A 68992-nucleotide genomic window follows, 5' to 3' on the forward strand; every position below is an offset into this window, starting at 1 on the left:
CCCTTTTTATTTTGAGGCAGGATCTTGGTAAGTTGCCACGGCGGGCTTTGAACTGTGATCCTTCAGCCTTGGCCTCCCAGCAGCTGGGATTACAGGTGCGCACCACGGCGCCCAGCTACGAGTCAGCTTTCTCGGCTGCTGTAAGGAAGACCTGCAGACGGGGTGGCTTAAACAATACAAATGCATTTTCTCACAGGTCTGGGGGACAGAAGTCTAAGATGAAGGTATGAACGGGCCAGGTTCCTCCGTTCTCCTTGGCTTGCCTGCAGTGGGCCGCCTTGTCACTGCGTCCTCATTGGGTTTTCCTCTGTGCACCCAGACCCCTGGCGTCTCTCTCTGTGTGTCCTAATCTCTTCTTATAAGGACACCAGTCAGCTGGGTTAGGTGGTGCACACCTGTAACCCCAGCAGCTTGGGAAGCTGAGGCAGGAGGACTGCAAGTTTAAGGTCAGCCTCAGCAACTTACTAAGGCCCTAAGCAACTTAGGGAGACTCTGTCTCAAAGTAAAAAGGGCCAGGGATGTGGCTATGCGGGGATGTGGGAAAGCGCCCCTGGGTTCAATCCCCAGGACATGCTGGATTAGCTCGAACCCTAATAGCTTTGTTTTAACTTAACTACCTCTCAGGGGGACTATCACCTAATACTGTCACATTTTGAGATACGGTCACCGAGAGTTAGGCCTTCAACATATGAATGGGGGCCCACCCCCCGCTATCCATAACGCTATGGTTATTTTTGCCTGTGTATCAGTCTGTGATGAAAGGAACCTTCCCGTAGCTTTCCCCGGACTGTCCCTAGCCTTCCTCTTCTCCCTGGTTGGTGTCCAGGGATTCGAAGGCAGTCTTGGGTCTTTAAACCTGATTTCTCCTTTCTTCACGAATGCTTCAAAGCCCTTGAAGGTTTGGAAGACCTCAATGAAGCATCTGAGAGTGGTTCTTTTCTTAGTCACTTGCCAGAGGCTAATATAGATCTTAAATTCCACTCTGAGAGTGTTTTTTTTTTTTCTTCCTATCTTCCTCCCCACCTCTCTGTCTTTCTAACAGACAGGGTCTTACTATGTTGCTGGAGCTGGCCTCGAACTCCTGGGCTCCAGCGATCCTCCTGCCTTGGACTTCCAAGTAGCTGGACTTAGTCGCGGCTGGGTTGCCAGCCCCCGTTTCCCGCTACCGTTCGTACTTACTCTCAGGCTCGCCAGAGCTTCTGGGTTCTCTTTGTTGCTCCCACCTCCAGCAGTGTTCCTCGTTCTGGGCTGGATTCCGTGATGACAGAGTCCCCTGTGTCACTGTCACAGCCTTCCTCCGAGCAGACTTCTTTTGTTCCTTGGAATGAACGTCAAGATACCCAGCCTGCTTACACATGATGTTCTCACTCCCCCTGCCCCAGGTGTAGCCTCTCCCCCTCTAAATTCCCCACTCAGTTTTTCCCCTGAGGGCCCCCTACTACTCTTCCCCCTTCCAAAGTTTTTGTTTTTTGGCCTCTATTAGTCTGTTTTCTGCTGTTATAACAAAATACTGGGAGACTGGGAAATTTATAAAGAACAGAGGTTTATTTGGCTTACGTTCCTGGAGAGCATCTGCTCCGCACCTGGTGAGGGCCACGTGCTGCATCATAACCATGTGGAGGGCACCTGTGGCAGAACAGGACAAGTGTACCAGCTCAGGTGTCTCTTTCTCTTGCCTGCACCCAGGCAATGGCCTACCCATGGCAGGGGAGAGACGGGAACAGGGAGACAGGCTTCTGGAGAGACCTTGCCAAGTCTCTTCAGCACCCCTGGCCCAGGCAGGGAAGGAGTTCCCAGAAAACTAGTTTCTATATGGGACATTGAGCCCCTTGGTCATCCAGGCTGTGGATCCCCTGGGACAGTCTTTGGACTGGAGTCTAGGAAACCTTGCCACCACCCCAGCCTGCCCTGACCTCCTCAATGAGAGAGGCTCAAGCCCTCACTGGGTCCTGAGCCCAACTCCAGCGGCTCGGACAGCAGGGGGCACTGCAGGGCCGCTGGCTGGACAATTGGTAGGAGCAGGAGGACCTTTAAACCAGCTGCTCCTGCCCGCGGCCCCACGCACAGCTGGAGGTCACTGAGTGGGAGGGCTCAGCTGTTCCCCAGGCCATCTCCAACCTGAAGCCACGTCCCCCATGCTGGGTTTGGCCAGCCCAGAGGGCCGCAGGTCTTGCAATTTCCCTACACCACTCTGGTGGTTTCCTGTGCAAGGCAAGTTATGAAGGGCCCTTTCATCACCGTCTCTCGGCCCCTCCATCTGCAGGGTCTTGCCAGACCCTCCTGCTGGCCTCAGATCTGCTGGCCTGCCCTCCCCACCGGGGAGCTCTGCCACCTGGGTTTAGTCAGCTTGCCCCCTCCAGTCCAGTTCCACTAGGACCCCCCACCCCACCCCAGGCCGGTGGTCCCTGTACTGGGCAGCTGCTTGGGCATCCTGCCTCCAAGGAGTCTGAACCTTGGCGGTGAGCCCCCCCCCCCCCGTAGCCTGAGTCCTGCCCTGAGGCCTTCAGCTCCTGTTCAAGAAGCCTGGAGGGGACCCACCCTGGGGAGAAGTGGGCCCCCCGTCCTGTGAGGGTGAGCTGGGGCCTCCTCAGCTTTCCCTGGAGAAGGAGGTCCGATGGCCGCTGAGGGCTGTGGGCCCACCTGCCCTCTCTGAGTCCTTCTGGACCTTGGGGGTGGGGAATGAAGGAAGGGTGGTGAGGCCCAGTGTGTCTCCTTCCTCCCCAAACCCCGGCCTGGCATGAAGGGCAGGGTCCCTCCTCTCCCTCCGCTGGGCCTGGGCAGGGGCCTTCGTCTGACCTAGTGCCTTTCCCTCCTGCCCACGCTCTTCCCAGGGCTGCCGGCTGGAAGAGGCCCTCGGTCTGCGGTGGTTCTTTCCCGGAGTCCTCGGGTATATTTAGCAGGCAGGGCAGGGCGGGCGGCAGCCGAGGGAAGCCAGAGCGGCTTCACCACGCCCTCCTCGAGGGGGTGCATGCTCCAGAGCTGGGTGGGTGGGAAGGAGGCCCCTGAGGCGCAGGGAAGGGGCTCTTTGTCCCTCTGGAGACGGCTCCCGCTCTCCCTCAGGTGTGTACGCCTCGCTTCACCCAAAGACTTCTCCCCGAGAGAGCCGGCGATTCTCCTTGACCGTGCGTCTGATTTCCTAAATAAATCTGTCTCTGGGGGGAAAGAGGCAGAGGGAAGAGGGCAGCGGAACTGAGTTGACAGTAACTGGAGGCTGCTGTGCGGAGAGGACTTCCGGGCCCTGTAGGCAAGGGGTCGCTCTTTATACATAGAAGGACCCTGTGACCCAGTCTCCCAGGGACCTGGGGGACCGTGGAAAAGAGGCTGGGAACAAGAGTTTCATGGTGCAGGCAGCTGGGCAGGGCTGGCTGCCACCCCCTGAACTGTCGGGGACCCCGGGGCAGGAACATGGTGGCAAGGAGCCCCTGGGCTGGAAGTCCTGGGTGGACCAGGTGCCCACCCTCCCGGAGCTGTGCCTCCACCTGGGGATGCACCCAGCTCTGGGGAGGTCAGTGGAGACAGGGCAGTAGGTTTCCTCTGTCCTCCAGTGAGAGTCCTCCAAGGCCCTGCCTTGAGTGATGTAACCGCCACGTGAACGGCAGGCTGAGCAGAAACCTGTGAACTCCCTGCCTTCCCTCCCCTCAGGGGTCAGGGACATGGGGAAGTTCCCACAGGTGAAGCCAGATTTAAAGATAGGTAGTTAGTGCAGTTGGGTAAATGGCTCTAATATCCAGTCTGGTAAAGGAAATGGAGTCCAGTTGGAAAATGGGGAATTGAAATGTTAACTCCTCAAGGCCCCAGGCCGTCCTAAAGAACTGTAAATGAAGCAGCTCCCAGCAAAACAGGGAGATGCTGATCAAACCACCCTGGCCCTTCCTGCCCAGATCACTCCTCCTGCCCCATCGGTCTACCTGTTTCCCACCTTTCTGCCTTCCCACCTGCATCCCCCACACAGGCAAGACAGAGGGAAATCAGGACAGGAATGTGGGGGCACAAAAGACCTTGGATATAAAAGGGAGAAGACAGAAGACCTCCCTCCTTCTTCCTGGGGGTGGGGACGTCTTATCTGCTGTCCTTTAATAAAGCCTCCACTTTCCACTCCTCCCAGGCTTCTCTGGTGTTACACTTCAGCATTGGGGGGGGGGGGAAGGACCATGGGAAACGCCGGTGGTAACACGAGGACGATAATTTGTTTTTTTGTTTTTTTTTTGGCTCTGGGTGGATAGAGAAGGCTGGGGAGATCCTAGGTGACAGGGGGGCAGCCAGCATGGAGGGACACCAGGCGCCTCTGCAGGGTATGTACCCTGAGTTTGGAGGAGACCAAAGGACACAATGCTCATGCCCTCTGTGGCCCCTGGGGCACTTGTGGGGAGAAAGTGAGAGCCCTGGAGGGAGGAGAGTGCTCTCCATGGGTGCTAGGGTAGAAAAGGCCATCACTGCGTCTCAGCTGCCTTCCCAAACTGCATGACGGAGGCTTCAGCTTGTCCTGCTCCTCTGTTGGCTCTGCGCCCATAGGGGTTAGCCCTGGGTCCAGGGATCCCCAGATGTCCTTCCAGGCTGCAGACATGTACCCAGAGGTGATCTGGAAGGAAGAGCCGATCAGGCGTGAGTGTAGGTGACCTGGCATCCCCGCTGCCAGGACCCGCAGCCGCCCAGCTGGTTCCTCCCAAGAAGCAGCGGTGGAGCAGCGGAGTGGTGACCGGGGTGGGTCGTAGCCCTGGTGGCAAGCCTGGCCTATGGCCACATGAAGCTGCAGGGCAGTCCTGGGAGGCCCAGCTGGCCAGTGCCCAGGTGAGCTGGCGCAAGCTGACACCCCGAGGCAGCCCGGCTTGCACAAAAGTGTGGACGCCCACTGCAGAGGAGCGCTCCAGGCCACACACCACTGAGCATGCTCAATCCATGACTCCAAACTCCTGCCTCCCCAAACAGGGAGAAAGTGGAAGTAAGGCAAACCCGAATGGGATTCAGGGCTAACCAATAGCGTTATTGCTTTTCCAAACCCTAATGAGCATAAACTTGGACCAATAGCATTGGTATTTCTTCCAAACCTAATTGGCATAAGTTTGGACCAATCACAGTGACCTACGTGCTCTAGAAACCCCTAGACTAGCACACTTGCTAGAATTCTGTTTCTGTTTCTATTCTTCAATAAGTCGTTACCTCAATGATGGCTCACGGTGGCCTGTGGGTTTCTTTCTCCGAGTTTGGGTGACAAGAACCCTGAAAGAAGAAGTTGGTGGCCAGCTGCCGGGGTCTGCTGCAACGCTGGAGGGTGTGGCCCACCACCAAGAGCTCCAGCACTTCTGGGTGCAGAGGCCTGCGGCTTGTGCAGAGCCCCGGGCAGCAGAAGCAGCGAATCCAGTTTCATCTCAAAACTCAGTCTTCACAGAGAGGCACCACCTGGATGGGCCTGGGTACCTGTCCTCACCCTCTCATTCTCCTATTGCCTGTCCCAAGTCCATTGTCAAGGGGAGCCACAACCTGTCCTCACATGGCTGTGTGGGAGGTGGCTGCCCCAAACCATTGTGAATGTCAAAAACCAGCCCAGGGGCCAGGACCAAGCCCAGAGCATAACCTCAGAGGCCTGGACTACTCCCCTCTCTGAAGTCCTCCTCATGTACTGACCTTGACCTTTCCACCTTAAGGTTCTGGACACATGAGTGCTGGGGAGGGACCCCAGGGCCTTGCACATGCTGGGCAAGTGCTCTAACCACTTGGCCACATCTCCAGGTCTGGTTCTGGACTCTTGGCTACCCCACATCTCTAACTCCTGAGCTCAGTGCAGAAGTAAACAAAGCCTGCCCAAATAAGAACACACGAAGGCTACTTATCCAGGAGTCAGCTGTCACGTGCATTTGGAAGGGACTCTCAGGTGGCAAGGAGTGGGGACCCTGTGAAGTGGAAAGAACAGATGACTTCAGGTGTGTCCCAGTGGGGGGCTAGTGTCCTGGGGAGCAGGAGGTGCTGACTAGGAAGAAGCAAGCCCTCTCATGTGCTGGCCAGAGGAGCACGTTTGGCTTCCTGGAAGTCGGGGTGCAGATGGAAACAGGAACAAGAATTAGACAATCTTCCCGTAATAAATCAAGTCCTGATGGTGTTGGGCCATTCGTTCCAGAGGTGGTTGGCTTCCTGGACCAGCTGTCCTTTACAGCTGGTGGTCTGGACTGTAGGTACAGGCTGGCTTCCTGGGCCAGTTACCATAGGCAACGGCTTGGTTTTCTGGGCTGGTTGCAGTAGATTGTGGTTTGAGGGGGATTTTTGTTTGGTTTGGGTTTGGGTGCTGGGGTTTGAACCCTGGGCCTCAAGCATCAGAGTTCTTTTTTCTTCTTTTGGTACTTGGTAGTTTAGTGGGGGCTCTACCACTAAACTCCACCCCCAGTCCTTTTCATATTTCATGCTGAGATGGTCTCACTAAGTTGCTGAGAGTCTCATTAACTTGCCCAGGATGGCCTTGACTTGAGATCCTCCTGCCTCAGCCTCCTGAGTCTCTAGGATTATAGGCGTGCACCAGCCTGTGTGGCCGGAGTTCTATTTTAATGTCTGGTTGGGTCATCACAGTTCATTTGTACAGGTAATCTCACCCACGATGAGTCATCCAGGTTTCAGGCAGGCAGCAAGGTGAGCTAACCTAGCTAAGGTCACAGAACCAGTAAGCTTCAGAACTTGGACAGGAGCCCACTGGTTCTACGCACATTTCCTTCCTTCCTTCCTTCTGTAAGGGTCCCGGGAAACGTCGGAGAAAGAGACCACCAAGTGACCACTCATGCAATTGGCAGAAGGGGGGATTTATTGAACCAGCATGCTGGGGCTCCGTGCCCACTCAAGAAGAGAAAGCAGCCCAGAGCCCCGAGCAGGGGCTGAGCACTGCTTAAGTACACTTTTTGGGGAGGGCGGAGGGCTTTGTATACATCAGAACAAATCATCATGAGGCGCGGGAAAATCGAACAACAGCTCCTAAACATGATTGGTTCATTCATTGGCGGGAACAGGTCAGGCTGGAGTGATAGGTCATTCCTAAGGAGGGGGTTACATTTAAACTGATTGGTCCAGGCCCTGCAAGGCCTGCGTGCAACCACACAGACCCCTTCAGTTATTAAACAACCAGACAATCAGGGGAAACGTTTACTGGGCGGTTCTAAGCATTGTCTTAACAGCTAACTCAGACCTTGCAGCTTAGAAACTTTTACAACACCCGATCTTTTACCCTTTAACTTTTACGCTTTAACTTCAATTTCTTTTACCCTTACACTTCCTTCCTTCCTTCCTTCCTCCCTTCCTTCCTTCCTCTCTTCCCTCCCTCCCTCCTTCCTTCCTCTCTTCCCTCCCTCCCTCCTTCCTTCCTTTCTTTTCCAATACTGGGAATTGAACCCAGAGCCTCTCACATGCCAGGCAAGTGCTCTGCCACTGTGCTACACTCCCCGTCCTTTGGGTTCTATTTAGAGGCAGGGTCTCACTAAGTCTCGCAGGCTGGCCTTGAACTTGTGATCCTCCAGGCACTGCTGCACCCAGCATGGATCGTGTGTGTATGTGTGTGTGTGTGTGTGTGTGTGTTGGTGGTTGCTGGGAATCAAACCCAGGGACTTGGGCATGCTAGGAAAGTGTTGTGCTGTGAAGCTGGGTCCCTGTAGCTGAGGTACGGGCCTCTGGAAGAGTAAGGGGCAGAGTAGTCGGAGGGGTCCTGTCTGTAACAGAGCACCTTTGAAATACTCCACCCACCCCCAGCTTCCTGGTAAAAGGGTTTTTGTTTTGTTTCTTTTTGTTGTTTTTGCTCTCTGAACTTCCTCCTGCTGAGAAGGAAAACTGAAAAGCCACTCTCTGGCCCACGGGGAGCAGGAGTTGTGTTCTCTGGCTAGCACAGCCTAGCCAAATCTACACATGCGTACCCCTAGCTTCTGCTTCTATACGTTGAAAGCGCCCCTATGGAACCAGCAAAGAGACAGACCAGCTGCTTCTCCCCAGTTCTGGCCAAGCTGCATTAAACCCATTATTCCTTTTTACTTCATTTGCTTATTTCTTATGCAAGTGAGCAACCAAATGCAGGCCGACTCCCCGGATGGACTACAGATCACCAGACCAGTGGCATTGTTATCATCCACGATTAGGGTGGGGGCCGGGTCTTACTGAGGAGGGAGGGGCAATTAGAGGTTGAAAAGGACATTTCCACCTAGGAGCTGACCTGGGGGTCCAGCCAGGGCCGGGGAGACCCTAGAGCACTGGGTGGCAGGGAGAATTCCAAGATGGAGCCTTGGCTTTCGCCCCTTCCCTGATTTGACTTCCAGGATTCTGTTATCTCTGTGGTTATACAGTGAGAGGGATTTAGGGTCTAGGGAGACCTGCACCACAGGGAACCAGGAGTATCTGAGTGTCAGGTGACTTGGGGGGGCCAGGTGACCTGTCTGGGTACCCTGCTGTGTCCTGGACTGGCCTTATGGCCCTAGGCCACTGCCCATCTCCAAGCCCCAGTTTCTATATCTGCAAAGCAGGGTACTGGCCAAAGTAATCTAACCCGACCCATTGTGATCCAGATTCTCTGGAGCCCAAGAGAGGCCAGGATTAAGGCTGTGTCCCCTGGGTCATGCCGGTCAGGTGAATAGAGGTGGAGCCTTGGTTCTGTGAGAAAAAAAATAGCAGAAGAAATCACTTGTGAATGTGGCCACAGTGTGGGTGGGCTATAGGATTCTCTCTTTGTCACCTCTCCACCCCAGATCCCCAACTCAGGGTGGAAGGACCACACCTACAGAGAAAAAAGCTGCTGGATAAGCAACAGGTGCGGCTGTTTATTTTTAAGGGCTTACTTCTGCTTCCCCAGGCCATCAGAAAGGGTGTGGTGACAACCTGATCACACCGCCTCCAGTCCCAGAGTGTGGGACCATCCAGCCAAGTTCCCATTACAAATGCAGCTGCAAGAGATTGTGGTGGGCAGGGTCCGCAGGCAGCCTTGGGGCATCTCAGGGCTCCTGTCCCTCATCAGCCTCCTCTGAGTCCAGCAATGGCCTTGGGTCCTGAAAAGCTGAAGAGGGAACGTGCCCTGTGTCCTGGCAGGAGGAGGAAGCCAAGATGGAGACACAGAGGCCGACGTCTGTCTAGAACCTAGAGGGCTGAGAGGGGAAAGGTTGAGAAAGCACAAACCAGCAAGAGTTAGGAGACAGTCTGCGTTGACAGTGGCTTGCTGCCAAGTTAGAATCAGAGTGGATCTGGGTGCTCAGTGGGGGAGCCTTGCTCAGGCACCCCAGCACCCCCTGGGATTCCACCAGCGAGTCCCTTCCTCTCGGTGGCCAGTCACCATGTAGATCCAGCCCTGTCATAGTGTAAAGCCCTCAGGGGCTTCCAGGGCCCAGGATGAACCCTGACCTCTCAGCCTGGCCTCACACTGTGTCTCCTCAAAGCCACCTACCCCCCAGCCACACTGCTGTCAAGCCACAGCATTGACCGTGGATTCCCGACACCTAACAGCGCCGGATGCTGTGTCCTGCCCGTGGTGCGTGTGCGTGGGATGCACGGTGATGACCGTCCCTCAGCATATTGGCTCCTCTCCTTTCGGCTCTGAAATGCAGGGAAGGGCACAGGCCCGGGCACACGGAACTTCCTGCATGGCTGTGCCAAGACCTGCCCAGTGGGCTCTGGAGTCGCCCAGAAGCTGCTTGGGCCTTTGACCACTCCCCAGCTCTGTCCCCTGCAGAGGATCTGGCCACGGCTCTTGCTGGCCTTCACAGCATCCAGCGGAAAGACTAGACTCACGGCTTCACATGGGAGCTCTGCGCTAAGGGGACTGAATGTAAAGAGAGGGTCCCCTTCAAGCACCCCACATCTAAAACACCAATGAGGGAAGACCGAGGCTGTACCTGAGGTGAGGCTGGGCTACCAGCTCAGCTCAGCTCAGGGGTCGCTTTTTCCTGTGGCACCGGGGCCAGAGGCCCTGCCCCTGAGACATTCTCAGTGGTTTTCGTGGGGCCCCCACTTTCTTGTGTGTAACTGCAGGGGACAAGACCCCAGGTTGGGGGGGGGGGCCTCCACGTGGGCCTCCTGACAGGAGCAGGCATCAGAGGGAACTAGATGTGTATCAGGAGGCCCTGGAAACATGCTAAGGGTGGACCCTCAAGGAATCTGGGAGGTGACAGACTGGCAAGAGGCCAGACAGAGGTGGCTGGGGAAGCCTACCAGTGGGGTCTTTCTGCTCCTCCCTCTCCTGCCTGCCCCAGTGTGGCACCATCTATGGGGGACAAACTAGGAGATGCCACTCTGGTGCTAAGAGTTGGGCCCGGGAATGCCTGGGGAGCTGCCACGTCCTGAGGTCACTGTGCCCAGGCCTGCCATTCCCTAAGAGGCGTCAAGAGGCAGGTGGGGGCCATCAGTGGGCAGGCTCCCCAACAGCAGGGCCAGCTGTGTTTCTTTTGAGGTCCAAGTGCTCCGTCCAGTCTTGAGCCTCTCTAGGGAACTGAGGGGGACATCCAGTATTCACGAGGCTTGAGAACGGAGTTTGCATGGGGAGGGGACATTGCCCCTCTGTTCCTAGATCTCCTCTGTAAGTGGCAGGAACTAGGGCCCAGCCCCTTGGTCTCCCCACCATGGTTGGATGGAACCAAGTGGGCAGCCCTTTGGTCAGAAGACAAAAGTCACTTTAGCTACAAAGGATGGATGACACTCTGGCCACAGACTCAGTCTCACACTGAAAAACCAGCCTCTACCTCAGAGCAAAGCCTGTCCAAGGAAGGGACATGACCTTTGTCCTTGGAAAGACCCACAGAGCACTCCTAGGCATATTCCCACCATGCTAAGTGGTTTATCTACAAATAACAGGAGAGATCTGCTGCACCAGGTGTCCCTGACTCAGTCAGGCTAGGTGGGGACCCATAGCAACCCCCTAGAAGCCACCAATCAGCATGAGACAGGGAAATACCTGGGATGCCAGATGACCCTCCCAGTAGTTTATGGTGGTTGATAACGTGTTGGGAAACCTTGTAGTTCAGCACGTACACCCCTCTTGGCTTAAACCAATCAGTTCAAATGAATACCCCTTTTGTACTGACCAATCACCCCTATCCAACTTGTTCCCACCAATGAATGTGCTAATCAGGGCTGGGGATGTGGCTCAAGCGGAAGCGCGCTCGCCTGGCATGCGTGTGGCCCGGGTTCGATCCTCAGCACCACATACAAACAAAGATGTTGTGTCTGTCGAGAACTAACTAACTAAATAAATAAATAAGTATTTAAAAAAAAAAAAAAAAAAAAAAAAAAAAAAAAGAATGTGCTAATCATGTTTTAGAGTTGTTATTTGATTTTCCCGTGGTGTGTGATGATTTACTAAGAGATGCTATGATGTATGTGGGGGTCCCTGCCTTCTCCAAAGAATGTATAAAACTGCTGCAAACCCTGAGCTCGGGGCCTCTCAGCATCACCAGTTGCTGTGTGTGTGTGGAGGACCGAGCTAGCTCGCAATAAACACCTCTTTGTGTTTACATCGATCTTGGTCTCTGGTGGTCTTTTGGGAGTCCCGAGCATAACATAGAATTCAAGCATAACAACACACCATCCATGGAAAGCAGAATTCTTAGGTGGCCACTGAAGGGAAAGCAAGGAACGAGAGACGGAGCCCAGGCAGAGATACACAGAGTTTATTTTTCAGAGCTGACAAATGAAGGCCCTCTCTCTATAGAGGCTTCAGTTCTGGGACTTTTATGGGAGAGGCTCAGGAATCAGAGCCAGGCAGGTCCTAATGCAAGGGAGGTTAAGGGTTGGGTTGGTATGAGGGAGTGGTGAGCCTTTCTCAGAAAGGTCCTTGGGCGGGAAAGCAGAACTTTTCCCTTAGAATGGCAGCTGTCACTTAAGATGGCCGTCCAGATGCTAAGCAAGGACTTATAACTTTCCCCTGGGGTTCTGCCCAGTTCTGTTGCTGTCGGATCCTCCAGTCCTGAGCAAAAGCAAAACTCTTTCTAGCAAGTTGTTTAGGGAGGACTTCCACATAGTCCCTTGAGACTCAGAATGAGTTGCTCTCTCTTGGTTCCCTGATCTAAATGCCTTGATTTCATCCTGTGACTGAGATGGTTGTCTACCAAAATCCCCACTCCTTCTAGCATAGTCATTAAAGAACGAAGACTACGTTTCCCAGCTGCCCTTGCACCTAGGTGTGGTCATGTGACAAGTCCCCACCAATCGAATATGAGCAGAAGAGAGTTCAACTCAGTTCTGAGTCAAGGACCTAAGAAGCAAGTTGGCTTCTTCCACACTTGCCTTCCTCTTCTACCAGCTGGATGTAGGTGACAGTGAGACTCTAGGGAATGAAAGAGCCCTGAGATGAGAAGAGCCTGGCTCCCTGAATCACCATGTGGAGGAAAGCCACTGGCCAATCAGAGGACACCCATCTCCATCTGTTATGTATGAGAAATTCCTAAGGCATTTGAACCATGATCTATTTGGGAGCCCGCCTGGGGTGCCTGTTCGCCTACTCCTCTTCACAAGGCACATCCCTCTGCTCGGCCTTCCCCCTAAATCAAGTTGCACAAGATGCTGACAAAGCTCCCGGATGAAAAGCTGCGGCTCTGCCTGTACTCACCTCCCTTGGCTGGCTCCCACCCCTGCCTGGCTTCACACTGTCTGCTTGCTCTGAAGTCTGGCCCACTCCGCCGGCCTGGGCCACCATCCATCTGCTGTCGATGAGTGCCTGGCTCCCAGCAAAATGCACATTTATTCCCCCAAACATAGGATTCTTTTTTCAGCAAAGGTGGTGCAGTATATTTGGAGAGGCAAGCTGCTCTTCCGCACATGGCTCTTGGTGACTTGGGACGCAGCCAGCAAGTTTGTGTCTTCAGTTCCAACTCCCTGAGCAAGAGCCTCCAGAGGTTGGGGAAGAGGTGGAGGGAGCAGTGGAGAGGGGGATGGGAACCAGAAGGGGGTGGGGGACAATTCTCTCAGAAAGCAATTAAGCATTTCTTGGTGGCCTGAGGGACAACCTCAGCTTGTTGTACTTTCCCCCCAGGGAGGCTGAGGAGCAGAGGAGGAAGGCATCCATGATCACAGCCCTTGAAAACTCGGCTTCATACTGGGGCTTTGGGAAGACGCAGAAGATCAGAAGATCGCTGCAGAAAGGCAGCCGGGCCCTTTCAACCTGCCACCAGGCTACTTCTCCCATGGGGAGCCCCAGAATGGACCACAGGGGGGCTCAAGATACAAAGGAGCTATCCATTTCTGAAGTTTGGCTCTATTCAGATTAACCTGTTGTTGTTTTGCAGTGCTGGAGATGGAACCCAGGGCCTCACATACACTAGGCGAGTACATTACCACTGAGCTACAGTCCCAGCCCTGAAGTGTGGCTCTGGATGGCAGGTTTCAGCCAAGGAGAGAGGAGAGGATGGTAGCTGAGCCCAGAGCAAGCCCGTGCTCTCTGGGGTCTCTGCTGCAGCTCCAAGACACAGAGGCCTGGCTCCTTTATGGGATCAGATACTCTGGAGGTTATAAAATGACAAGGCCCATCCTTCAAGGGGCTCCAGAAGGATTCTGCCTCAGCAACTTCCAGAACAAATCTGCTGTTTGTTTGAATCAGGAAATAACAGGCTGCAGACTCCCCAGGGGCCCAGGAATCCAGCCACTGGCTCCTCCTGTCCTTCTGTGAGCTAGATTCAGCCAGCCACACAGGGCCCTGCAAGGAAGTCAAGTTACAATAGCCTGAACTGTGCATCTCCAAGGATGCTGAGAACCCCCACTCAGGGAGGGTCAGTGGCCAACAGGGATTCTCCAGACCTTTAACTGGTCTGGTCACATGATGGCCTGAATTCTTTATGCTCAGCAAAAGGGCATCTGTAGTTTTGACTCTAGGCTGCCCTTAGCAATAATCTTGCAGAGCTTTGGGGCCTGCCTGGTGTGGGTGCTGTGAGCTGCATCTTGTGTGTCTCCAGGGAGAACATTTCCTCTTTCCCATCCCCTCCCTGTGGCTCACTCTCCTCCACCCCCTGTCCTATCCACCAACTCACTCCCCTTCTCTACACTCAGCCTGGTTCCTTTGATTTTGTCACTTAAAGCAGCGTGGTGGCCCAAGCCTACAATCCCAGCTACTTGGGAGACTGAGGCAGGAGGATTCCAAGTTTGAGGTCAGCCCCAGCAACTTAGTGAGAGACCCTGTCTCAAAATAAAAACAATGTAAAAAGGGCTGGCGATGTGGCTCAGTGGTAGAGTGCCCCGGGTTCAACCGTCCATCAAACATTGAGGACCTTGGTATGAATTCCTTCCAACTGTGCCCTCTCCCAATATGCCCTGGGTTTTTTTGTTTTTTTTTTTTTAAGAGAGAGAGAGAATTTTTTAATATTTATTTTTCAGCTTTCGGTGGACACAACATCTATATTTCATTTTTATGTGGTGCTGAGGATCGAAACCATGCCAGGCGAGCGCGCTACCGCCTGAGCCACATCCCCAGCCTCTGCCCTGGGTTCTTTCGTGACCAGTTTGCAAACATATCCTAACTGATCCATACCTGCAAGCCCCATCCCTCCCAGGGAGAAGCCCCAGCTTGACAGGGGCCAAGTCCAGAGTGCTGGGCAACAGGAAATACCAGAGCCCAAGGTCTTCCCAGGACTGGCAGCTCGGATGGCTTCAGGGGCAGAAATAACCTGAGCCCGCTGCCCTTTCCCTCTTGGGAGTGACTCAGCTAGAAGCCGAGGACAGAAACACCACGCAGCGCCGCCTTGGCCGTGGGTTGTGTATGGAGAGGAACAGGGGCAATCGCAGGGGTGAGCACCGAAAAGATGCTCAGCCTCACTGAGGGTAGGAGAAGTGCACCGAAGCCACCCCAGACCCCATTGTCCACTGAGCCACTTGGCAAAGACGAAGGCTGGTGTCGCGCCCAGTTGGCACAGGCGGGAAGAGGCGCTCGGGCTCTGCCACAGCGCTGTAAGCTGATCCGTCCTCCGCGGAGGCCACCAGGCAGTGCCCACCAAGGACACAGACTTTGACCCAGCAACCCCACTTCTAGAAAGGCCACATCCAGCTACGTGGGTGCCTTTGTGAAATGAACGAGCTGGGTGTTTATACCTGATGAAGGGCTGCGGGTGCCCTCCACGGGACCTGGCCCTAGATACGAAGTCCAGGAGCAGAACGGGTTGTGGGGGGCTCGGGTCGTGGGGGGCTCGCTGGATTCAGGTCTCAAAGAGCAGAGGAAGGGGCACCTACCGCAGGGCCCGCGAAGGAGCAGCGTTGCGCATGCTCCCAGCTGTGCGTGGGGAGGTGTGTCTCTGAATGCACCCCAGGAAACTGGCCGCATTGGCCCTAGAGGAGGGGGTGGTGTTTTGTTTTGGTTATTGTTTTTTGTTTGTTTGTTGTTTTTAATTTATTTACTTTTATATGGCGCTGAGGATTGAAACCCAGGGCCTCCCGCGTGCTAGACCAGCGCTCTACTGCTGAGCCACAACCCCAGACCCTAGAGGAGCGTTTTTGATACAAAATTTTGTAACTTGAAATTTTTGAGCTGTGTGAACAGGTTACCTACTGAAACAATAAATGCAATTTAAAATGTGTGACCCCCCAGCTCCTTAATGAAGATAATATTTCCTTGCATTTGTTTATTTATTCATATATTTGGGGGTCCTAGGGATTGAAACACCCCCCCACACACACACCCGCACTTTACTACTCAGCTATTCAGCTATCTCCTTGGTCCTTTTCAAATTTTTATTTTGAGACAGGATCTTGGCACAATGCCCAGGCTGGCTTTAAACTTGCAATCCTCCTGCCTCAGCCTCCTGAGTAGCTAGGATGACAGGTGTGAGCCAGTTTGACCCCAGTATTTGAAAATGAGCAAGTTCCAGGACAGAATGAAGTGGTGGAGGGGAGAGAGCATTCGTTCCACTTTATGTTCACACCATCTGTCATATTTTACAAATATTTCCATTTGTGCTGCCCCATTCAGTCCTCAGGACAGTCCGGTGTTTTCAAATAAAGAAACGGAGGTTCAGAGAAGCAAAGTGACTTCTTGGAAATCACACAGCAAGTGGCTGAGCCAGGACTGGAGTCCAGATTTTGAGATCCCTATCATGTGCCCTTTTCTCCCTCATTCAGGAGAGTCCTGAGGGCTGCAGTCACTATGTCCCCATTTCCACCCAGAACATCATCCAGACCACGGTGTGTACTGGCTTAGATACCAACTGTCCGTGGGTGGCATCAAATTCTGAGTCCTCTGCATCAGGTTGCTTATTAGGCCATGCTGAGGTGTGTGTGTTTGTGTCCCCCAAAATTCATGTACTGAAATTTAATCCCCAATGTGATAGTATTGAAAGGTAGGGCTTTAAGAGGTGACTAGTGCCCTTTTAAAGAGGCCGGAGGGAACTTGTCCACCCCTCTGCCACATGAGGACTCAGAAAGAAGATGTCATCTTTGAAGCAGATAGTGAGTTCTCCCCCAACACCAGATCTGCTAGGATCCTGACCTTGGACTTCCTAGCCTCCAGAACTGTGGGTAATGCACTTTTGTAAACTATAAATTCCCTGTTCTAACAGATCTTGTTATAGCAGCCTGAATGGGCTGAGACTGACTTTCAGTTGCTTCATTGATAAAATAGAACAATCGTAGAACCCAGCTCTGGGGGTTAAATGACCTAAGGGCTAAGAAAACAGTAACCCAGTGTTCAAACAGACCAAGTTTCCTGCTCTACTGTGGCTTGCTGGCTGCTTATGACTCTTGCATAAAAAAAAAAAAATCGCATTTACTCCAGCATTTGTTTTGCGTTGCCCACCTGCCCAGGTTCTTCTCTCCTTCCCGTCTCCGATTCCTTCTCTAGCTTTTCCTTCCTGCCCCAAAGCTGGCTCTCAGCAACCTGGGAACCTGGCCAGCCCAGCCAGCAGGGGAGGGTGGTGAGTGTGGGAACCCCGTTCTGAATTTTCTCACCCTCCTTCCACTTACATATTCAAATGTTCGTTTCCTCTGGAGGTTACAATCAACCAGAAACGGGCAACGGAGGGGGAAAGGCTAGTGAATGACAATGACGAGGACTTCTCCTTCCTCTTCTCCACCACGGAGGGCTGAACACTGAGCCCTTCTCCAGACGTCACCCTTTAAAGAAGGAAAAGATTGGCAGGAAAAACACGTGTTCTTCTTAATCCAGCCTCCCCTTCCTTGTTCTTATTTTAGTTTTAGAATTAACACATAGTGCTATCATTGGAATCTTGAATGTCCCCAAAGCCCCTGTGTTAAAGGTGTGGACACAGTCCGTGGGCTACCGGGAGGTGTAGACCTTTGGAGGTGGAGCCTAGCAGAAGAAAGTTAGGTCTTTGGAAGCATTCCCTTTAGGGAAAAATTGGGATGCTGGTCCTTCTTTTTCTCTTTGCTTTCTGGCCACCATGAGGTGAGTGCCTTCCTCTGCCAAGTGCTCCCACCATCGTATATGGCCTCAACACAGGCCCCTAGGCAACAGGGCCAGATCTCAGACTCAAATCTCGTACTGTGAGCCAAAACAAACATTTTCTCTTTTTAGTTCATTTTTCTCAGGTACTTTGTGATAGTAACAGAACTCTGAATAACATAATAATAAAACTCTGTGTGTGTGTGTGTGTGTGTGTGTGTGTTTAAATTCACAGAACCACCACCCCAGTCAGGATACAGAACAGTTCCACTGCCAACTCCTCTCTCAAGCAGCCCCGCTGGGGAGCCACCCTTAGCCCCTGCTGCACCCCTGGATGTGTTGTTACTGTAGTTTTTATTTGTTTGTTTGTTTGCTTGAGAATGTCACAGAAACAAAATTACACAGCATCTAACCTTTTGACAGCTTCCCCCCCGGGAATCCCGCCTGTAAGGGTCGTCCCAGCGTCTGCGTATCCGAAGTTCATTGCTCTGTTACTGCGTGCTGTCCGCTGTCTGGGCCTGCCAGGGTTTGTGTATCGTTCATTCACTGAAGGACATTGGGTTTTTCCCAGGTTTGGGTGACTGTGAATAGAGCTGCTCTAGATATTTGTGCAAAGGCTTTTGTGAGAACCAAAGTTTTCATTTTTCCAGGGCAATGTTCTCAATAGGAGGCAGTTGGCCCCCCCGGAAGCAGCTGGCAAGCCCTCAAAGTATTTTTGACAGTCACAAGGTGGGGGTGCTGCTGGCTCTAGTGGGTTGAGGTCAGGGAGGCAGCTCAACACCTTAGACCCCGAGGACAGCCCCACAGCGATCAAGGATCTGGCCCGAAGTATCAGTGGTGCTCAGGCTGAGGATCCCTGTCCAGGGGCAGCTGGGGCTGAGCCCGCTAGGTCCTATGGTGTGTTGAACTCTATAAGAAATGTAGAAACCATCTTCCAGATGCCTTTACCCACCCCACCCCTTTTCTTTTTCTCCCAGGTCTCAAGGATTGGACGCACATGCTGGGCAAGAGCTCTACCACTGAGCTTCACCCAGCCTGAGTTAACCATTTCGCATCCCCCACAACCAAGCCTCTGGGTTCTGGGAGATTCACATCTCCGCTGGGGCCTGCTGCTGTGGGTCTTTTTAGAGTCATTACAATGGGCATATAGTGATATCTTATCACAGTTTTAATTTGCATTTCCTTAGTGGCTAATGATGTTGAATATATTTTTATGTGCTTATTTGCCATCTGTGTGTCTTCTTTGCTGAAGTATCTGTTCAAGTCTTTTGCCCATTTTTAAAATTAGGTTGTTCCTTACTGTCAAATTTTGAGAAGTCTTTATATATTATGGATACAAGGGTTTCCGTGTGTGAAATATGTGACTTGTATTTTCTGCTGTCCTCTCATTCTCTTAAGGGTCATGTGTGTGTTTGGAGGGGTGCTGGGGATTCAACCCAGGGGCCCTCCAGCACTGAGCCACACCCCTAGCCCTTTTTATTTTGAGACAGCATCTCATGAAGTTGACCACGCTGACTTCAAACTTGCAATCCTCCTGCTTCAGTCTCCTGAGTCTCTGGAATTAAAGGCATGCCCCATCACACCCAGCAAAAGGCAAAAATTGTTCATTTTGGCTGGGGATTTGCTCAGGGTATGGCACTTGCTACGAGGACCTGGGTTCATTACTTAGCACTGCAAAAGGAGAAAAGCAAAGACAGGATCAGCTCTATGATACCAAGAGCTTCCCACTAACCCTTAAAATAGGGTGGTGTGATGGTTATTTTTAAGTTGCATTTATTTATTCATCCATTAATCACCCATTCATTCATTCATTCATCCAGGGGACTGAACCCAGGGCCCATCCATCTCCAAGCTACATGCTCAGTCCTTTTTGTTTTTTATTTTGAGAGACGTTCTCGCTAAGCTGTGGAAGCTGGCCTCCTGAGTCATTGGGGTCACAGGTGAGCGCCACGGTACCCAGCTGGTCTTGGTTATCCCAGTTCCTTTGCCCTTCCACAGAAATGGTAGAATCGTCTCGTCTCCCTCTACCACCTTGATTTTTTTACTTTGTTCTAGGTAGGACTTTACACCCACCCGTCTGGATAGAACCTTTCGGTAAGTTCTGGGAAAAGAGGAGAAATGCCAATTTTATAGAAAACTCCAGCGCAGCCATTCACCTGTGTCCTGGGAGAACAGATGGTATTTTGCCTGAGGAAAATAGCAGGATGCAAATTGGCTTCTCACTCACTACAGAGGGTTTATGAAAAGACTCAAGACTAATAAATGCTCTCTCCACCACTTTGCAAGGCCAACTTCATTCCCTTTTTGACAGCAAAACCGTAACAACACTTCTGACTTGTCTGCAAGATATCACTGATCTGCTTGAAATATGTTTGTCACCTGGTCAAATAACTTACCAGAAACTGCACACGCAACCTCTACAGTAGGAGAGTGGGACTTCATCTTGCTCTGTGATTGGCAGCTCTGAATACGTTGCCCTCCAGTCACCAAAGCCCAGAGCTCAGCTGAGGGAGTGGGAACTGCTAGTTCTGCTGTTATTGGGACTGGCAGGGCTGAGCCTGCTGTCCCCCAGCCCCTGGCTCCTAGATCCCCAGATTCTGCCTCTGAGAAGACTGCAGGCTCCAGACCTCCTTACCAGAGAGCAAAGTCCTCTCTGATCTGGTCACTCTGTGCCAATATTGCTTTGTTTACTACCTGAAAGGAGGCCTCCTAGTTTTCTGCTTGTGCAATGAGGTGATCAGCTTGGGGAAAAGAAATCCTGGGCCACTCATTGGGGCAGCTAATCCCAGGGGCAGGAGTAGTAGGCATGGCCTGGCATGTCCTGATTGCTCCTCCCAGTCTGCACCTGGCTGGCTGCTGGCCCTGGGCAGGGAGTTTGACTTCCTTGAGCCTCTTGGCTTACCTGTAAACTGGCCACTCTGCAATCTGATCTGCCCACCTCGTAGAATTATTGCAAGATGCAAATGATCAATCACAAAGAATATTCTGGAAAGACACGGCCCCAACTGTTCTGAGTTGCTTCTCTGGAGAATGAGTGGATCCTGGGGATTTCTACTTTCCTCTTCCATCAGTTCTGATCTCATTTCCAAATTCTCAACAAGTATGAATTCTTTTTATGGTTAAACAGTGTGTAGGGCTGGGGGCATAGCTCAGTGGTCGAGAGTGTGTTTTGCATGTGCAAGGCCCTGGGTTCAACCCTTGGCACTAAAAACCAAAGCAAACCAAAAACAGAATGAAGTGCTCACTGCCGTGCCTAAATATGGTCATGCAACAACACACTCTGGTCTGCAAAGTCTCCACCCTTAAGCGGCATTCACTCTTCAAAGCCCGTGTAGTGGGTCACGGAGCCCTGCGTTTATCACATGGAAGTCACAGCATAACCACCGAGTCCCTGGATACTTGAAATCTGAGGTGCTGGTGAAGTCAGCTGGGGTGGGAGATGAGATGGCAGGGCTCCTCCCCCCTCCCCGGGCCTCCCAGGTAAGGCACGTATGTTCCTCCCTGGCAATCTGCAGAGTAGCCTGGGGCAGGCCAAGCGGTGCCACAGCGAGGGACACTGCAGGGCAGCACAGAGTCAGCACAGAACACACTTTATGAAAAATCAGTCACTGGGGCTGCAGCCCGCTGGAGTAAAGGGGCCGGACACCGAGGCCGCCCTCCCCAGGAGCTGGCTGCCCTCGGGGTTCTGGCCATGTCAATGGCTCCAGCAGGCACTGTGGCCAGCCTCAGCCAGCAGAACACAGTGCCCAAAGGCACAGCCGGGGCTGGCACACTGCACCAAGCAGCCAGGAGGAATGGGGCTGTGTGCATCTATATTTATTTGCTGTTTGAAGCCCCTGGCAGGAGCAGGAAGGTGCTCTGATTGCCTTATGTGGCTGCAGTCCCCTCAGGCCCTCCTTTCCTAGATCCCCTGCCAGATCTGGAAAGTGGCAGGGTCACAGCCCACGAAGAACCCAGGACACCCCAGGAGTAAGAAAAGAGACCAAGTAAGGAGATGACTGCTTAGGCAGTTATCATTAGTCAGTCCCAAATGACTGTCCCTCTGACCAATGACAGGAGGGCAGGGACAGCCAGGCCCTCCAGCCAGCGGCACAACCCAGGTGACAGTTATTCAGCTGAGATCAAGTTGCAGCTATTCTCAGTCCAGGGGCTTGGAGGGAAGTCACCTCCTACCCCTGGGCTCCAGGCAGTGGGGGGGCACGGGTGGGGGGAATTCCTTGGGTGCTGGAAACAAGTCCTGCCCTGTCCTGGGCTGCGGGGACCAGTTGTCCTATGCTAGTGGCTGCCCAAAGCCTGAGAGGGCTGCAGCTGCCCAGCTGCCGGTGGCAGTCTCGGGGCTGGGATGAAGGAGAACACAGACCTTGGGTCAACGTCACCTAAGCACACCACCCTGCTGGGTCCTGAACAAGTCCAGGCCATCAGGTTGAGACAAACACGAACACATCCTCGCCAACACAAATCTCTGGCCTCCTCTATCTGCCCCAACAGAAGCCCAGACAGGAACCATGGGATGCAGACGCCAGAGGATAAGACACTTCCCTAAGGCAGGGGGCTGCGAATTCTTTCTGGAAAGGGCCAAATAGCAAAGATATTTGACTTACTGACCGTGTGGTCTCCATCCAACTATACAACTCTGTCATTGCACCGTGAAGGAAAACAGACACAGTCAATATGTCAGCAAGTCAGCATGACTGTGTTCCAATAAAACTTTATTTAAAAGAACAAATGGTGGTCCAGAGGTGTCCTGTGACATGCAGTTTGCTGATCCCTGCTCTACTTTACCAGACCCCCCCCAAGGGCAGGTCCGTGTACCTTTAGGGCCAGCTGTTCTTCCTGGATTCTGGAACTGCAGGTGCCCCAACGGCCGGCTGTCCGTCAAGGTTGAGAGCAAGAGGGTTTGGCACGCATGCAAGGAGAAGGGGAAGCAGCTGTTTGCTGGAGAGCCCTACAGGAAAGCACCCCTCATCCACCCATTCTAATTAACCTTTGATAAATACCTCCCCTGTGAACAGGTTTGCAGACCCATAAGTCAACAAGGTAGGCCACAGAGGGTTCATGCAGATAAAACAAGGGATGGTCCACCTTGCAGGCATGCAGGATGCTTGGGGAGGGGGCCATGGGGCCTCCTGGCACTAGGGATTGAACCAGGGCTTCAGGCTTGCTACGAATGCTCTATTACTGACCTACATCCCCAGCCCTTTTTATTTTTTACCTTGAGGCAGGGTCTCGCCAAGTTTCCCAGGCCAGTCTTGAATTTGTGATCCTCCTGAATCAGCCTCCCAAGTAGCTGGGATCACAGGTAAGTGCCTAGCCAGATATATATATATATATATATATATATATATATATATATATATATATATATATATATATATTTCTTATCATATGACCTTGGGCTTAGGATCCATCAGTAGCTGGCACAAGGGGGTTTAAACTTCAGATCTGCTGCCCTTTACTGAGTGGCCCTGGGCAATTTACTTAATCTCACTAAGCTTTGGTCTCCTTGTTTGAAAAAAGGGAGATAAAAATCGTACTTGGCTCCTGGCGCCCTGGAGTTTAGATCAGATAACCCCATGAAACACTTGACACAATACCTGGCAAACACAGGCAGAACCAGACCTGTGGCCATGACGGGTGACTGCTGGGTTGCTCATTGGGCACCTCCCATGGGCTTGGAGATGCTAAGTGACCTCTTATTCATTACAAAACTCTGAAGCAGCTCATTTTACCAGTGAGGAAATCAAGGTTCAGAGAAGCAGTGAGTGGCCCAAGGGCACACAGACGTAGCTATTCTCAAAAGGAACCATGAAGGCCATTGTACCAGAAAAGAACAGGCATGAGCAAGGGACCTGGGCCTTCTGAAGGTGACAGGAAAACTGGTTCCCGGTGCAATAACTCGCTTCCATTTATGCAGAGGAAGGATGTGGTTGCTTCTGAGACACCGTGAGCTCAGCTGGGGGGCCCTATCTCTGGTACACCTGCCAGTCTTTTCTGGGAACACTGAGACTGTCCTGAACAGAAAGAAAGACCTTTGGCACAAACATCCAGAGGCCATTTGTAAAAGGTTGGCTGGTGTCCCTTGAAATTTTATATGTCCACTGGGAACCTCAGAATGTGACCTTTTTGGGGGGTCTATATAGATATAATTAAGAAAAGGTTTGAGACAAAATGGTACTAGATCAGGATGGGCCCTAAATCTACAGAGACTGTCACTATGGGAACCAGAGGATCCTAGGAGACTTAGAGGAGGCCATGTAACGACAGAGGCATGAATTGGGGGGATGTGTCTAAAAGTCAAGGAGTGCCGAGGATTAATGGCAGCCACCAGAAGTTGGGAGAAAAGCAAGGAATGGATTCTTCCTTGGGACACCCAGAAGGAACCAATTCTGCAGTACCTTGATCTTGGATTTCTGGCCTCCAGAACTATGAGAATAAAGTTGTCATTGGAAGCCACCCAGTATTCAGTAATTTGTTATAGCAGCCACAAGAGACTAATACATCACTCGTGGGCTTTGTGGTTCCTGGTATCTCTCCGGCCCAGCCCGCTCTGAGGCACACAATGATGCTTTGTGGGTGAGAGAATGGACAAAGAGACAAAGGAAGGGAGAAATCAGTAGGGGGGGAGGGGGTGGCTTGGAAAGCCAGAGGCACAACGCCAGGTCAAGGGAAGCCACTGCTGGGAGCCAGGAACGGGGCGAGGTCAAGAAACTCACAGGAGAGGTGAGCAAGGCCAAGCATGGCGCCATCTCCTCTAGGTCTGAAGAATGCAAGTAAAGGAGGCTGGTGACAAGCTCTTCACTGGGAGAGACAGCCAGGTCAACAGAGGGACTGCGCGGTCAACCCAGTGCTCAGGCCCGCGCGGCTCCTGGAGATAATTAGACGCCATCCCCACACAGCCGTCCAACTGCTTGGTCAAGCTGTGAGCAGGGCTTGGGAGAGGGACCAGGCGGCTGGCTGTGATCCTCTGGTCTTGGCCCTCCCCTTGGTGCTCCAGGGCCCTCATTCCCACTGCCCTGGGTGACCATAAGCACCTGGGTAATGGGGGAGGTGCGCTCCCCAGTGGCTTTCTTGTGCAGGGGTTTAGGCCTCTCCTGACACTCGACGCCAAAGCCAGGTCCTCGTGTCTTATCAACAGCCCTTCTAGGCTGGCAGCTCAGGAGCCTTAAGGATGGACATTGTCCCTTGTTTGGGGTGGCCTTCATTTCCTTCCCTCCTCCTCACTGCTCCATGGAGAGGAAGAGGTCTTCCTCCACCCCCTTCGCCGTGGGTTGGCTTGAGACTGCCTTAAAACAGCTGAGACACAGCTGGATCCCCACTGAGCCCTCAAGGACCAGTGTTTTCTCTCTGTTCTTAGAGTTGTCAGCTGCCACTTACCAAGCATGGCCCTATTGTGAAGGGAGGCCCCAGGGAGGACCCTGTGCTGCCATCTTGAACATGCAGCCAAGCAGGGCCTTCAGATGACCACAGTCTCAGCTGCCATCTGACCGCACCTGCATGGGGTCCCCCAGGAAGAACCCACCAGCTGAGCCCCACCAACCCACACAACCATGGGAGGTAAAAATAAATTATTGTTTTAAGCCACTAGGTTTCCAGGTAGTTTTTACACTGCTATCGGTCACAGGAATGCTCTGGAAGATTCAACCATCATCTCCTTTCCCATGTTCCCATCTCACTGGCTATTTAGGGGCAACAAGGGCCCCCAACCTCCAAACCCACAGTCCCTCATTATTGATCTACCCCAACATTCTCCCTGGTGGCTAGTTTTGGTGACAGGCAGAGTTGCCTAGTGGCATTGCTCCTTCTGGGGCTGGCAAATCCTAAATTAAAATCAACAAATATTTGTATAGCAGCTAGAAGTCTGCGGCCCTCTGGAACCAAAGACAGAAAACACCTTTTATTTGAAGAGCAGTGAAGAGCTTTGCAAACACTCAGCACGGCCAGGCTCGCAACCAGCAAAGGTAGCTCAGCAGCGACAATCTGTGCCGTCCAGCAGGAAGGGGCACTAAGGCCCCAGAGCAGAGATGGCAGCGTAAGGGCCAGAGCCAGGTGGTCGGATTCCCAGGCTGGAGGAACAGAGGAGAGGTGAGAAACACCAGCTCGGCCCGACACCTGCTCGGGTGTCCCGTGTCCTGTGCGCGGCTCTGGGTCTGGGGTCAACTTCCTGGATTTGCCTGTGGCTCTGCTAACAGAGTGAGCCCAGAGGGAGGGGTGGGCCTCTGTGAAGCTACCTAGCCTGAGAGTGAAGCTAGAGCACAACGCGCCATGCTGTCAATCAGAAAGCCACGGCAGGAAGAGGCAGAGGCACCCAGCTCCCTGGAAGCAGGGCCAGGAAGCCAATTGGGAAGCCATTTGGGAAGCCAACTGCCAGTTCTATGTTCTTTGGGCACACACTGCTGCATGCCCAACTGGCTGAGGGCCAGTGAGCCCCAGGAATGAGGGCCTGGATGGCGTATCTTGGAGGGCTAGAGTGAGGGATGGACAGCCCATCCCTCCAAGACAGCTGGGTGAGAAAGTGCTGAAGCAGCATCACCCATAAGGAAACAGATTATCCATGGGCGAAATTGATGGAGAAGATTTTAATGGACAGAATCCATGGAAAACCATGAGGAAGTTCCAGTGAGAGAACAGCCACACTTGGAAAAATGGCCTAGACATCAAGGGCTTTCAGAGAGACTTAAAGAATTGCCCACCTGTGTGGCCATGAAATGACAGTGACATCAACAGGATGTCCATTCTAATCACACTTTGTCCCCCCCCTCCGCCCTGTACTGGGGATTGAAGCTAGGAGAGTGCTACCTTTGAACTGTATCTCACCTCTTCTTTTGAAATTTTGTTTTGAGACACTGTCTCAATAAGTTGCCCAGGCTGGCCTCAAACTTGTGATCCTCCTGCCTCAGCCTCCTGAGTCTCTGGAATTCCAGGCGTGGCCACTGTGCTGGGCTCCAACCAACACTCTTTCTCCAGCTCCCATGATCACTACTTCCAACATCACCACTGCAGTGAGGGAGACAGCAACTCCTACCCAGGCAGGACCTCCCACATTACACTGCACATGCTGGAGGCCGACTGGGCACCCCACGAGGTACGCATCAGTCCTGACCCCAGGGACCCGTGAAGGTGCCCTTATTGGCAAATAGGATCTTTGCAGATGTAATCACACCAAGATGCAGTTCTATAGGCTTAGGGTGGGTCCTAAACCCAATAAGCCTGTTGTCCTTTAAAGAAAGCCATGTAAGCAGTTCCTACCAAGTGACCTTGAACACACTGCTAGACACCAGGAGAGGTCGCGTACAGCAGAAGCTGAGATGGGGGGCTGGGGATGTGGCTCAAGCAGTAGCGCGCTCTCCTGGCATGCGTGCGGCCCGGGTTCGATCCTCAGCACCACATACAAACAAAGATGTTGTGTCCGCCGAAAACTAAAAAATAAATATTAAAATTCTCTCTCTCTCTTTAAAAAAAAAAAGTTGGGGATGTGGCTCAGTGGTTAAGCACCCCTGGGTTCAACCCCCAGGACCAACCAACCAACCAACCAACCAACACCACACAAACAGCCTATGGAGAGGTCTGTAGTGAGGACCTGCAGCTCCCAGCCAACACCTGGCCTCAGAGAGTGAGCTACCCTGGACGCAGATCCCCCCACCTTAGGTGAGCCTTTGGGTGACCGCGGAAGCCCCAGCCAACATCTTGACTGCAACCAGATGAGATGCCCTGGGCCTGACCCTCCACTCAAGCCCCTCCAATCCCTGGCCACAGACACCGCCATCATGAGTGTTTCTGTTCACACCGCCCAGTTTCACGGAGACAGCTCATATAGTCTTCTTATCCCACCAGAAGCAGCATACATAGTGGTCAGGTCCTGGGGTGACCATCAGTTCCTACCAACTGACCCTGAATACGCTGCTTGTTTCCCTCAGTGTCCTCATTTACTCTTGGTACTGGGGACTGAAGCCGGGAGCACTGTCCCCTGAGCCACATCCCCAGCCCTTTTCATTTTAAGACAACTTCTAAGTTGCCCAGGCTGGCCTCAAACTTGCCATCCTACTGCCTCAGCCTCCCCAGTAGCTGGGATGACAGGTATATGCCACCACACCCGGCCAATTTCCCTTTACGAGTAGGTAGAGTGATTGCATCCACCTCATAAGATTGTTGGGGCCAAGGAGTTAATGTTAACTTCTAACAGTCCTATCCGGTAACCACGTTAGCTCTTGTTATTATATGGGTGAGAAAGCAGCTCAAGAAGCTGAGAGGACTTCTCCAGGGCTACCCTGGGCAGTCAAGCCGAATCCTAAACCGGGGTCCCCTGACTCCCAAGACAGAACTGGAACCCAGAAGCAGATCCGCCAGGGGCATCAGAGGCTCTGTGAGTCTAGAACTTGGAGCACCCCTGTCCGTGGTGTGCTTGTCAACAGCTGGCTGTGCACATCATGTCGGGGTGGGGAGGGCAGCCCCTGGGGTCCGTTTGTGGCTCTGGGTCTGATTCTGGGCCGAGAGCCCCTCTGCCCCACTGGGGAGCTGTTAGGAAGGTGTGCAGGAGCAGGCGGTGGGCGGGGCCCATGCAAAAGGGGCTTTTCTGGATCACATTTCATTGCCAGAGCAGGTCCAAGGACAGGGAGGGAGCCAAGCTGGGCCGTTTGCAGCCCTAGTTAGGAAGTGGCTGGGAGAGCAAGACAGCTGTTTTGAAATGCAATACGGTATTAGGCGCAAGGGCAGTTGGGAGTAAATCTCTACTGTGCCAGCTGCTTCAGTTCCAGTGATCAAAATGACCTTGGACACGCAGGAGAGTCACAGGCTCCCCTAGAATAAGTGCCCATCTCCCTTCTCTTCTACCTGTGGCTCCTGCCCCATACTTGATAGCAGGACACAGTCCAAGGTCGAGCGAATGAGGCCAGATTTCTGGGGGAAAAAAGAGCAGAAACAAGATAATGGCAAGTGAGATTTACCTTTGAGTGAGCAACATCCCCCATGAAAACAGGAAGCAAGTCCTCCAGGTGCACTCAAGTGCCCCCACACTCCTGGCAGGCAGACCCTTCAGAGAAGACAAGGAAGACCACTGGGTGTGGCTGTCCCTAGGTCGTCTCCAGGACCTATAAAGCCCCCATAGCATCATCCAAGGCCCGGGGATCCCTTCACATCTTGCTTTTTCTCTGTGACTTTACCATTTCTAGAAAGAGGAGGTTGGCAGTCCAGTAGAAAATGACTTAATTCAATGATGCCTGCCTTTGATGCCCAGGAAGAGGATCAAAGGGGCTTCAGAAAAATGTTCATGACCTGACGGGTGAGGGGGTGCATGCTGGTAAATCCAGTGACTCTGGAGGCTGAGGCAGGATGATCCAAGTTCAAGGCCAGCCTAGGCAACTTGGCAAGATGTTACCGCCGAATAAAATAAAAAAGGGCTGGGGAATGTGGCTCAGTGGTAGAGTACTTGCCTAGCATGCCTGATGCCCTGGGTTCTACCCCCAGTACCAAAAAACTAAATAAATAGATAAAAAAATTAAAAAAAAAATTGTTATGAACATCAAAGGGTTCACCTTTGGGGCTGGCTCGAATTTTCTCCCCGAGTTCTGACCGCTTCCTAGGGCCTTCCACTGTGAGCCTGGCCAGAGCTTCTCACTGCAGGCCCCTTTGCTAACCACTCCAGACTCTCACTTGCTCCCAAGACTTCTCTCTCTCTTCTCTTTTTTCTAGAGAACGTGCTTTTATCGCCCTCCTACCACCCAACCAGAGCCCACGGCCCTGCTCACACACTAACCCTGCAGGAAGCACTGCTTTTATCCCAAAGGGATTCCTACTTCAGTGGCTCAAACTTTATGAGACCTAATAGTCTGTTGCACTTGGAGATTGTTATCGAACAGGTTCAGAAGCCTGTAGTCTTCATACACTCCCAGGGGACTGTGAAGGAGGAGGTGAATCTTGAACTTGACAGGGATGACTTCACACAGGGCTGGAAAATATTTGGAGCCGGGGAATAAGAAGGCAAGAGAACAGAGGAGATGTCTCACAGCAACTTGCTGTTCCTTAATCATCCCTTCCACCATGTGGAACGAAGATCCGCTCCTGGGGAGGAATAGAAGAAAGAGGTAGGCGCTCACCCCCTGGAGCACTTCAGCTGTGGACCCTCCACACTTCCCCACGTTGGCCCTGCTTCTGCTAATCCTCAAGTCCACTGTTATCTAAGAGGCGGCCAGCCTGGACTGCCTGGCCAGAATCCTTCCAGGGCATCCTGTGCTGTGGTTTGCCTGCTCCTCCTGGTGGACTCCCACAGTTCTTTCTAACCTGGCCTCATCGATTCCCAAGGCCCGCCTGCATCTCTAGGCACGTGTGGGGCGAGGATGTCAGGCAGGCTCACAGGCTCCTTGCCTAGGGAGCTGGATTCCGCGATCAGAACAGGTCCAGATATCTGTTTCCTGTCCACCAGCGAGTGACCCTGGGTAGGGCAGACTCTCTTCCCGTCCTGGCTTCTAGTTCCACACCAGGATCATAAATCTCCAGGCTCCTACCCAAACCAGGTCAATCGTAAGGGCTTAATTTTGCTCTAAGTTGGGTTAATCTTTTGTCAACCAAACTCAGTGTTCGTACTTGTATTGCTTACGTTGCAGAAATATCCAGTTTCAATTTAAAAAGAGAAAGAAAAAAGGCCACAGAGGAAATCTGCCCCTGGATTTGACAGGGAGGGATGGAGCCAGATCCCGTGCCTGGGCTAATGCGGCAAGGGGTGGGGGGCGAGAGGACGAGCTGAAGGAAAAGCACCCTGGGCTACGTGAGTGACAGCGAGAGTGAGGGCTGCTGCCTCCGGAGGCTGACGCGCAGGCCGCTTCTGCCCACGTCCCACTTTAGCACAACCACAAGGGCCATTAAGACCCTCCAACGTGCCGTCGGTGGTTCTGAACTTTGCATAATGACTGAAGGCTGCCTTATCATCAGAGGGGAGGAGCGCAGTCTGGAAACCAAAGGGGCTGAGGTTCCAGCCGCCGCCAGGCCTCTGAGCCCCATCACACTCCCAGAATAGCGCACCGGTTCCCGGCAGCCCAGGCTGCACCGCAACTGGCCTTCCGGTGAGGGAGGCAGTCAAGCCCCAAATAGTGCCAGGAACAGCTGGGACTGGACAGGGCCCAGAAGCCAGCTGGTGGGCCTTGCCCGGCCCTGCCCGGCCCGGCCCTGCTGGAGGAACCCATCTCTGGGTCCCCTGTGGTCCCATGACTCTCCCAACATTGCTAGGGGTCTGGGCTGGATTAGAGGTTGGGGCAGCCTCAAATTTCCAGGCAAGGGGTGGGGCAGTGAGTGGGTCTTTTAAAGGGTTTGTTGAGTACGCTATGTTGGTGGTGGCTGCAGAGGCTGGTGAAGGGCCAAATGGCCACATGTGCAGAGTGTGCAGGGTGGATGTGACCATCAGAGGCCACAGGCCAAGAAGGCAGGGCCCTGGAGTGGAGGCTGGCTTCTGAAGGTGAAGGGGATTCTGGAAGAGGAAGGGCAGCCGCCCACGGCTGGCCACCTTGCGATGGGAAGTGAGGCCTCCTTCCGGGAGGGCAGGAAGGGAAACAGGAAGATGAAGGGGGCTTTCACCCTTCCTCCAAGCCTGTGCCTCGGCTGGGGCGGGACAGGTGCATAAATACCTATCCACAGGCGGGACATTCTAAGGGCTATACAAGAGGCGAGGAAAGCAGTCAGGGCACAGACAGTAAAGACCAAGTCCAAATCCACAGCGGGTCTTGGCCTCTGTGAACCTCAGTTTTTAAGTCTATAAAACAGAGATAATGACATCTGCCTTATGGATTCGGACCTACCCTTTTGGATGCTTATATGGTCGAAAGCATCAAATTATGTAAAAAACGATTTGAAATTGTACAGCACCACATGGGGGTATTATATCATCAGACAAGCCAGATCTCTGAACTCCTTGGCCTGGGGTTCTGGACACTGGATTCTTGCTGACCCTGTGTCGTCCTCTCCCCCCTCCCACTTAGAAAGGCTGACAGCAGCCTCTCTTTTGGTCAATCAATACAATCACCAATATTTAATGCCCTTTTTTTTTTATTATTTGGATGCAGAAAGCATTGTGCTGGGAAGGAGAGGGGCAGAATCTAGAATTCATTCCTACAGGGCCTCCCAGCATTAGGGAGGCAAGGTATCTCTGTATAAGATAATTAACAATGCAAAAAAAGGTAAGATTAGCAAATGGGGGCGGCAGAGTTCTGGGGGAAAGAGAACTCTGAGGTCACCAGCACTTGCTTGCAGGACAGCCCAGGGCTCTAGGACATGGTCTCTAAGAGGAGGGCATCTTGGATTGAGTGTAAGGACAATGGGAGCAAGTCACAGGAAGGCAGTCAGGAGGCAGGCTCAGGCCAGAGTGACCATTTCCTGTGGGGAAGAGGAAGGAGCCCCTGTTGGATACAGGCTGCAGAGGCCTTGAATGCTGGGCAAGGGGGTCTGGTCTTTAAAGGCATCAGGAGCCAAGGAAGGTGTTATAGAGCCCTGGAGTAAAATCAGGGAATGACCCACATTAGATGAGGGCTCACAGGGTGACTGGAGGGGACAATGCAAGCAGGATCATCACTTTGGGGGCTAGTGCAGCTATTGGGGTGAGACGGAAGTCCTGCTCACCCTTGAAATGCTCTCAGATGGCGGGCAGACTCCTGAAGGCGGGGAAGCTAAATACTGTGTGGTCACACATTTCCTTTTTGTTTCTGGAGAGGGTGGCGGGTTGAGTGGCCTGCATGTCTGGACCCTTGCTTTAAGATCTGGCTCTTAGGATTCACTAAGTCTGTTGATGGAGGCTGGCCAGATCTGGGCAACTCAGAAAATCCAGTTCTCTGCTCCCAGGGAGTTGGTCAGCGGCCACTGAGCTGTGGACGCAGACGCAGGTTTGTAGAAGGGCTCCCGGTCAGGTGGCATTCTAGCAGGCTCTATCCAAAGCCTGCTTCGGTCCGGGGACATTTCCAGAGGGGTCACCCACGGGTAGCCAGTTGAGGTGAATGAGTCTTTAACTCATATGGCTTCCTGCTTCTTAAAGGGCCATCATGATATCGCAGGCCCCTCTAAAACAAAACCCACGCAGCCTCTGCTGCTCCAAGCAGGAAGTCCTGTGAGACCAAGAAAAAGACCAGGCCCAACAAAGCATGCAGCAGGGGCTGTAACCAGTTAATGCAGAGCCCGAGGGCAAGGCCAGGTGAAATGCAAACTATTAACCAGCTGCAGGTGGCGGGGCTCCTGGCCACCCAGTTCAGGAACAAGGCCCCTACCTATCAGGGAGCCTGGACCTACCCTTAGTTCAGGGGGGCACTGTTCTCACTGCACTGAGGACCCTCCACCCGCTAAAAAGAGGAGGTTGGCCTGCCCCTCCATGGAGGAAGAAAAGCTGAAACCGTGACCCAGGACAGGGAGTGGGGACAAGGCAGCTCCTCTGAGGGACTTAGTGACCTCTAGCACTCCCTGGCTGGGCTCCTCCATGCTAAAACTGGGTTGCCAGGGGCCCTATCCTGGGCTCTGGTGCGGGGCTTGCTGGCTGGCCCAGGAGAGGTGGGATTCTCCAGCAGAAAAGATGCTTGCCTGTCGCGGGGAAGTTGTGGCACCATTTGCAAGGGTGCTGTATGAGAGGGAAGGTCAGCAGTGGTCTCCTACAGACTAGTGGCTATTCCTTGCAAGTACAGCTCAGAGGTAGAGCACTTGGCAGCAGAATAACGGCTATTCCATAGACATTTGCTGAAAATATCTACCATGCTCCAGGCTGTGTGCCAGATGCTGGGGACGGATAGTAAGAAGAATCCCTGCTCTTGAGAAAGGCTCTGGGGACGGATAGTAAGAAGAGTCCCTGCTCTTGAGAAAGGCTCAAAAGGTTACTTATGATACACCAGGAGAAACGATAAACAAATGCATAATGGACTGGGGGTAAGTGGGCAGCTCACAGTGGTTCCTCTTGGGGAAACTGAGAAAGGCCTCATTCTGAGGCAGGCAGATTTGCAAAAATTTTTGGCCAGACAGAGACAGGAGGTGGGAGGGACAGGACATCTCAGGTAGAAAGACCAGCACAGGTGAAGGCTTAGGGCATGCGTCCCAAAGAGTGATCAAGCATGGCTCTCCTGATGGTGATGTGGAGTTGAAAGTGTCAGAAAAGCAGATTCTACAGAAGTTTGGGTTCAAAACTGCCAGATGTCTTTAGCTAAAAGGCCTAAGGCTCAGAGAGGTTAGGCAGTCACAGATAGGAGAGGTGTTATCACAGATGGGGATGGTGTTATCACCTCCATTTTGCAGTAGAGGAAGGTGGGGTGCAGAGAGATGAAGTGACCTGCTGGTCACACAGCTGGCAGATGGCACCCTGGCCCTGCGAGTACCTCAGATTCCAGGATTGAGGGAACCCAGGCAGCTAAAAGAAGGGGCTTTCCAGTGAGTAAAGGTGGTGACATTCTACCTTCCAGTAAAAATCAGATGCTTGGGAGAGGGCAGATGGGGGGCAGTGGGGTGCTCTGCCTCAATCCAGGAAGGCCAGGAAGGCTGGGAACAGTGGGTGTGCAGCACCTGCAGGGACCATGTCTCAAAGGGTTACTTTCTGGTGAAATGGGAGTTCACAATGGGTTCCATGCCTGCTGGGTTGTTATTAACTAAGGTTGAGGGGCACCAGGGGACACAGATGACCCTGTGATTGAAGTCTGAAAAAGCACAGTACCTCACGAGAACCTCCCTTTCTAGCATGGTAGGCTGCGTGGGTACAGCCCTGCCCACTAGGGTGAGGGTTAGGGTGGCATGGGGGCGGCAGCTCCCAATTCCATTCTCCCTACCCAGGTCCAGGGACTGAAGTGGAGTGCAACAGAAATCCTGGACACCTAGGGGCCCAGGCCATCTGCGCTGAGGGACTTGCTTTGTCCTTTGAAGACAGATCCTATTCCAGAAGGGAGCTGGAGTGAAGAGGGAAGAGCAAACAGTTCTCAGAAACTGTCCTACATTTCCCCAGGGCTCAGCCCTTGAGAGTGGGGCCCCTTTGCAAAGGACTCCCGGGTGGTGATCCATGATCAGGCAACAGACAGTCCAGTCCTTCACCTGCCTGAGGCAGGGCTGCAGGGGACAGGAGCTGATGTCCGGAGAACCTAGGTGGGGAGGAGAGGCTCTTGAAGAGGGCAAGCAAATTGACCTAGTATCAGGGCCATAACTTAAATTGTCTTCCACTCCTTAGGGCCAACAGGTCTTGTAGTCTCAGGCTATTTCTCCTACATGATGACCCTGCCCAGTGAGCTGCCAGGTAGTGGCCTGGTTAAGTAAACGTAGTTAGAAGCCAGGACAACTTAGCTTCTCTCACTCAGGTAGATGGGGGCTTTTCAGTGTGGGCATGGAGCTGCTAACCCTATTCATGCCTTGGTCCCCGATTCTGGGGTGGGAGGTGAATGAGGGATTGGAGAGCTCTGGAGCAGCAACACTGAAACAATTTGGTCTTAGCAGCCTTCTCCAGATAAGCCTGCCAGCATAGGGCACAGGAAGGGATATAGTGTTCTAGAAAGCCAGGGCCCTACCGCTGCTACCCGGCTAAGCAAACATTCCCTCCTAGTCAGAAAGCTCGGTGTGCAAAGGGAGGAACAGCCTGAGGTTTATCGCTCGGGCAGCTCTGGGTGATTGATAGAGTTTAGACTCCAGGTTGTCATAGACCTAGGCACGCAAACAAACAGCCCGGGAGGTACCCCTCCCCTCTCCGCGCCCGACCCCACCTGGCTACCCCCTCACCCGTGACCAGCTGCCTCCCCTCCCCCTCGCAGGCGCTCGGGGTTGAACAAACATGCCCAGCAGTCCGCCCCGCCACCGGTTGGCTCCGACCGCGCGCTGCTGGCGATCCCCCAGGCAACTAGGCGTCACGAGAATGGGCACCCCGAGACCCGTCGCCCTGCCCTCCCCCGCGTCCCCAGGGGCCGGGCCAGGCTCAACAACCTCCTCTTTCTCGGTGCGCCTTGGCCTCTCAGGGCCTCCGGCGCAAGCCAAGCAGGCCCGCACCCGGCCTCCAGGGGCAGCGCAGCCCACCTCCCGCGGGGCCCGCGGCCCCTGGAGGAGGAGGCCGGAAAATCTCTTGTTTACTGGGCGAGAGAGGTCTCAGCCGGGATTCGCTTCCCTATTCTGCGGTTCCCTTTCAGCAGATTACCGGGTCCGGAGGGGTCAGGGCAGTCACCCGCAGATCCACCCTGGCAGGGAGCGGGGGTGTGGGGCTCAGGGGAACCCGAAATCGTGGAAAGGTCCCCCAGCCGCGGGAGGGGCTAAACTCGGAGTCAGGGTCAGCGTGACCCGGAGCGCAGAGATCGGGGCCCGGTTAAACACTGTACCTCGGGGAACAAAACCGTGAAGGCTAATTAGGACAAGTCGGCACGCGGAACGGGGACGCGGGGAGGGGGGCGCGCGCTCCGAATTGAGCCGGGTCTGGAGCGGTCTCGGGAAACCTGAGCGCTGGATAGTAAACCCAGCGCGACGTTTGCCCACGGTCTGCAGGGGTTGGGGCTCGGCCCACGGGATTAGGGGCGTGCGTGGCGGCATTCCCACGTGATCTTGGTGACTGGGGTATCAGGGAAGGAGCGCGCGTTAAAGAGGTGGACGCTGGGTGTGTGAAGTGTCCACGTGTGCAAGCTCTGGAGGGGAGGGGGCGCAGAAAGCGTGACAAAGACGGACTTTGTGTCTCAGTGTGCGCCTCGCTCCAGCCCGGGGCAGCGAACTGCGTCTGGCGTGTCTCGAAGGAAAGCCAGGACGAAGGTGACAAAGGCTGGGTGTCCGCCACTGAGAGACGCGCCAAGGCAGCCCCGGCGCCAGTGGGTGCGTACGCGAGCTGGGAGATGCCGCGAGGGAGAGCCCGCCCGCGGGATGTGCTGGGCTGCACCCCAAACCGCTTTCCAGAGAAAGAGCCGAATCCAGAAAGTGAGTGCGCGTGAATGTGCGCGTGCTCGCGTGCGGGGGCGTGGCAGTAAACAGCAACAACCCACACGCCAGCTTGGCCAGAAACTCGGATCTCGCTCACCGGCCGGAAAGTGCGTCTCGGCCGAGGCTGGAGGTGAGTCGGCGGAGGGAGGGCAGGGCGGGCTTTGTTACTGTGTAAACGGATTGCACCTACCTGGAGCGCCGCGGGCGCCGGATAAGCGCCGTGAATGGAGGTGATGTCACGGTGATACCGGCCGGCCCACCCTCGCCGAGAGGAAGGAGCCGGGCACCCGGCGCGAAAGCGAGCGACCTAGCGCGCCCAGCTCCGCCCGGGTCCCGGGGAGGCAGGTCCTGCGCCCCGCGCCCCCGCCGGGGCCCCGCCACCGCAGCCAGGGCTGAGGCTGGCGCTGCGCCCTGCGCGGAGTCCCTCCCACCCCCGCCCGCGCTCTGCCTGGAGCTGGAGTTGGCCCCAGACGCCGCGCCGGAGCCGGGCTGGCGGCGCGTCCCAGGTAAGGCTGCTGCCTTCCCGCTCCGCCCTCCCCTCCGCCGCCCGGAAGAGCCGGGTAGGGCTGGCAGGGAGTGGGCGAGGGCAGAGGCGCTGGGGTGGACACCCGGGAGGCGGGGGACGCCGCGCCAACTCCGTTGGGTCCCGGAAAGTTTCCAAACCCAAGCCAGCTGGGGACTGGGGGCGGAGGAAGCCAGGAGCGGCGGCCCCGGTGGACAGCAAGAGAAAGGAGTCCGCGGCGGGAGTGTCCCTCGATCCGCCTGCCTCTTAGCGGGAGTCCACAGATTGCTCTCCGCTGCCCAATGCTGTGGAAGGGAAGGGGGCAGGTTTCTGTGGACAGGGGAACTTTGACGAAAAGTGACTGGTCTCCCTGCCCTTTCTGTCAAGACGTCCGAGGAAGCGCGAGTGTAGACCTTAGTAGCGGGGACTGGAGTGGGAAGGGGAAGGCTCCGGATCTGTCTGCGGGAAAGTTTGGAATTTTCGACTATCACACCGCTGGATTCCTGGCAGCGTGGCTTGAAGACCCCACCCCCACCCTCCTGGCTTTTCCTGTGTCCTTTTCACTCCCCCCCACCCCCACCCCCAGACCGCAGTTTTACACCCGAGAAGACCTCATCACTTAAAGCTACCGATCTTGATCCTAAAGCACCAGAATGTGTACAAACAGGGTTTTGTGGCCTGGATCCCCACCTCCCACACCACCACCATCACCAACCATGTGCCTTCCAGTGTGGCTGGGACCGGGAGTGCTGATGGGGGGTGGGGCGCATTCCAGAGGGACATTCCTGAGCAGACCCTTGGTGAAGACTTCTGAGTCTCTGAATGCCCCAGAGGCAGTTTGGCCCCAACGCCAATTCTTGGTATGGGGTGGGGACCGGATTGAGGTGGCTCCTTCCTGGCACTGGATCTCCCAGACTCCTTATTGGATGGGTTAAGTGTCAGAGCCCTCTGGATTGAGGGCTAACACCTTAGGACCCAGCCGGCGACTGAGAGAGAAAGGAGGAGGAGATGAATGGGAGGTGAGAGGAAACTGGCAGAGTCCACCCGTCTTTTCAGTCTGCTGAGTGGAGGCAGCCACTCAGGGAGGAAGAAGGCTGCTCTGCGCTCTCCCTGGCTGAGCAGCCCCCTCCGGGAGGGGCTCTCAATGTTCTTGGCACCCTTGAAGGCAACCACTGGCCTCAGGTTGATATCACTCTGCACCCTTGAGCCTGGGAGACAGACCAGGACTGCTTCCCCAGATTCTTGGGGCTTTCTTTCCACGATGGTATTCTTCACCCTGAGGAGTTCTCCAGTTTGGGTGTGGATGGTGGAGGGGTGAGGGGGGCTGGCTGCCTCACCTGTTGCTGGGTAAAACCAGTCAGGGCTGGCTGGGCCTCCGCCCTCCAACCCTGGAGGCCTCTCTGCTCCCCCTGGAGTGAGAAGGGCAGACATTTCTGGAGCTGGACTAGACTGACTCAGACCACAGCTGGGGGCTGGGTGGCTGAGCCAGGGAAAGGCAGATTTCAGAGGTGATTAAAAATATTTGTGTGACTGGTTCTGGAGAGGTGAAGCAAAAGGGCCCTTTTGTCCAAAAAAAAAAAAAAACATCGGAGGCTGGACTTCAGCTGTGGGGAGTGGGAGGCTCCTAGGGCACGAGGAGCTTGCTCCCTCTTCCATTCCTCTCTTAAAAATCTTTATGCAGGAGATGTGACCCCAAAATGAAGGAGGCGGGACTGGGTGAGGAGAAATGGACGCTGTGTCCATTCAGGGGATGATTTTGCAATGCCTACTCTGTCCAGGCCCCAGCATAGAAGTTTCAAGGAACACTGTCTTGTTCACTAGCCCCAGACTTAGAGCCTGGGAAGGGAGAGAGGTGTTCACGATTTTAATGTTCAAGGCTCAGGAGGTTCAGTGTGAGTACAGGATCCACGGAAGGAAGAAGATACTTCCAGAGCCCTGAGGAAGAGCCCAAGAGCAGAGCTGGGTCCATCTGGTCTCGCCCTTAGCCCCCATCCCGAGGGGACATCAACTAGGTGGCTGAATCTGCACTCTTGGTTGTCCGTGCGCCTCTTGAGCTTCATTCTCTTGAACTCTTCTGCTGGCTTCCAAGGGTTTCTGTCCTAAGCAGGGGACCAGAGCCAGGCTCAGCTGGCCCAATTTTTTTTTCCACCTGAGTCAGTGTATTTCTGTCTCCCCACCTGCCCTTCAATTTTGGGGGGAAGCAGAGGATTAAGACATTTTAGGATGGGAATGGATTGCTTCATCTGAGGCTGATCAGTTTCAGGGCAGCTGAATGGCGTCAAGGTACCGGTTGGGGGTGGGGTGAGTAGATTCCTGGGGGTTTGGTGGCAGAGTGAGATTTGAAGGGTAAGGTCTAGGAAGCTGTTTGGCCAATAGCAAAGTCAAGAGGAAATGGGGGAGGAGGGAGCTGTAAAGCCTCCTTGACCCTGGCCCAAGTGCCCAAGGGGTGCTAGGGGCCAGCAGGGTATAGACATATTTCTTTTTTTCTTTCGTGGCACTGGGCATGGAACCCAGGGCCACACACATGCTAGGCAAGCACTCTACCGCTGAGCTACTCTCCAGCCCTGGCAAGGTTTTTTGTAATGATGTGGCTGTTATCAGATGTGAGTCAATATTACTTTTTTTTTTTTTAATTTAGCGTTCTTTCCCCCTACACCCTACTAGTCCTTAGATTGTGTTTTGATAAGTGTCTCTGAGATCTAGCCATTATGGTTTTTCCTTTGGTTTTGATCTTAAAACTGAAGTGAATTTGTCCCTAAGAAATTGATTTCCTTATGCTTTTTTACTAAACCCATCTCTCTCTCTCTCTCTCAGTACTCAGGACTGAGCCCAGGGCTGCTCTACCACTGAGATACACCCCCAGCCCTTTTATTTTTTTATTTTGAGACAAGAGTCTTGCTGAGTTGCCCAGGCTGGCCTTGAATTTGCGACCCTCCTGCCTCAGTCTCCAGATTACTGGTGTGGGCCACTGCTTATAACCCCACCCCTGATGACGCCCCCAGCATGCAAAAAGCAGCCTTCAGTGGTCTCCCCTTTCCTCTTAGAATAAAGCTCATACTCCTTCCCAAGGACTTTTCTCATGAGCCTCCCTTTACGAGTGCACTTTATACTTGGAGAACTGAGGCTGGGGATGTAGCTCAGTTGGCAGAGCGCTCGCTCTCCTAGCAGGCAGGCGGCCCTGGGTTCCATCCCCAGCACCACAAGAAGAAAAGAAAAATAGCTAACATGCTTGGCGCACTTGACCTTTTCCCTCTTGGTCTGAACTTGGGTTGATCTCAGGGCTTTGACTTGTCTCTTGTCTGTCTCCTTGCCCCCTGTGCTTGCTCAGCCCTTACCTCACATTCTTCAAGGCTTAGTCTCCTTCCATCCCTGCCTGTGGCAGTGTCTGGGATGAGGTTCATTTTGCTTTTGCTTATTTATTTAGTAGTAGTAACATTCTTGGTGCATTTTTGTTTTATGCCAAATAAAATGCTTTTTTGTTTTTTGGTGCTGGGGATTGAACCCAAGGCAAAGACTGTACCTCCGTATACTCCCAGCCCCCCAATAATATTGTCCTTTTTTTGAGGCACTGGAGCTCCAACCCAGGGCCTCACACATGTCAGGCAAGCACTCTACCACTGAGCCACATCTCTCAGCCCAGTAGAATCCCGTAGCATATTCCTCCTGGAGCCATTTTTTGTATACCTACCTTATTTCTCCTATTAGATTTTTAAAGTACCGTCCATTCGAGGACTGTGTGGGATCACCTTTGTATTTTCCACAGCTCTTAGAGCAACAGGGCCCCCTAATTATGCAGTCAGTATTTGCTGATTTGGACTAATTGTCTCTTCTAAACTGGGACGTAGCCCAGGGAGGTAGGAAGAGAAGCTCTAGAAGATGCCGGTGCCCCAAGATATCCCAGCCATTCTCAGTGTTCAGTTTCACATTTCCATCCTCATCCCAGTTTCTAGCTGGTTCTGTGGGTCAAAAGTCCCCCAAGATGGAGCTGAACATTTAACTTCCCATACCATGTTGTTATCTCTAAAGTGTTTCCCGGAGTTGCTCAATATTACCCCTTACCCATCAATTCCCTTGGACTCCCTTTCTCTTCCCAGCAGTTGTAAATAGAGTTGGTGCTTTATTGATTTATGACTGCACGGAGTCCCCCTACAAAAGCTAACATCCTGGGCTTGAGAGTCAGTGCTCAAAGCTTGTCCAATTTGTGCTAAACCCTGGGCTTAATCCCTAGCACCACCTGAAGTGCCAAGCTTTTGCATCAAAATGGAAACCAGCTGTTACAATAGAGGTTATTTAGAAAAACAATAGTAAATTTACATCAGAATGGATGGTGGCCCTAGAAAGGCTGGTAGAATTGACCCTGTGGTGAGGACCCAGATGATTTAAAATACCTAAAATATTTTCAAGGGCTGTGAAAATTTAAAAATTGATCACTGTTTTTATGTTAATTTTCACTTAATTTTTCAAATTTTATTTCTCCTGATTCTATAAGTGTCTTTTCATTTATCAATTATGGAGAGAATTTCTATTGATTGAGATTTGGGACTTTTGCTTGTTTATTAAGTAGCCATGGTGTAGTGGTGCACACCTGTAATCTCTGAGACTGAGGATGAGGCAGAGGATTGCAAGTTCAAGGCCAGCCTCAGTAATTTAGCAAGACACAGTCTCAGAATAAAGAATAAAAAGGATGCCCCTGGGTTCAGTCCCTAGTCTCTCTCTCTCTCTCTCTCTCTCTCTCTCTCTCTCTCTCTCTCTCTCTCTCTCTCACACACACACACACACACACACACAAATACACACTCACGGAAAGGCCTGTAATCCCAATAGCTTGGGAGGCTAAGGCAGGAGAATCGCAAGTTCAAAGCCAGTCTCAGCAATTTAGCAAGGCCCTAAGCAATTTAGCAAGTCCCAATCTAAAAATAAAAACCAAAAATGGCTGGAGATACAACTTAGTGGTAAAACACCTCTGGGTTCAATCCCCAGTAAATAGAGAAAGAAAAACTAGAAAGGAGGTTAACCGGACAAATCCACACCCACTACCGCTGTGAGGAAGGTGGTGGGGAAGATAGGGAGCTAAATGGTGGTTCCCCTGCCAACCACTAGTGGTCGCTGTCAGCCCAGGAAAGCTTGGTTACTGTCTGGAAAAGTAGGAGTCAAGGCTACAACTAGTTTGTTTTTGGTACTGGGGATTGAACCCAGGGGTGCTCTACCACCGAGCTACGTGCCAGCCCTTTTTGTATTTTTATTTTGAACCAGGGTCTCACCAAGTTGCCGAAGCTGGCCTTGAATTTGCGATCCTCCTGCCTCAGTCTCCTGAGCTACTGGAATTATAGGCGTGCACCACAGTACTTGGCTACAACTAGTTATTTGAACATGCAGGGTGACATAAATGTGAAGGACCTGTATTTCTTGGAATTTTGAATGTTATAACTTAAATTTTAGAGCATTTAAATTTTGTGTGTTAGGTCTCCAAGTCAACTTACAGTTTTTAATTGTAAAACACAAATTTGGGCTTTATTTATTTATTTGCAGTGCTGGGAAGGAATCCAGGACCTCACATTTGATAGGAAAGTGCTCTACCATTGAGCTTCATACCCAGCTTCTCAGGTTAGGTCTTTAATTTCTCTTAACCTGCAATATCCTTTTTTCTGGGGGGAGGTGCTGGGGATTGAACCCAGGGATGCTCTCCCGCTGAGCCATATCCAGAGCCCTTTTTATTTTTCATTTTGAAATAGGATCTGAGTTGCTGAGGCTGGCCTCAAAGTTGCAATCCTTCTGCCTCAGCCTCCCTAGTCACTGGAATTACAACCAGTTATAATACCCTTTACCTCCACTTCACACAGGGAGAATCTAATTGGTACAGAGAGCCAGAGTTTCCTTTTCAAACTCTGTGAGGCAGATGTATAGCATTGGGCAGAGCCGCAGTGAGTATATGGTGTGATGAGTTACCTTGCTGGTGTTAACAGAAGATACCTTTCTCCCCATCTAGCTAGTATCTTAAAGTCTTCCACCAAAGAGTCTTTGGGGTTTTGCCTTGCCCTTGCCTGGTTCTTCTTTTAAAATGTTAATGCCTCATAGGAGGATTTTTGCATTAAGTCTTGAAGCCCTTGGGGGGAAGTTAGTTTATTTTATCCTTGACTTCAGCTTCTGAGCTAGATAGAGAACTCTGGATTCTAAAGAGGAAAGTTGGCAGTAAAAATGGAAAACCGAGGGCAAAGAAGGGAGGAAGTGGGAGGGATGGGGAACTCAAGTTTTCAGCTTGTCTGTTTTTAGGGACTTCAGGTTATGCCTGCTACAGGTGCCTGTTAAGTGCTTGCAGAATGAGGGATGACTGAATAAAGGAATGTGTGGCTGACAGACCAGCATGCTCTGGGCCTCACAGGGACAGGATTTAGGGGCATAGTCTCTTGACCTTCTGAACCCTAGAAGTCCCACGGCAGAGAAGAAGAACTGAATGGGTCATGCGGTTGGTTTTGAGTTGCTCAGAAGCCCTTTGACCCCCTAGCCTTAGCTCTATGAGCTCAGGGAATATTTGAATCCACCTTATGGTTGAAAGGGCAGGAAGTGAAAATTCAATGACATTCCTTCTTTTTTCCGTGGTGAATCAGAGGGGTGACAGATGGGCTTCATCTCTGGTCAGTTGATAGGCTTCGTGAGTTCTGTGTTAAGAAGATTCTGGAGCCCAGGTGGATGGTCGTATCATCAACGAGTGCTGTCTGCCATGGTCAGCACCGTGCATGCTGGAGGCTGGCCTTGGAGGACTCACGTTGCCCCTTCTTCCTCTGTCTCCAGGGACCCAGCTGGTGCCTGGCCTGGGAGCCAGGATGGCCACTCGCAGAGCCTTGCTGATTTGCCTGGGACTGCCTCTCTTCCTGTTCCCAGGGGCCCAGGCCCAGAACCAGGCCCCGCCTGGCTGTAGCCCAGACCTCAACCCCCTCTACTACAACCTGTGTGACCGCTCTGGAGCTTGGGGCATCATCCTGGAGGCCGTGGCTGGGGCGGGCATTGTCACCACGTTCGTGCTCACCATCATCCTCGTGGCCAGCCTGCCCTTTGTGCAGGACACCAAGAAGCGGAGCCTGCTGGGGACCCAGGTGTTCTTCCTGCTGGGCACGCTGGGCCTCTTCTTCCTCGTGTTCGCCTGCGTGGTGAAGCCCGACTTCTCCACCTGTGCCTCTCGGAGGTTCCTCTTCGGGGTCCTGTTTGCCATCTGCTTCGCCTGCCTGCTGGCCCACGTCTTTGCCCTCAACTTCCTGGCCCGGAAGAACCACGGCCCCCGCGGCTGGGTGATCTTCGCCGTGGCTCTGCTCCTGACCCTAGTGGAGGTCATCATCAACACTGAGTGGCTGATCATCACCCTGGTGCGGGGGGCTGGTGAGGGTGGCCCTGTGGGCAATGGCAGCGCCGGCTGGGCCGCGGCCTCCCCCTGTGCCATCGCCAACATGGACTTTGTCATGGCGCTCATCTACGTGATGCTGCTTCTGCTGGGGGCCTTCGTGGGCGCCTGGCCCGCCCTGTGCGGCCGCTTTAAGCGCTGGCGGAAGCACGGGGTCTTTGTGCTGCTCACCACGGCCACCTCCATCGCCATCTGGGTGGTGTGGATCGTCATGTACACCTACGGCAACCAGCAGCACCACAGCCCCACCTGGGATGACCCCACGCTGGCCATCGCGCTCGCCGCCAACGCCTGGGCCTTCGTCCTCTTATATGTCATCCCCGAGGTCTCCCAGGTGACCAAGGCCGGTCCAGAGCAGAGCTACCAGGGGGACATGTACCCCACCCGGGGCGTGGGCTACGAGACCATCTTGAAGGAACAGGCAGGCCAGAGCATGTTTGTGGAGAACAAGGCGTTTTCCATGGACGAGCCCATCTCAGGTGGGTCCCCGGACACCCTCCGGCCCCTTCCTTATCCCATGTCCTTTACCGTGACACTTCCTAGTTCTCGCTCACAGTGCCCTGGATTTGATCCCCAGCACCACATACACGCACACACCAACGCGCGCACACACACATACACCAATTCCATTTTTAAGGCTTTTCTGAATAATTCTCGTAGTTCATGAATATATTCTCCTTGTAAAATTTCAAACATTACAGATAAACAAAATCCCCCCATCTCCCCCCGTGCAGCCTCCCATCCTCCCGACCCCTTCCTGTTCCCTGCCCAGAACTGAGCACTGTTGACGGGCACGTCCGTGTGCCTGGGTGTCCTCATGTGCACAATGGGGTAGTAACAGTGCTCCAGGGCCCTTGTGAGGATTGAATCAACAACGACTGTGCCTGACACACGGGAAACACTCCTAGAAACACAAGCGATTGTGTATCTTATTATATTACTATTAACACCCTTTTAGAGGTTGTTTTCTACTGTGTATGTATCCATCACCATCTTGGTTTACTTTTAAAGAAAGTCTTTTTCAACTTTTTTTCTTTTTTTAAATAAAAGCTCTCGTGGGGCCTGGGGTTCAGGATGTGGCTCAGTGGCAGAAGCTTGCCTAGCACGCAGCGGACCCTGGTTCCATCCCAGCCTCCCCGATTCAAAAAAAGCGCTATGGTGCCAGGCAGTGACCTCAGCAGCATATTTATTTTCCCATTGTTTTTATTGGTGCATCATAGTTGCTCAGGAGGGTGGGATTTGTTTGTTACATATTCTTACATGGATACAGGATAACAATATACTTTGGCCAATATCACTCCCCAGTATTCCCCTTTCCTTCCCTGGTCCCTTTCTGTGAGACCCACTTCCCTTCTTTCTCTTCCTGTTTCCTGTCTGGCTTCCACACATGAGAGAACACTGGAGGTGCAGGCTTGAAGCCCTACCCTGACCTAAGCTGATTGTGCTGATTAAGATGCTTGGGGACTTCAGGTTTGGTGGTTTGTTTTTTGTTGTTGTTGTTTTGGTTTTTTTTTTTTTTTGTTACTGGGGATTAAACCCAGGGGTGCTTACCCACTGAGTCCCATCCCCAGCCCTATTTTGAATTTTATTTAGAGACAGGGTCTCACGGAGTTGCTTAGCACCTCACTTTTGCTGAGGCTGGCTTTGAACTCGTGATCCTCCTGCCTCAGCCTCCCAAGCCTCTGGGATTACAGGTGTGCATACCCGGCAGTGACTTCAGGTTTTAACTGCCTCTGGTCACCCTGTGCCAGTTCTGGGGCCTCTGCAAGGACAGATTCAGGAAGATCCAGAATCAGAGAAATCTGTTTCTTTCAAACTGTGAGATACTCAAAATCCCTGCTTTGGGGAAAGCAGTGACCCTTGTCCTGCTGGGCACTCGATCTTTGATCTGCCTCCCACTGGGGCTGACCGCTGGCCTTACCCCGGGGTGGCTCCTGGCACACAGGAGTGGGCTGAGTGTGCAGGGGGCACTCGGTGCAGTCAGCAGGAGAGGGGGGCTATGGGCAGGTTCAGGAACTTGCAGCCCGCTGTCCCGGGGCGCTTACGCAGAGCTCTCAGCCATTGTCCTCTCGAGGCAAACACTTCTGGGCTGTGAGTTTATATTTCCTTTTTTTTTTTTTTTTTTCCTAAATGGAAAAATCAATAACGTGAGCCTGGCACTTAGAAGCCTCATAAGTTGTGGTCCCTGGTCCTGCAGGAGACAGGCCAGGCTACCCTGCACTTGGGCCCCTTGGGTTGGTCAGTGGGTCTCCTCCAATACCTCGAGGTGCCTGCAGGGTGGACAGATCAGGAAACCAACACTCCAAGGTACAGAGGAGAATTCCTGGAGCCGCAGATACTTCTGGAGAGTTGCCAAGGGGCCCCGGATGGGATAAGCAAGCAGTCTCCCCGGCCGGGTCCCAGGGGGTGGGTGGGGGCATCTGTAACCAGCCCTGCCCCATGACGATATGAAGATTTGTGGGCTGAGGGGTCTCAGCAGTATTTATGCTAGCTCCTGGCAGCTGGCCCGCAGCAGTGGAGGCTGGAGCTGGAGGCTGGCCATCTTGGAAGGCAGCCTAAGGCCCATGTGCCCCTCTTGGCCTCTGGCCCTGGGGCGGATAAGGATGTGAAGGATGCTGACTGGGCGTTTTTCTGAGCTGCTGGGTGGGGGTGGGGGGGTCTTGTACCGCAGGGAGCTCAACAGCATTGTGGTCTTCTATGCATCTTTCTGTACAAAGGGGTGCGGGCTTGGAAGGGCCCGGCCCATCCACTGTGTGGCTCCCCCACACCCTGGAGAGGGCTGCTTGGGTTGTGGGAGGGGGAAACACTGAGAATCAGGGATCCTCAATCTGCACCTGTCTTTCCTTACAGCTAAGAGACCAGTGTCACCTTACAGTGGCTATAATGGACAGCTGCTGACCAGTGTGTACCAGCCCACCGAGATGGCTCTGATGCACAAAGGCCCGGTGAGTGGGGTCCCAGGAACCGCGCAGAGCCCAGCTGGGCAGGTGGGGAGAGAGGGCCCTTGGTGGGAGGAGGGCGAAGGCAGGCTTCTCATCTGGGAATGTCCCCAGGGAACCCAGAGCCCTAGTTCTTACCCATCTCTTGGAGATGATGTGGTCACTGCCTCTGGCCGCACTGCAGTGACCTGCCCTGTGTCACTGGGCATCACACACAGCCTGGGCCTAGCTGCTACTGAAATGCAGAACTACTCGGTGGGCTGTGGGAGCTCCCAGCTTTACCCTAAAGAGCTCCGGGAGGGACAAAGGTCTCAGCCAGGTACTCCCCAAAGTGACAGGGAACTGAATGTAGCAGGTCTCTCCGGGTATTTAGTTCTCACCCGCAGCTGTCCAGAGAGGGCCTCCAGTTCCCCGTCTCCTCCCACCTCCCTTGGGCTCTGGGAGCCAGATGGTCCATTAGCCAAGTGGGGAGGGGACAGGAAGCCGGTGGGTTAGATTCCCAGTCCATATATGTTCTCCTCCTGGCTGGCAGTGGCTGCGGGGAGAGGTCAGCGACCTGCCTTGGCAGGACTCTGAGAACAGGAAGCCAGGAGGTCAGCGGGGCTCACTTCTGTCCCCCCCCACCTCCCACCTCCTGCCGTAAGCCCAGAGGCAGGGGCTGGCCATGTGTCTGGAACTTCCGACTCCAGCTCTGTCCCTCTCCCCAAGCCTGAACCTGTGGCCAAGCCAGGGAGAGCAGGCCGAGGCCCTTAGGGACTGCCTGATCATGGCCACCCTTCTGTCCTTCCCAGTGTGTTTCATTGATGATCTGGACTAGCAGGGATATATATATTTTTTTTAAAAAAATTTTTTTAGTAGTTGTAGATGGACTCAACACCTTTACTTTATTTATCTTTATGTGGTGCTGAAGATCAAGCCCAGTTTCTCACACATGCTAGGCAAGTGCTCTGCCGCTGAGTCACAACCCCAGCCCTAACAGGAATAATTTTTCTGCCTGGTTTTCAAAATGTGTTTTCCCAGACCACCAGAGTTAACATCCTCTGGGAACCTGCAGAAAATGTGGATTAGCACCTCTCGGTGTCCCGGGGTTGTTGACATCACCTGGGTAGCTTGGTTTCCACCAGGAAGGGAAAAACTCCCCCAGGCAGTTGTGCAGCTCTGGGCTCCCTCTCCCCGCCCCAGTAGTTAAACATTTCCCACCTCCAGCTGGGGCTCAGCTCCGAGGGGGTGGATGCTTCACAGAATCCTGCTGATTTGGTGCACACCCAGGTCTAGAGACCATTTATCCAGATGTTCCGGGAGGTGGAGATTGCACACAGGTGGGGGGAACACCTGGTTCTGACTCCTGCAGGCTGGTTTGGGGCCCTGGAGCTACAGAAGGTTGAAGACAGGTCTTTTCCTTAGGGATAAGGCAGGTGGGGGCAGGAGTTCATCTGCCCTCCAGGTAGGAGCCGGCTCCCGGGCTTTGACTGGTCAGTCCAGATGACTCAGTGCCCAAGAGAAGGGTGTCCAGGTATTGTGACATTTGGGGGGCTCAGGTAAGCTTCTTGGAGGAGGGGAGCCTGGAGGCAGGTCATAGGTCATCCTCCCAGGTCCTGAGCTTCCCCCTTAGCCCTGGAAGAAGGAGGGCCTCTGCACCGGGCAGCCTCAGGTGAGCGAAGCCCTCAGTCCCATCCCTAGAGGCAGAAGAGTTAGGGGCTCGAGGTCAGCCATGTCTTTCCACAGTTGTCAGCCCCAGGTGCCACTGGGACCTGGCTGGAGTGGGGCAGAGGGGACGAGAAGGAGGAGCTGGCACTCAGGGCCCTGCAGGAAGCAGAGTATTTGTACATCCGCCCTGGCGGAGCCTGGCCCCGTCCCCCTGACTGTGACACCGCCTGTTCTTCCTTCCAGTCCGAAGGCACTTATGACGTCATCCTCCCACGGGCCACTGCCAACAGCCAGGTGATGGGCAGTGCCAACTCGACCCTGCGGGCTGAAGACATGTACGCGGCCCAGAGCCACCAGGCGGCCACGCCACCTAAGGACGGCAAGAACTCTCAGGTCTTTAGAAACCCCTACGTGTGGGACTGAGGCGGCAGCCACGGCCAGGAGGAAGCGGGCAGATTTGGGGAGGGCCCTCAGGACCTGGCCTGGGTGAGGGACCCCCAGGACCCCCATGCTGTGTGACTCCTCCTCCCACACTGGCTCAAAGCAGCTTGTGCCAGAGCCGTGAGGCCCCCGTCTGCCAATGTTCCGGGGGTGTCCTGGGTGCCCCCACCCACTCCTCAGTGTTCGTGGAGTCCGGGAGCCAGCCTGGTTTCATGCCGGGCCACCTCCGGCGGTCCTGCTCCAGCCAAATAGTGTTCTTCTTGGGGTGGTGGCCGGTCCGCGCCTACATTCTCTGGAGATTCCTGCAGCCTCAAGACATCTCCAAGCAGGCACGTCGGGCCTGGGTCTTGCTCCTCTGTGAGGAACAAGGGTGCCTAATAAACATGTCTCTGCTTTGTTAACGCACGCGCTGGGCTCGCGGTTTCTGGTGGGCTGTCAGCTTCCAGTGTCCCTCTCTCCCCTCCTCCATGGGCAGTGGGTGACCCTTCTCCTCCACAGCTGCTCACTCTGTGCACTGCGGCAGGCGTGTCCTGAAGTTAGTGGGGGACACCTCACCAGGGAAGTGATCCCTGTCCGCCCCGAGGACCTCCAGAACCAGCACCTGCCCCACTTAGCTGTGGATGTGGCCCCACATCTGGGCTTGTCTGACCCTGCAGCTCTCCTCTGGGACCCCTGTCCAGTGGTTACACTCAGTGACCGAACAAGGAAGGCAGGCCACCAGCAGGCAGCTGTGTGGGGGAGGTCAGCCAGTCTCGGCTCGTGGTGGGAAGAGAGTCCAGTTCACCCTGCAGTGGGTGGATGGATTGGCCAGGACTTGACTCCATCATGGGTTTACCGAGGTGGGAAGGGTGTGAGAATGTCTGTTTAGTGTCCTTTATAGTCAGCCCAAGCCTGTCCCCTGCAGGAGTGTAATCCCCGGGACTACCCGGGAGGAGGACAGGACTAGTATTCTCTTTCCAGAGTCGAAATCCCAGCACGGTGCCCTGTCAGGGTCAGGCAGGGCTTTGTGGGTAGATGTCCCAACCCCTCTTGTAGGTAAGCAGAGTGGCCTCCTGGTGGCCAGGCCAAGACTGGTTAGGTTTTCTCGACACTGACAGCCAGGGAGCCCTGGTGGCTGGGCTGTAGGCTGTTCTCTCAGCCACATGGGTGGGACAACGGTGTCCTGGCCCTTGGACTCTGGTTCTAGGCTTCTCCAGGGGCTGCGAGCCGGCCCCTCCCGGGCCTGGGAATGTCTCTCCAGCTAGTCAGAAGCTATTTTCTGACACTGGTTGTAGGAAGAACATGTTTTGTTGAAAGAGAGAGGGAGGTTGCTGAAAGATAAATAAACTTCTCCCAGACTTCTCCTTCTATGTTCACATGGCCCCGGCCCCTGGGGACTGAAGCACTTTGAAAATAAATAAATAAAAGTGAGTGGTTGGGCCCCAGCCGGCGGGTCCTTCCCCTTTGACTCTTGTTCTTTCTGGTTACTTTAGGCTCAGTCCCCGCAAAATAAAACGAGACGGTAGATGCCCACTTCCCTGGACTGCACGGCCACCTGATGTCCTCATTCCTCTGTACCTCTCTCGCCCTTGTCCTTGGAGCTGGGAGGGACCAGAGGCCACCAACCTGAAGCAGTGGACTGATGGGGTCCCTGGGAAGGCCTGGGGTTCAGGGGTCTTCCTACTTCTGCCCAGCCAGCCTCCTGGTCCCCAAGTGACTGCAATTGGAAGGAGCTGGTTGTGGACTCCCATCTCCCCTCTTGATCCCACCCTCCTTCCAAGTCACGGGCCTGTGTGTCTCCGGGTGTGGTTCTGCAGACAGCCCTCTTCTGCCGGGGAACGGCAGCCTCCGCTGCCTCTGTCTTGACACTGGACCTTCCTGGCTGGCTATCTTGGTGTCCGGCATCATCTTGTCCCACTCGGCACCGAGGGGAATCTTCTCTGTGAGCCTCTGGAGCCAAATCATGGCAGAAGTTGTCCCTTGTCCTCCTCCCCAGGGCCTTTTGCTACCACCTGGACTGTGGAAGGCCATGAGCTGAGGTCAGTGCTTGGCCTGGACAGGTGGTGCTTCTGTTCATGGCCGGTAGATCCTGGATTTGAGCCCTCTGCGCCATGACCCTGACTAAGCCTTCCCCAGCTTCGATGAAGTGGGTCCCACCACCAGGCCAGGGCCAGCCCTACCTGTCCTCTGATCCCAACTGTCCTTGCCATTTGGGACAGGGACTACCACACCGGTTCCAAGCCGGAAAGCTCTTCATCATTCAGTGCTACCTCATGGAGAACCCCACGGAGAATTTGGAGAGCTGTCAGGCCACAGTGGCATTTGGGACTTGGCCTTGTTTACATGCCAGGATGCTCTGTAACCTTGTCTCCCCTCGTCGGCCTTTGGCTTCTCAGTTGTTTGGAAGGTGGCTCCTGGGATAGGGGCAGGTATCGATGCTCCTGAATGACCTGGGCCTCGCAGGTTCTGAGGGGCGGGGGGCCTGCTGTGACTACCTGGGCATCTGGCCAGGGCCTGGAAATCCCCTTAGGAGAAACAGGCTGGGTCAAGGCTGCATTCTCAGGGACCCGTTGAAGGTCCTGGACCAGGCAAGTTGGGATCCAGGCCTCTCCTGTGACAAACTGGTGGGACGTGGGGAGGCCCCTTAGGTAAGGGGTCTTGGACTGAAGATTGTGACGGGCAGGGGGCTGAGTCTCCACCTCAGCTTGGGTGGCCGGCATTGCTTTCAACACTGGAGGGACCTCTAGTGTCCTTGTTCTTGCACATGCTACAGAGGGTTCTGACAGTCACCCAGGCAAGAGGGGCCATTCTCAGAACCTGCGGGATGCTGGTCCCGAGGAAAGGGATGAGCAAGCTGAGACCTCCGCGCCGTCTTGGTCCTGCCCTTGGTACCCGACAGAGCTGGCCCATCCAAGGGGTCCCCCTGAGTGTGCCCAGGAGCTCAGTCCTTAGCCCAGCATCACCTCTGTGCAAGGTGGAAGGCAAGGACTTTTCTGAGAGGCACCTTGTGGTCGGCCCCACAGATTCCCCAGTGCCACCCCCCTGTCCCCATCAACCTGTGCCTTTATCACTGGAGCATTTGTTCCAGAGCTGAACTGGGTGAACAGTTCCCACAAAGTAAGGCTGGGTCCCCAGGTGTGATCCCCTCTTCCCTTTCACTTCCATGAATAGAGTAATGTTTCCCTCCAAGGGACGGGGGCTCCTTGCACCTCAGACTGCCCTGATCTGAGTTAGCGGCCCCCAAGGTCCCTTCAGTGAGTGAAGGCACTTGAGTACTACTGTTCTTGGTAACAATCTCAGGAGTCTCGGGCTGGGCCGGGTGACCAGGGTGCTGCAGCCTGCAGTGGACCCAGGTGTGTCTGTAGCCGGACTCCTCAGCTTGAGGAAGCTCAGGAGGGATGGGCTCAAGATGCAGGCCAGTCCAGCTTTTGGACTGCTTCCTCCGCAGAGTCCAGAAGACGCATGTGTTTTAGGAGGCAGGAGGCGCCTTCTCTGAAGTGGCCAAGGTGCCTCATCCAGTGGGAGAAAACTGGTGCAGGTTCATTGTCCTAGGCACCCCCTCAGTGTGTCTCACCCCTGCCACTGCCGGATCCTGTCGCTGGAAGCAGAGGACTTCATGACACTCAGAATTAAACGATGATCCTCCATTTGGGAGGGGTTTCTGCCACTGAGTCCTGTGTGTTCCTGAGGGATTCTGGGGCGTGTGCACGTGCGTGTTCCCCACCCCACAGACTCTTTGCCTTCCACACCATCAAAGGCTGACTGACCCCAATCAACCTTTCTCTTGTTTGGCGACTTACTCTAAGGGGGAAATGAGGTCTCCAAAGATACTGAGTTCTCAACCAGGCAAGATCAGAGACCAGTGACCCACATTGAGCCTGGGAGGGAAGGGTGGGAGAGGAGGTCACCTCTGACGGTAGCCCTACTGCTGCCTGGTGTTGCTGGCAAAGGAGCCAAGACAGCCCATGGAGTGACATACTCTGCAAGGAAGGTGGCCCCAGGTGAGGGTGACCTGCCATGTGCCATGCCCAGCTTTCTACTTACATTTGCAGCCCCACACAGCTCGCCAAAGGCACCAAGTAAAGGACAGAGGTTAGGTGACTTGCCCATGCTCAAGCAGCCCAGAGGGGTCTGTCAGCCCTCCAACCATTCTCACCGAGGCTAGCATTTTCTGTAGCCCTCAGAGGATCAGCCAAGGTCAGGCACAGGTGCCTGGGCCAGACATTGCTTCCTGTCTGCTGTCTCCACACTGGGCTCCAGGAAGCTGCAGGCCCTGCTCGCAGCAGCCCCATGAATAATTTAGCATCTGCACCAGTGCTCTGACCTCATCCTCCTTGGGCTCAGGGTGCGGCTCTGACCTCATCCTCCTTGAGAAAAGGTTGCTGCTAATGGGTAGTCGCTGGGTCCATCCAGAGTGGGGGATGATTGACAGGGAAGGAGGAGGGGACCTGAGAGCCAATTGCCCTTGTAGCTGGAGGCAGCTTTGCAGTGAAGAGAACATGACTTTGGAATCCTATGGCCCTGGGTTCAGTCCCTGGCTCTTCCCAGTTCTGTGACTTTGGGCAGCCCCCTGGACCCTCCCTCACTCTCCTTATCTGGAAAACAGGAGTACAAAACCCTGGGCTCATGTTAACTGTTCTAAACCCAGGTTGTCCCAGGGGCCACAGGAGCTGGTCTCTAGGTAAGCTGTCACCATTTGCTGCCTTCTGGGGTGCCACATCTCCCCTTTCTTCTCCTGTGCTTCTGCACTGGGGTGGCAGAGTGAGTGGGATGGCAGGGGATGGTAAGGAGAAGGACACATCCTGGGCAGGCCCCAGACTGGCAAGGGAAAGGAGCTAACCCACAGTTATGTTACCGCTGTTGACCGGTGACGAGTCCTTGCTTCCCCAATGTTGAAGTATAACACCAGAGAAGCACACCGAGGCAAGTTTAGAGTGGAAAATAGAAGTTTATTAAAGGACAGCAGAAAAGACTTCTCCCGGAGGAAGAAGGGGACCCAAGAGATGGAATCCGTGGAAGTGCGGTTGTCTCTCCATTTTATAGTTTTCGGTGACGGGATGTAGGTGGGAAGGCCCAAGGGGTGGGACACAGGTGGGCCAAAGAAGGAATCTGGGCGGGAAGCACTTCTGAGGCAGCATCTTCAAGTTTGCAGTTCATTAACACTTCTTTGGGATGGGCTATCTTCACATCTGCCGGGGGCTGTTTCCTGGACTTCATTAACATTTCAAGAGTTGCTGAACTTTTCCTGGAATTCCATTCTCATGGCCTCCATTTTAGATCTCACTCGATATTAGACCCGATTTACCTAACTACACTGACTACCTAATTTTAAATCTGGCTTCAGTTAGAAGGGTGGCCTGGGCACGGGGGAAGTCCAAAAAGCCAGGCTGAGGAGCTGGGGTCAAACTGCCTCTAGTCCAACAAAGGTTCCTCCAGCCCTGCTCCAGGCATAGACGTGAGCACACCCTGGTCCCGGCCCTCCTTTGCCAGGTCAGACCCCGGGGCTGTAAAGGAAGTGGTCTTGGTGGCTGCATCACGGGTTCCGAGCAGCACCTTTCTGTCCAGCATCCTCAGGCCAGGGCCGGGCTCTGTCTAGCTCAGGCTACATCCAGGACTTGGGGTCCCCAGCAGCTGGGAAGGAAGCCCAAGCCTCAGCGCTGAGCTATGTGTCGCCTCCACTCAAGGTCAGAAGCAGAGCCGGGCGGTCACAAGGCCACCACCTGTATGTGCCTTGGACAGAGGCGCTGGGTCCCGGGTCCAATGGGATCCGTCCCATGCCAGCGGGTGGTGGCCGACAGACTCCTCCACTCCAGAGCCCCGGAGGAGGCGCCCTCCCAGGACCGTCCGCTGGGAAGGCGCGCAGAGGGCCTCGCTCCCTTCACCCTGCCACTAGAAGAAGGCCCGGGGGCGGGGCTGGAAGGCTTTGTGCTGAGTCCTGTCCGGGGAGGACCCTGCCCTGACCCTCGGGAGAGGCCCTGGGCTCCCCACCCGATAAGGCTCCCCCTCCCCTGGCTCCTGGGCGGGGGAGGGAGCTGGCCCGGAGCATCTGGCGCTCCCACGTCACTCTCCGCCAGGCCTCCCCGCCCCCAGCCAGGCCCGGCCGCCACTCGTTGCCACCCGAAGCCCCGCCCGACGCCCTGCAACCCGATCCCCGGGCCAGCCGTCCCGGGCCAGCTGTCCCTGCCGCTGCCCGCTGCAGGGCGGCCGCACTCCCGCCCTGGGCACCCTCAGGCCTGGCCACGGAGCTTCCGGGGCTGCGATTGCCCCAAGCTTTTTACCCTGCCCCCTTCTGCCCGCCAGCCCCGGACTGGGCCCGGCGCCCGCCGCCTTCGTCCCTGTGCCTCTCAGCCCTGCACAAAAAGGGGTCAAGGAAGCAGATCCCCGCTCCAAGAAGAGGGTCCCCTGGGGCGCATGGCGTGTCCACGCAGGGTGTGAGGGAGCCGCGCTGCGCAGGGCTCTAGGGCGGCGGTCCTCAGCCTGAACACCACCACATTCCGGAGGGTCCTTCTCTGTGGTGGGGGCTGTGCCTTGTAGGATACTAGGCAGTTCCACCCACTGGGTGCCAGGAGCAGCACCACCCCCCTGGTTGTGACAACCCAAAATGTCTCTAGATGTGGCAAATGTCCCCTGGGATCCAGCCCCCTAGCGTTTTACAGTGGACATCTGAGCCAGCGGCACAGGGCACTGGATCTGAGCCTGGGGCCTCGCCCCGCCCAGTATTCCAGGGTGTGCTGTCCTTGCCCTCTCCACTGGTCCAAGTCAATTTGGTCAGCCTGGGGACAGTTATCCTTGACCACAACATTTGGACAGCATGTGACTTGCCAGCTCCTCTCTCTGCAGACACCTTAGCCTCTTGTCATCAGGGAGGCAAAAATAGGGCCACCCCATACTCACCCCACACACCCTCAATGTGGGAAGAGCCCCCTCAGTCCCTGCTGTCAGGTCCATTTGTTGGTGGTCAGCAGAGTCAAGTGGAGGGAGAGAGGGTGGGGACAGGGTGCACTGACCTCCACCTTCATGCAAAGAGGAGTTGCTGGAGAATCCAGTTCCAGAAAGAAGGGGACACTTTTCCCAGTTGCCCCTCTCCTGTGTGTTCATTTACCTGTGTTTGCACAAAGGGACTCTGAAAAGAGAAGACAGGTGTCACCATGCCAGGCAGACAAGCACAGAAGACTTTACTGTCTTAACATATTTTTGGAGGGGGTGGGTACCCAGGAATTAACTCAAAAGCACTTGACCACTGAGCCACACCTCCTGCCCTATTTTGTATTTTATTTAGAGTCAAGGTCTCACTGAGTTGCTTAGTGCCTCACTGTTGCTGAGGCTGGCTTTGAACTCGAGATCCTCCTGCCTCAGCCTCCCGAGCCTCTGGGATTACAGGCTTGTCCCACCATGCCTAGATAATAACATATTTCATTTTATTATTATTATTTTTTTTTTGTGTGTGTGTGTGTGGTGTTGGAATCAAACCCAGGCTATGCCAGGCAAACACTGAGCTCCACCCTCAGCCCTGAATCACGTATTTTTAAAACTTCGGAAAGAGGCGAGGTGTGGTGGCACATGCCTATAGTACCAGTACTTGGGAGACTGAGGCAAGAGAATTGAGGCCAGTCTACAACTTAGCAAAAACCTGTCTCAAAACAAATTTATTAAAAAAGAGCTGTGGATGTATCTCAGTGGTAGAGCACTTGTGTAGCATGCATGAGACCCTGTTTCAATCTCCAATATCGAAAGAGAATGAAAATTTTTAAATCAGCCGGACATGGTGACGCACCTGTAATCCCAGTGGCTCAGGAGGCTGAGACAGGAGAATCTCGAGTTCAAAGCCAGCCTCAGCAATGGCAAGGCACTAAGCAACTCAGTGAGGCCCTATCTTTAAATAAAAATACAAAATAGGTCTGAGTGCCCCTGAGTTCAATCCCAGGTACAAAAAAAAATTAAATTCAAAAATCATTTTAATTGAAAGAAAGAGAAGGAGCCTGGAGCCGTGTCATGGCTCTGTGGTGTCCTGCACCCCTGGCTGCCTCCACGAAGGTCATCTTTGGCCACACCTGTCACTCCTCCTCCCTCGTCCTAGAGGCTCCCAGGGCTCACCCTACCCAGTGTTTCCGATTCCTTCTCCCTTGGGAGGCTCTGTGAGGAGGCCGAGGACAATGGCCCAGGAAGGGATGAAGCTCACTGCACAGATGTGCCCCCTCCCAGCACTTCTGAGAAGACTGATGAAGCCGGCGTTCCTGGAACAGACTGGTGCATTGTCACCATTTGCCACGTCCCACAGAGAATTCAATGCAGACATGGGAACAGCACGCAGCTCACGGGCTCACCATACCTGGGCTCTTCATAGTGCCTACGCAGGCCGCTCCTCCAGCACCCTGATCCACCTCAGTCCCCTCTCTGACCTCTCCTGGCCCCCGGTCCATCTGGCTCCCAATACTCCTGAAATCTGGAATTCCTTGTCCTGGGGTCACTTGGGCCAAGTGCTGTGTGTCTCTGGGAGGAACCCCTTAGGGGACGTGTGACTTCTGCAGCTGATTTTCCTGCATCAGTAAGATGTGCCCTTGGGTCTGCAGAGATGAAGCCACCTCCCTGTGGGCACACGTGTCAGGGGACCTGTGCTGGGGACGAGGGCTTCCCTCATGGGGCTTTGCTGTCACCTGGGAGAGGCCTTGTCTCAGATTGGAGTGTGGGGCTGGGGGACAGCCGGGGCTGGGATGAGGGTGTCCCTCTGTGGTCATCATGGGAAAGCCAAGAGGGCGGTGCCTGGTGCATCCCCTGGGCCCCGTGAGTGAGGACCCCGGTGTCCTCGTTGGCTGCCTAACAGAGGGCCCAGACTGGAGACTCACAGCGGGAACTGCCCGTCTCAGTGCTGGAGGCTGACATCCTGACCCAGGTGTGGGCAGGGCTGGTCCCTTTGGGAGGGTGAGGAAGGGTCTGCTGCCCCAGGCCCCTCCTTGCCTTGCAGGTGGCCGTCCCCCTGGGTGTCTTCACATCACCTTCCCACTGTGCGTCTGGGTACACAGCTCTCTTTTCCATGGGGACACAGTCACATTGGGTTAGGGCCCACCCTAAAGACCTCTTCATAACTTGCTTATCTCTATAAAGACTCTGTCTCCAAATAGGTCACCTCTGAGGTACTGGGGGCAAGGACTCTGTTATGTGAATTTGTGGGGGTCACATTCAGCCCTGGCACTAGGGCTGGGGTCCTGGGTGAGGCTGAGGGAGCCGGCTCTGTGGACCAAGATGGCTTCTTGGGGCTGCTCGAGGGCCCTGGGGAGAGGCCCCTGGTGCGGCCTTTGGGTGAGGAATCTGCCCCTGGGCCGCTGGGTTCCAATATCCCCTGTGCCTTTGGGCCTCTCTGGCGATGGGGACACCCTACATGGGGCCGAGACTCTGGCATGTTGAGAGTTTTCTTCCTCTAGGAAGCAGGTGGGTTAATAAAGGGAGACAGTTGCCTGTGGTCCCCAAGCCAAGGACAGGGAGCGTGGGAGCCCCTTCCAGGTTCAGTCTGCAGCTCTGGGTCCAGGAGGCTCTGGGCGAGACGCCCTGCAGCTCCGAGTCTCTTTCCTACCTGCCTCCGGGACTTTCCTGACTCAATAACAGACCAGGAGGAAACTGGCCCTCAGCCTCCTCATAGGTAGAGTCCTGATGGGATGCCACGGGGGGCTCAGTGTCCCCCACTGCAGAAGTCACAAAGGCACGGCCATCTCCCCACCTGTAAGTGCCACCCCACCCAGGAGTGAGCAGCATCAGCCTGAGGCCACGACGTCTGGGCAGTGGAGAAGAATCCCTCCTTCCACCAGGCAGGAGCTGGCAGGTAACAAGTCCTGAATGCATACAGGCCCTGTTTCAACTGGAGGACAAAAGGAAGGGGGAGCCGGCTCACTGCCATCATAAGGGAGTTCATCCTCATCCCAGGAGAAGAGAGGTCCCCATCCCTGTGCCTGTGGCACAATGCACTCAGGACAATGACTTTTAATGGGGCCATTGTGACTCAGTGGTCCTGACGATGGTCCAGGGGAAGGTTGTCTGGTCACCCTTACAAGATGCAAAGGGCTCCCCTGGGCCAGCAGGGACTGGGAGAGTCAGGGACAGAGGCAGGACTTCTTGCCCTTCCCAAGGCTGGAGGACTCCCAGGTTAGTTCACTGCCTACCTGGGAAGATCAGGGTTTACCTGGGTAAGGGCCCTGAGTGTCTTTTTGAGCCCCTCCCCCAACCTGCAATCCAGAGCTCCTCCCCCTGCACATGACCTCTGTTCCTCCACCGTCCCTCTCCCTGCTGGATTCACTATCCCTCACATTGGGATCCCCAGCTCCTTCCTCCAGCCCAGTCACCCCAGATAGTAGTAAATCCCGCTGCACAGTCATTTAATGAGGTGCGGCCAGCCACAACCTCAGCAGTGATCAGGAGCCATACCAGGCCACCACTGTCCCTTGAAGGGTTTATTGCGGCAGCCTCCCTGCTACTCCTGGCCCTGGCCCATCAGTGCCTTCCTGGAAGGGTCAAGTTCACCACAGCCTGGTTGTCTTTCTGTTGCTCGCCCAATCTGTGTGTGTGTGTGTGTGTGTGTGTGTGTGTGTGTGGTGCTGGGGATTGAACCCAGGGCCTTGTGCATGTGAGGCAAGCCCTCTACCAGCTGAGCTGTACCCCAGCCCTGCTCGCCCAATCTTGAACAAATATTTCTGACCTGGGAGCCTGAAGCACAGTGGATGCCGCTTTGAATCTATGTGAACCCCAGGGCCACCTTCCAGGTGGGTGTCGTGATCTGGGCTGTTAGACGTCCAGACAAGTTTGTGCCTTTCCATGATGTCAGAATTTATTGGATAACAATAAATTCACAAGCTACAACATCCTCAGCAGTTGTAACTCACCCAGCATTTGCGGGTCACCTGGAGTCATCAGCTGGGCAATCACAGGTTCTTCCAGTCTTAATTATTAACGTCTGTAACACTCCAGTCACTTGCGACACTAAGGAAAGGTTGAAGGGGCCACAGGGTCCCTGGGGGCTGCCCTTAGGCAAAGGCAGAGGGCACCTCCTGAGGCAGGAGTCACTGCAGGTGGTCAGGTAAGATTATGAACCAGCAGAGAGCTTGGTGGGAGCTGGCAGAGCATGGGACTTGTGCCATAGCAGGCTCTGGGTGGCAGGCAGTGTCAAAGTGGGCCTCACCACGCAGGGAGGTCTAGCCAAGCTGAAGCCCCGGGGTAGAGGCAGGAGTTTGTTGTCTATTGACCTTGGGACACACTCATCGGAAAGCCTGGTGAGGTTGGTGCTCGCTCCTGTGATCAGTCTCAAGGTGCTCCTGGGTCTGAGTGCTCCTCCTTGGGTGTTCCCAGGTGAGGTCTGGGCTTCACTCTTGGTCTGGGGTCTCTGATAAGCTCTCAGGCCTGGTTTTTCTGATATGCATCATTTGCTTTGGGTTTTATTCAATAAGTTCAAGGGTGGCCAGTTTTATTAGCACGATTATTTATCAGTTTGTGCTTTTGTTGGTGCCAGGCAGATGGGGGTTGCTCACTTGTACAAACAAGGTATGGAGACCTTCTACCTTGGCAGTTGTCCTCAAAATGGACTAGCTCATGGCAAACCGCTGCTTGACAAAACAGAGTGACTCGGGTGAGGCGCAGCCTGGGAACTGCTGTTCTTTACAGATGGAGGGACTCGGAGCAGGACGCAGCTGCTCTAGACAGTGGACACCCCCCTGCATGCCCCAGGTCTCCGTGAACCCACGAGGTAGTCAGACACCGTGTGGGGGAGGCTGGGGAGCATGGGCCCCAGGGGCTCTTTAGCCCACTGCCGCCCATTCACTCCATCCAACATGTGCCGGCTGCAGGCTCCCCATGGCCACACACAGCTCTGTCCTGTCCTACCCCACCCCATCCTACCCACCCACCCACTCCACCCCATCTCATCTCATCTCATCCCACCCCCACCCCATCCCTCCAACCCCACTGAGCACTAGTGAGGGGCCAGGAAGTCCCATAACTCCTGATAAGTAGAGTCTCCTAAATTTGTCAGATTGTAGGAATTTTCTGCAGGAGTTTGTTAAAACAGCAGATCCCCAGGCCCCAGCCAGAAAGACTCTTGAATCAGTGGGTCCAAAGCTGGGCCCCAAATCTGTCTACTTACCCAGAACCCCAGATGTCTGTGACAGTTGGCCACGCTCCGCAGCCCCTGCTCCAAGGCCTGGAGGGGCTGAACCCTGTCTCCACTCAGACCTCAATCCCCTAAGGGCATCATGGAGGGCAGCCTGACTGGGTGACAGGGAGGTCTTTCAAATAATCAGTCACCTGTGCTGGGAACAGGGCGTGCACACACTTGCAGTCCCAGATACTCAGTGTCTGAGGCAGGAGGATTGCAAGTTCATGGCCAGCCTGGGCAGCTGAGTAGTGTAATGGTGGTCCACTTTATGGGCTGAAAATAGCCCTTGCTGCTCTGCCGCGGCAGCTTAAATGGACATATTTCTTTCTCTTCTCTCCCTGCTCCTTCCTAATCTCAGGGAAACACGGTTACCTTCCTTGCCCATCCTAGGCAGAGTTATCCTGAGCACAGACCCACCACAGAACAAAGTGGTTCAGACTGTGGGGAAGGCACCAGAAGATCTCAGAAATGACTGTCTCCCAAATTAACAAGTTAAAAAAGTTACAACTCCAACAGAGAACACGTGGAATAGAGCCTTGGAATCACCTCTTTAAAGGCCCCTAGTCCCCTCTGATGGGCAGAATCACAGCCCCTGGGACAGGAGTCCCCTTGTGTTTCTCCTTTGCTACCAAAGCAATAAAATTCTCTTTCCTTTTTCTCAAAACTGTGCCCTCCTTATTAGGTTGGCATCTGGAGACAAGGACAGAGCTTTTGGTAACAGGAAGACCCTGTCTCAAAATAAAAAATAAAAAGGGCTGGGATGGAGCTCAGTGGAGGACCACCTCAAACAAAAAAAGTCACATTTTGGGTGGGACTAGGGTGGGGTGGGGTTGTGGAGGGGAAGGGCCAAATGACTTAAGACTGAGGTCCCCCAACACCCCCATAACTGAGGATCCATTTGGGGACAGGCCAGCCATCCTGTTTTCAAGGGCTCCATTCATCCTTCTCCCAGAATTCAAGGGGGACAGAGGCTAAGCAGGCTGAGAAGGAGGTGCAGGGCCAGCACCCCTGGGCCACCGGTCTGCCACTTTCCTGCATCTGCAGGAAGGGAGGGGCCAGTGTCTGTCCCACCTAGAACTCTGGGATTCGGGCCTTGACTTCAGCAGCAATTCTCACCTTTTAAGGGAATCCTTCGTTTCTCGTTTATGTCCTTCGCACTAAACCCCGAGTGCCTTATCTCCATGTACCCATCTTTGGGCCCAGGGCCTGGCACAACAGGGGCAGCCATTGAATATTTATTTGTTTAACAAATAAATGGGCTGTGGACATCAAGCGCCACCTGGTGGAGAAGGAGTGTAGTGCACTTCGGATCCTGTCTGGAGCTCTGAGCCTGTAGGGAGGTGGCCTGGCCCTTTGGGGCAGCTCAAGTGTGAGGGTAGGTTGGGGTGGGGTAGGATCCCTGGACAAGGTCTGTTAGGGCATGGGGGACTCTCTAGGAGGCCAAAGGAGGAGGCTGTGCTGACAGAGCGAGGACAGGGGGCTGCTTAGCTGCTTTGAATATGTGAGATAAGGCATATGGGGTTGAGAAGGTGAGGCTCAGAGAGGTTAGTAACTTAGCTCAGGATACACAGCCTATCAGAGGTAGAGCTGGGATTCAAAGCCAGGCAGTGAGGCCTAGACCTAGAGGGCTCATGCTCTGAGTTACTCTGAGCTTCATTCGCTGGTTCATTCATTCTTTCCTTTTCAGAACCAAACGTCCAGTAGCAGGGCTGTGGCTGGGTCGCCAGTTCCCGTATGGCTCTGGCCTTTGCAGTCCTGTGGAGTCCTCCCCGTGGGGCCCCTCTCCTTCCTGAGGAGGGCTTTGGTGATCTGGGGTCAGAGACCACAGCTGACTTCCACATGTCCCCATGCTGTTTGCTGCTGGGACCCCCCCTTCTCTACCTGCAGCCTCCTCCCTCTTTGTCAGGTCTCTGTGCATCTACTGACTCAGAGCTCTGGTGCAGGTGGGCAGGAAAAAGCAGGGGTGTGGTTGGCTCAGGCAAGGGCAGGCTTCCCTGGAACTGGGCACTGAACCCAGGGCACTCTTCCACCAGTGACCTTGAACTTGCGCTTCTCCTGCCTCCGTCTCCCTGGGATCCTCCTGCTTTGGTCTCCGGGTTGGCGGGGCTTCCCCACTGCTCTGGGGAAGGCACAGTATTTTTAAGAAGGTCCCCAAAGGATTCCAATGTTCACCTGGCTTGAGCCCCTCGCAGCGTCTGTGTGATCGAACGTGGTCAGCTGAAGCGCAAGGACAGAAAGGATTTTGTCCGAGCCCCAGCTCCCTCGGCTGGCCTGGTCCGAGGCTGGCACTCTCCCGTTTCCTCCTGTCTCTGCTGTCACCCTCTCCACCTCCCCCTCAACGGCCAACCTGCCTCAGGTCCTCTTCCTGTGGACCCAGAGCCTCACCGGTGTCCAAGGCCTATGGCTGGGGAGTCTGGGAGAGTCAATGCCACGTGCTTGGACTCTGCAGAAGCCTGTCCACCTGTCAAGAGGGGCAGCTGCCAGCAGGAAAGCCGGCAGTTCTGGCAGTGACCAGCAGGTGGAGACAGGGTGGCTTATGGCTGGTGGGCCAGCGCTGCTCTGTTGGCCGCAGAACCTCTGCTTCCACGTGGGGTCTCACTGCCTCTATGTAGCCTCTGGTTCTGGCCATCGTGGGGTTAGGACCAGGAGAGAGGGACCTGGCCACACACTGTCCTGCACCTCCCTGCTCCCAGGCTATGTGTGGTCTTGGATCCGCCCAGCTCTGCTCTGTCTACACCCTGCTCACTCCCCTCCCTCCCACCATGAGTCCTTAGGCCTGTCCCCTGGGGGCCAATCAGACAGGGGCCAGACATCAGGGATGGGCCGGGCTAGAGCCAGGAGGGAGCCAGGGTTCCAGAGCCAGGCAGGCAGGCAGGGGTTGGAGTCTGAGAGGTCTGGGGCCAGACAGGAATGAGGTGGGCACCCTGGAGTCCCCTCCAGGCCAGCCCTGCCCAGGAGGTGTGACCTGCAAAGCACACACGTACTACAGACTCCTGGGAACGTCCAGCAGGAGCTGAGCTGTGGCGTCGAGATGGTCGGGTGTGTGTAGGAGGAAGCTGCCCACCTTCCTGAGGACTCAGCAGGTGGGTCATCGCCAGAGTCAGAAACTCACATGTCCAAACTCAAGGTCAACGTGCCCCCTGAAGTCAAATATCAGTGGGCTATGAACTGACCTCTCACTGTCCGTGCTGCCCTCTCCTTGACCAGCGCGGGGGCCGGAGCTGACAGGAACCTTTTTGCACTTGTCCAGGGTCATTCTAGGAGGAGGAAGGAGGAGGAGCAGGGGTGGCGGTGGTGGCCTGGGAGGCCCCGGGAGGCAGCCACTTCCTGCGAGTCTCTCCCCCTGGGTCAGCAACTGCAGCACCCTCCTCCTGCCCCCCACCGCCTTCTCCCAGCCACTGTCCCCTGCCCTGTGTGGTCACTCCCTAGGGAGCCACAGCACGGTGACTGGAGGTGTTTCACAGGACAGGTGTGGGCTCCTCCAGGCACTGGAGGAGCAGGGAAGGTGTGTGTGCTGGAGGGCGGCCAGCCAGCAGTGAAAACATCCCCAGGGGCTACGCGGCTGGTTCCCGTTGCTGATCTCCTGTTGTCCCTGTGCTGGGGACAGAGCCCAAGTGCTCCACCTCTGAGCTACACCCCAGCATTCCCCCTGTTTCTTAAAAACTTTGATACAGGTCTTGCTGAGACCGGCGTTCCTCCAGCCTCAGCCTCCTGAGTGGCGGGGATTACAGGTGCACCAAGCACCGCTGCCCACCTCCTTTTAAGTGTCCCAATAACCTAGGAAGTGGGCAGAGCGAGTGGCAGTGTCCCCTTGTGCAATGAGAAAACTGAGCGAGGACACACCTGCCACTCAGGCTCCGACCTTCCCAGCTGTGGAGGCCCATTGCCACAGGCAGGGGACCTCCCTGCTGTCAGGCGCCTCTCACCCACCTCCTGCCCCTGGCCACCTGTGAAGGGGTCCTGGCAAGTGCCTGTGTCTCAGAGGGTCACTAGGGCAGTGCTGGGAGAGGCTCCTCTCAGGTCCTGCCGTCTCCGTGTCCCTGGGGACGTGTGTGTCTGGATCAGCAGCCCCTGTTGCCCTTGCCCCCTCCTCCTCCTGAGTGGCTTGGGCCTGTATTTTATTGAGGTACAACGTGACATAAGTGCAAGGCAGGATCCTTTGACACACCCCTCCCTTCTCCCTGCTGGGCAGTTTGGCAAGAGCTTGAGGGAAGCCTTTTGTCCCTGTGCCCGATTCTTGTCCCCCCACCCTGGGCCGTGCAGTGGCTCTGGGCCCCTCTGCCCAATTCCTGGGTGAGCGGAGGCGGCAGGGCCTTGTGGTCCCTGTTTTCCTAAAGTCCTGCAGTCTTTCCTGGAGAAGGAGGGCGTGCAGGGCACCCAGGTGATCAAACGCAGAAATGAGCACTGCAGGGGACAGGGGTGTGGGAGGTGGCCCTGAGGCAGGAATGTCTCCTGAGAAGGTGGTGTGCGAGCCCTGGGAGAGTGGCGGGGACACGGGGAGGCTGGAGATGACGTGGAAGAGCCCCCACCCCACCCCGTTCCCTCCCACTTCCACTGAGCATGTCCCCAACTCTGCAGTGTCACATGGGGAAGCCAGAGCCCTCTCCCTCCAGGGGAACCAGGTCCCGGGTGCTGCTCCTTCCTGAGCCGGCCCAGGGAGCCCAGGCTGAGCTCTGTAGCGAGGGTCGAGGGTCCTGGGCCTCTGGCTGCTTGTAGCTTCCTCTTCCTCTCTGTCTACCCTGACCACAGCACCCCCAGGACAAGAGGGGGACATGTCATGGCCACCATGACTAGCAGGTGTGGACTGTGCCCAGGGACTGAGGGGATGCACTGGAACCCGGGTTTAAGGTGGCTGGGCTCTCCAAGGCTGTGCTGCTGAAAGCTCGGTCCTTGTCCCCGATGCCGATTCAATAATAAGGACACAGTTTTGAGAAAAAAAGAAGATTTATTGCTTTGCAAGCAAAGGAGAAACACGGGGGACTCCTGTCCCAAAGGCTGCGGTTCCTCCCATCAGCAGGAACAGGGGGCTTTTAAAGAGGTGGCTCAAAGGCTCCGTTGCACTTGTCAACTTGGGAGACAGTCATTTCTGAGGTCTTCTGGTGCCATCCCACAGTCTGGGTTACTTTATTCCTATGGAGGGTGTGCACTCAAGGACAGATAAGTCTACCTAGGAGGGAGAAGGAGGGTGATCCTGTTTCCCTTGAGATTAGGGAGGAGCAGACAGGAAGGGAAAGAAGCATGTCCCTTTTAAGGATACATGGCAGTGGCAAGGGCTGTATTCAAGGCCTAAAGGACACCATGGTTACATTTCCTCACTGTCAATTTCTACATTCCATTTGTGTGGAGAAATGGGCGACAACATTTCCAAACCACTGTCTGCTGAAGGGAGGCGAAGTTGGGGAGTGACCCAAAGTCCTTGTTCTCCATCAGGTGGGGTGTGGACAGGTAAGGACACTCAGCCTCAGAGCAGTCAGAGGTCCACAGTGGCAGATGGCCGTGAAGGGACGAGGCGTGCAGAGGGCAGGGATCATGCAGAGCTTCAGGGCCCAGAGGGGGTCCCATGGTTGTCTAGGCCCTGGCTGACCTTAGAGGGCCGGGGCCAAATGTCCAGGGCTGCTTTCCCTTGGTCCTTTTACTTCCTTGACTTCGGTCTCCAAGTTTTTGGTTTTAAACACCCAACTTAAAACCAGTTCTGCCAATCGTAAAGAGGGAGTAACAGGTTATAACTTCAATATCTATAATTTCACAGACACACCTTTCATTTCATTGGGATGAGTATTAGTACAGGAAGTCAGCATTACATACTATCCTGTAGGTGAAGGTTTATTACCTCCAATTAAACCAGGTTGGTGTTTTTTTTTGTTTTTTTTTTTTGAAACAGAACCTCTGCAAAACACTAACAGGCAACAGTTATAAAGTTTACAAGGAAAACACAAAATGAAATAAACAGAGCAAAAATATATTCAGTTTGTGTAAGAGCTATGAACCAAGAAAAACGACTTTTATAATCTTGACCCTTCACTTAGTTATATATTATAATCCCTGTTGGAGATCACAGTAATCCTTACAAAAAAAAGTCAATCTTTTGAACACAACTTTAAATGAGCTGAAGTGTGGCTTATTTTGGAGCCATTTCGACATGGAGTAAGGTGGGAGGCAGAGCCTTATCCCAGGCAAGGGGGGCTCTTCACAAATAACACAACACAACATTTCATGGGAAACAAGAATCAAGGAAAGTCTAAGAGAGCTTTTAACTTTCTTTTTGTGGAAAAAGTGGCAGAATGCCTCCATGTTTTACAATGTCACCTTTAAGCAGATCAGGATCTCCTTATCATCTTCCAAAAAATGCATTTAAATTCCAATTCCAGTGTGAAAAGCAGCACAAAATTGTATATATAACATTGACCACAGGTCACTCTTGCCCGCATCCGGTGCAGGCGACGGAATTGGGGTTCCTCTTCACAGAGTGGGCTGGTTGCGAAATAAAGGCTAAAAAAGAAGAAGAAGGTGGCAGAAAAACCACAGGACACAGAAAACAATTTTTAAAAAGCGGGGGTGGCTATAGGAAATATTAAGTATTTTATGCTTTCCCTTTCTTTTCTTTTTGCAGCACTGGGAATAAAACCCAGGCCTCCAATAGGCTAACCTCTAACTTTATCAGGAGGATATCCCTAGCCTCTGTTCTGGTTTTTTTTTTTTTTTTTTTTGAGGCACTATAAAACTACCTTAAGTAGATTTCTAAAATGCTATTGGGTACTAAATTGTGTCATTAAAAAACAAATCCGGGGGAGGTGGGGGGCGGCTGGGGTTGTGGCTCAGCGGTAGAGCATTCGTCTAGCACATAGAAGGCGCTGGGTTCAAGCCTCAGCACCACATAAAAATAAATAAATAAAATAAAGGTATTAAAAAAAATCCAGGGCTGGGGATAAAGCTCAGTTGTAGAGTACTTGCCTTACATGCACAAGGCCCTGTGTTCAATCCCCAGCAACACACACACACACACACACACAAAAAAAAAAAAAAAAACCCAAATCAATAAAATCTTTTTAACTTAAAAAAAAAGCGGGGGCGGGAGGGTTCGCGGATCTTAAGGATGGAGCTTCCACACTAGAAAGAGAGGATGGAGCCTGCGCTTGCTTTATTTATATGGGGAACCTCAAAGGTTTTCCATGGAATGTTCTGTGCCAAATAAGTTAGCAGGTGGGCTGTCCAGTTCCCAGTGGGTTAAGCCCAACTCCAAAGCCAAGGAGTGAAGACAGAGATCTCATGCTTTGGTCAGTCTGATGTGCACGGGAGAGCCAGGAGAGTTCCCGAGGAAAAACCCTAAGTCTCATGGCTGGGTTCCGAGTGCAGACACCCCTCAAGTAGCTCACGGGTGGCTCCCCACAGGTTACTTTATCCAGCTGTAAAACATCAAATGACATGAATAAATACCAACCAAATTCGTTATTTCTATGCAAATCTGAGACTTGCTACAGATAATTTTAGTTTGGAGAACACAATTTGGCAAAGTGCACTCCTGAGCTTTATATTTAACTAAGTTTAACTTTTAAAGTACAATTGAGAATCCATAGTGTCAGATAACAATAATCACAGGTCTACACAGGTTAGCAAAAATCACAGGATAACTTTAGATCTCTCATATATTTAGGAAACGGTGTTAATGATCAGAAATTGACTTAGTCAAGCAAAAATTATAAGATGGGTCTTCAAATAACAGTGTAGCCCTTCTATGTCAGATACAATGTATAAAAGAGAGCACTTA

General features: G+C 54.0%; 1 protein-coding gene and 4 long non-coding RNA genes across 7 annotated transcripts in view; 1 reads left to right on the top strand and 4 right to left on the bottom strand.

Annotated features, from left to right (window-relative positions):
- Nucleotides 1–17654: 17654 nt before the first annotated feature.
- LOC124105958 (uncharacterized) lies at nt 17655–21169 on the bottom strand. The gene is made up of 2 exons (XR_006855940.2): nt 19714–21169; nt 17655–18988 (listed from the first exon to the last, which is right to left on the bottom strand). It is a non-coding gene; the product is annotated as an uncharacterized LOC124105958 (long non-coding RNA).
- An 822-nt stretch (nt 21170–21991) lies between these two features.
- Nucleotides 21992–22622, bottom strand: LOC124105960 (uncharacterized). Its single transcript, XR_006855942.2, has 2 exons — nt 22530–22622; nt 21992–22185 (listed from the first exon to the last, which is right to left on the bottom strand). It is a non-coding gene; the product is annotated as an uncharacterized LOC124105960 (long non-coding RNA).
- A 3256-nt stretch (nt 22623–25878) lies between these two features.
- Nucleotides 25879–36496, bottom strand: LOC124105959 (uncharacterized). Of its 2 annotated transcripts, none has more exons than XR_009228539.1 (3): nt 36384–36496; nt 29067–34392; nt 25879–28210 (listed from the first exon to the last, which is right to left on the bottom strand). It is a non-coding gene; the product is annotated as an uncharacterized LOC124105959 (long non-coding RNA). The 2 variants fall into 2 exon arrangements; XR_006855941.2 differs by having other exon boundaries at nt 29067–29371; nt 36384–36494.
- Nucleotides 35261–52765, top strand: Gprc5c (G protein-coupled receptor class C group 5 member C). Of its 2 annotated transcripts, none has more exons than XM_046463418.2 (5): nt 35261–36323; nt 43485–44567; nt 46939–47033; nt 48918–49067; nt 50588–52765. In XM_046463418.2, the coding sequence occupies exons 1-5, from the start codon at nt 36137–36139 to the stop codon at nt 50618–50620; spliced, it is 1548 nt and encodes a 515-aa protein (XP_046319374.1). In that variant the 5' UTR covers nt 35261–36136; the 3' UTR covers nt 50621–52765. The 2 variants fall into 2 exon arrangements, with proteins under 2 accessions (XP_046319374.1, XP_046319376.1); XM_046463420.2 differs by lacking the exon at nt 35261–36323 and adding an exon at nt 36566–36699.
- A 13387-nt stretch (nt 52766–66152) lies between these two features.
- LOC124105978 (uncharacterized) overlaps nt 66153–68992 on the bottom strand; it is a 5820-nt gene continuing 2980 nt past the window's right edge. Inside the window, exon 2 of the long non-coding RNA XR_006855947.2 lies at nt 66153–68630. This is a non-coding gene — a long non-coding RNA (uncharacterized LOC124105978). The remainder of the gene's footprint in view (nt 68631–68992) is intronic.

This window comes from Marmota monax, unplaced genomic scaffold, assembly GCF_021218885.2.
Source record: "Marmota monax isolate L192 unplaced genomic scaffold, Marmota_monax_Labrador192_F-V1.1 WCK01_AAM20220418_F8-fsc00208, whole genome shotgun sequence".
NCBI classification, from domain to species: domain Eukaryota; kingdom Metazoa; phylum Chordata; class Mammalia; order Rodentia; family Sciuridae; genus Marmota; species Marmota monax.

Bases quoted from the DNA above. Each gene is read 5' to 3' on its own strand.
- Gprc5c (XM_046463418.2), top strand. From the start codon at position 36,137: ATGTGCTGGGCTGCACCCCAAACCGCTTTCCAGAGAAAGAGCCGAATC. The intron at 36,324-43,484 runs GTGAGTCGGCGG...CTCTGTCTCCAG, and splicing joins CGTCTCGGCCGAGGCTGGAG to GGACCCAGCTGGTGCCTGGC. The intron at 47,034-48,917 runs GTGAGTGGGGTC...TCTTCCTTCCAG, and splicing joins CTCTGATGCACAAAGGCCCG to TCCGAAGGCACTTATGACGT.